The sequence below is a fragment of the Bacillus rossius genome, chromosome 11, assembly GCF_032445375.1.
Source record: "Bacillus rossius redtenbacheri isolate Brsri chromosome 11, Brsri_v3, whole genome shotgun sequence".
In the NCBI taxonomy this organism is placed as follows: domain Eukaryota; kingdom Metazoa; phylum Arthropoda; class Insecta; order Phasmatodea; family Bacillidae; genus Bacillus; species Bacillus rossius.
Genome location: NC_086338.1, coordinates 45,390,887 through 45,453,957, shown reverse-complemented (window position 1 = coordinate 45,453,957; position 63,071 = coordinate 45,390,887). Strand labels below are relative to the sequence as shown.

General features: G+C 38.3%; 1 protein-coding gene and 1 long non-coding RNA gene across 2 annotated transcripts; one reads left to right on the top strand and one right to left on the bottom strand.

Moving 5' to 3' along the window:
- Window positions 1-2,385: 2,385 nt before the first annotated feature.
- On the bottom strand, window positions 2,386-46,813 carry LOC134536461 (nose resistant to fluoxetine protein 6-like). Its single transcript, XM_063376179.1, has 14 exons — window positions 46,685-46,813; window positions 40,608-40,797; window positions 29,827-30,041; window positions 25,376-25,584; window positions 20,953-21,029; window positions 18,376-18,572; window positions 17,209-17,369; window positions 13,792-13,960; window positions 10,978-11,171; window positions 8,921-9,062; window positions 8,552-8,741; window positions 5,936-6,078; window positions 4,671-4,776; window positions 2,386-2,522 (listed from the first exon to the last, which is right to left on the bottom strand). The coding sequence occupies exons 1-14, from the start codon at window positions 46,811-46,813 to the stop codon at window positions 2,476-2,478; spliced, it is 2,169 nt and encodes a 722-aa protein (XP_063232249.1). The 3' UTR covers window positions 2,386-2,475.
- An 11,317-nt stretch (window positions 46,814-58,130) lies between these two features.
- On the top strand, window positions 58,131-60,695 carry LOC134536899 (uncharacterized). Its single transcript, XR_010075893.1, has 3 exons — window positions 58,131-58,400; window positions 58,766-59,192; window positions 59,979-60,695. It is a non-coding gene; the product is annotated as an uncharacterized LOC134536899 (long non-coding RNA).
- The last annotated feature ends 2,376 nt before the right edge of the window (window positions 60,696-63,071 follow it).

Below are 63,071 nucleotides of genomic sequence, written 5' to 3'. Positions count from 1 at the left end.
GAAAAAAAAAAAATTTGACTTCTGTGACGTCAGCTTTCGGATTCAGCCATCGTGGGTTCTACTCCCGGCCACGCCGAAAAAAAAAAGTTTTTTTTTTCCGGTAAATTCTAAGATTATATCCATACATTAACAGTAAATGATTCGGAGAGACTTTACCATTTCTTTGTGACGTTGCAACTCCAAATAGTTATCTCAGATGGTAATAGGTAGTGTCGGTAACTCATTTCCCTATGATAATTATACATAAATATAGTTTAAAAAAATAAAAAAACATGCTTTTAAAGAATATCAAACTAAAAAGTTAAAAATAAATATAGTTTAAAAAACTAAAGACACATGCTTTTAAAGATTATCAAACTAAAAAGTTAAAAATAATTTTAAAATTTAATTTATGACAATAGTATATAAGCAATACTAGTATAAATGAGAAAAAAGCTTGAGGCGCTTAATATACAAAAAATATGGCACAAAGCGCCTCAAGCTTTTTTCTCATTTATACTAGTATTGCTTATATACTATTGTCATAAATTAAATTTTAAAATTATTTTTAACTTTTTAGTTTGATAATCTTTAAAAGCATGTTTCTTTAGTTTTTTAAACTATATTTATTTCTAACATAAGTTGGGTGTGTTTGTTGTGGGAAAGTGATCCTTACACAAACGAGTGAAGGCGAGCCATTGGGGGTGGCTTCAAATCGGTCCAGCGATAATTGACTTGTACAAGAAGATAATCAGACTGAAAATTAGGAACAACAGCTTCACTAAAATGTGCGATATGAGTAGGCTATATCCAATATTCTATTTAGGAAGTTTTAAAATATTTTATTGAAGTGTGAAATTTCGTTACAACCGGTATAATAAGTGGAAGCAAGGACTCCTCAAAGTGTAACGAACAGGGGAAAAGGGGAGGGGGGATCTGTATGCATGTTAACGTGGTTTGTGAAACCTTTTTTTTTCTCTTCAGCTAAATGTTACGCCATATTGGTTAGACGCTGAAAACATTGGCCGAAGTGTAGTGTTTGCATTATGAAAACAGTTTTAGAATGACAGTTTTTTTTTTTTTTTTTTTTAAAGAAAGGGACTGCTTTTAACGACGGAGGTTCTAATTCATACTTGATTAATCATCATCGTCAGACTTTATCTAGCACCATTTCCGCAACGATTTTGGGCGGAACAATTTTGGTGATGGTGAGTTTTTGTAAGTGACATTTAATTACGTGTCAGCATGTCGTCTCCTGGCTATTCCTGACTCCATGGTGACTAAAAGGACAGTAGTGCTCAACTAAGGGTGGTCGACGGAAGAGGGTTGGTGAATGGAAAAAGGAAGGGGGGGGGGGGGTCTAGCGACCTGAACTCAAAACACTCGGGGCAGTGACGCTACAGTACTGCATTTTTCGCTACCGCGCTAGGATGACAAGAGAGATCTCTCGTAAAAAATTAAATTATAATCGTGAAATATGATTTGATATTTAAAACATTCTCTCTTCCCATATGAACCCACAGTTGAGAGTTGCCCTTTTCGTGCCGCTCAAACGAGTCTTCGCTTTGCCCTACCCAAGTTGCTGCAAAGAAGATTCACGCATAAAAAATTAATCGTGTTTTCTATATACGGGTCTATCTGACAAAATTTTCGGATTACTTAGAAGCAGGAAAAAGAAAATCGAAATACAAGATGTTGAAATTTATTTTGTTTTTTTGTGTCTTGATTAATTTAGTAACGGGTATTCTAGCTTGTTATTATTTTTTTAACTTCTTGAGTTTCTTGCGAAGTTTATAAACCAGAGAGTTGAAAGTGGGAGGAATAAAGAAGAGAGAGAGAGAGAATATATACAGGAATCTCTCCTCTTTCCTGGCTGCGGCCCTGATTAGCGATAAAACTTATTATTTATTGCTCCACTGGCAGACTTTTATTGACTTAAGAGGGAAATTCATTTTATTAAAGATGGTTTATTATGCACCAATTATCGTCGCCTAGCACTTATAAGCCAATAAATAATAGCGTTATTATTGACTGAAATATCGAAGAAAAGTTTTCATAAATTTTAAACTTGAACTCCATCATAAGAATGCAAACTTTACTTAGAACAAAAGATAAATTACCGCGAGCTTTATTTTTGCGCAATCATGCAAGTTACCAAATTCTTCAATGGAAAAACGTAATTTTTTTTTCTTCACAGCAGCACATTTGTAAACCAGAAAAACCACAAGATGAAAAAAAAATCAGGTTTTATACGCATTTGTAAACCAAAAGTCACACTTTTTTATTTACAAGCAATTAGCTCATTCATTTGGTTTTTATTAAAATCAAACACTAATATTTTTTTCATAATTTTATTATAAAATATTTTATACAAAAGTTATAAAAAAAATTAAGAAAACATTCACATCATTTGCAAAATCAATTAGCACTTTGCAAGCAGGTTTGTTAGGAGATTTTTGGAGTTTCGATTCTTGTGAATCTTGAATGGCGGAGAATTCAGCTGCTTTCTATTTTCCTTTCTTCTTTCGAATTTTCTCTTCTTCCTAAAAAAAAAAGAAGAAGATCCTGATTGTAACATCCTATTATACCAATCATACGTGAGCTGTTCACAAACAAACCTGTCAAACGTTAAAAAGGCATTCGAGTTAGAAATCAAGTTTTGAAGTTCATTGATTAAGAAGTGGTTTCAAACGGTTGTCACAAGTGGAAATTACCGTTTGAAAGCGAATATTTAAAAAGTCATTGGATCACGGTCGAGCTGGAATCACGGTAGAGCTATAGAGGTACCTTGGGATTGGACGCTACGAAAATGAAATACTGTTCTAACCAATCGCGTTCGACACATCTGTAACGTCAGCGCGACAAAAATGGCGGACATGACAGACTTTTCTTTTATTTTATCAGTAGTATATGAATGTTTGTCCTGCGCCAGGGTTCGGATTGACAAGCGAGGAGCCGATGTCCGCCATGATGGATTGGAATTTCACGGCGGTCGTCTTGGATGCAATATTGTGCAACTCCTCTGCTATCATGGATTTTATTACGTTAACATATTTTACTTCTTACGATTACACACTACCAACTATAAGCAGCGTACATTTTTCTACCATAATAAACGAACAATTGTGTTAAGTGTTTGTTGATAAAATTATCAAGGTGTTGATACAGTATGTTGATAGAACAATGTCCCGGTTATAAAATTTAATAATATTAACTATAGGCGTTTTGTAGTGTGTTGGTTCAAGGTCACAATAAAAAAGTAACTCGAACAGTTTTAGATAAGCACATGCGCGAATATACTGCTTTTATTGTTTTCTCGCTTGCAGCGCGAAAGAATGGCTCTTTCCCCAATTAGCAGAGGGCAACAGGATGGAGCCCCTCCACATTGAAGTCTCTTTGTACAAAATGGTTGAATGTAGGAGTCCCTAATTGGATTTGTCGTAATTGTCGAGACGACAGAGATTTTTTTTTTTTTCGCTGGTCCCCACGTTCATAAACACCGTGCGATTTTTTTCCCCTTTGGGGGTTTACGAAAGATCGCGTCTACGTTCCACCGCTACCAAATGATCTTCCCGAGTTGAGGCACAGAACTGAAAAGGCTTCAATTACTCCGGACGTGTTAACCAAATTTGTGTGGGAAAAATTGGTCTTAAGGTTGGATGTGTGCTGTATAACTAGGGTGCACATATTGAACACTTGTAAAAAAAAAACTAGGTTAGTTTACCTTCAATGTGCTGTATGATTCGTTTTAAATAGTCTAAATTAAACTGTTATAATGTAACATCGAAACTGGGATGTTGTTTTATCAGGGCCGGATTTAGAGGTCTGGAGGCCTCGGGGCAACAGAGGAGCCCCAAATTATTTTCCAAATAAAATGAACAATTTTTTTCAGTCGAGTTTTTCAATAAATAATTTATTGTGAAATCAAGTAGATTCTCTTAGTATTTAAAAAACATACATAAATATAATCGGAGACAAGAATTATATGAAATTAAACTTTAGTGTTAATGAATATTTCTGTTAATATTTAACAATAATATAATCATGAATGTAAAAAGTAGTGTAGGTAAAAGTAAAACAGCGAAAAAAGAATATGAAAGGAAAAGATGTTTACTAGTGTTTACTTGTCGGAATTTAAAAGATTTTTTTCCCGAAGTCTCTATTGTGGTTTTTGGGGGCCCTCCGTTTGTGGAGGCCCCGGGGCTTTCGCCCCGGTTGACCTCCCCTAAATCCGGCCCTGTGTTTTATCTTTGAATATATATACTGTATAGAAGTCGCCAGCCCAGGTTAAAATTTCTAATACGGTTTTGAGGTAGTTGGTTAATTCACCGCCGCAATCGCCACCATCTCTAGGGCATCGACTTGTGGTGGTCCCTAGCGGACAAGTTTCGAACTGTTCAAACACCCCTTCCCCCTCCCGTTGAAAGACCTTGAGCTGCAGTGAATGATGGATGAGGGGTGCGGGGTATGACAGCAGGCGACAGCGCTGCGCTCTAACGTGTAAATAACAACTAAGACGATACAGGGCGTTACGGCAGCGCACTGCAGCGGTGAAGTTCCCGAGCTGCTCATCATACGCTCCTGAAAAACGTAGAGTAAATCCTATCCACTCGCGACTTCTATACAGTATATATATATTCAAAGGTTTTATGGACATCCTGTGCCAAGTCGACTGTGGCCGGGGGCCTTACCTGTCAGCAGTATCTTCTGAAGGGCGTTGAGCGGCGACTCGAATGTCAAGGTTAGCAGCAGGCCGGCCGAGTAGGTCATAACCAAGTACATTACTGAGGTCTGCGTCTGTAACAGGTGCGGGACGAACAAGGATAAAATAAATGAATCGACGAGTGTTCAAAGCGGACGGCGACGTTAGGTTCGCATCAAGATGCGGCGAGAGGTGTCGAGATGAGACTTGAGTGCGTCGGCGGAGAAACCCGGGAGCACTCCGAAGAAATCCCACAGCCACGTTTTCCAACTTGCAAAAAAAAAAAAAAGAAGAGGCAAGACATCGCCGGGAATAGAACCCAAACCCTATCGGTGGGACACAATTCAAATCAGTTGATTTTTATTTCACTTATATTTTTTTCTCTCTTTACAATGTTTGCATGTATCACATGGACACACCCACTTTTGCCATAATTTTACAGTTTGTATACATTATTTACTTTACACAGTAAAATAAAATTTTAAAATCCTTTTGTATATTTTGTGGGAGCCTATGTATTGGCTCTATGTCTCTTTGGGCATTACTAGGTTCATGTTACATGTACAATTGATTATATATCACATTATTTACAAACACTACTCTTTGTTAAACAGCAATCGTTGCACAAGAATATATTTCTCTATCACTTTTTGTTGTTACTAATATATTTACGCTCATGGCGCTATGATGGGTGTCCATTGCCGAAAAGTTTGGCTGCCCATTCAGGGTGGTCTACCAGGATTCTGTATAGTCTGCTTGGGTTCAGGGTGGTCTACCGGGGTTCAAGATGGTCTACCAGGGTTCAGGCCGGTCTACCGGTGTTTAGGGTGGTCTACCAGGATTCAGGCTGGTATACCGGGGTTCAGTACCTATAGTCTGTCTAGGTTCAGAGTGGTCTATCGGGTTTCAGGATAGTCTACCGGTGTTTTCAGGATGGTCTACCGGTGTTCAGGGTGGTACAACAGGAAAAAAACATTTTTTCCAAATTTCTCATTCCAAATTTTACTTTAAAAACTACAATTTTTCAGATAAATATTTTTTTTTTAACTTTTCATTGTTTTATAATGTTTTATCCAAAAAAACTGTTGTAGTCTATGAATTATGTCTGGCAACATAGCACACATAGACAAGGTCGGAGCTGATGGCAGAACTCGTGCCTTGAAGAGGGAAAGTGAAGGCCCATTTAAGTGCGCACAGCAAACTGAAGTACGAAATGCTCCGCAGCTGATGACGTCCAGAGAGTTAGTTACTCACCATGAGGTACTCGTCGACGTAAGTGGGTGCCCTGGTGGACCCCAGGTTGTAGAGGATCACAATGCCGTTGACAAGGTAGGCGCTGTACGTCACTCGGCTGAACGGAACTATCCACTTGTAGGAGAGGAGTCTATTTAAGGTACCTGCGGGCATCCAATAACCACGTTCATGTCCAAAGCACGGGGATATTGGCTCAACGGGTGTAGTAGTACCATAAATAATTTTGCTTCTATATTGCCATGTTTTTTTTTGGTTTATCACTTTAAATGGATCAATAATTACTCATGTTCAACTGCTGTTGAATTCATATAACCATTTATAAATTGTTTATTTTGTGATTTTTTTTGAGAAGCTTAAACGTGAATTTTCATTTCAACGCCCGTAAGAACAATGACCATGTAATCCGGTGGTGTACAGTATGAATTAAACATACCAACGTATTTTACTTCTTTAAAAAAAAATGTATTTTTGGGGTGTCATTCTTAAACGAATAAAAAATTATATTTCCCAAAATAATATTAAATTGGGTTTTTCAAAGTTCTGGGTAAATTGTTTTTTTTTTTTTTTTTTCTTGATTTGTAAACTATTTACTTGAATTTAAAAGTGTTAAGACACGGGCTACGTACAAACGTTATTTTAAAATTGTGTTTGACTGATTTCGTGCTTTTCATGCTCTCAGTTCAGGTCAGAATTGAAATATGATTTGGTCTTTCAACGTTCTCCGTAAGTAGTAACTAAATTTATGTAATTCATTCAATTAAAATTACAGAGAAAACGTCAAGTAGACATCAAGATTATTAGATACATATGAGGGTTGATGAGATGTGAATTGAGAATTGGCTGAATGAATGTGTGTGGGATGTGGGAGTAACTTGATTAAAATAAACCGTCTTGCAGCATCTTCTGCCACGTTTCCCCTTCCTGTTGAAAACCTGGGTTTCAAACCACCGGGCATCGAATACTGATCACCCGTGGTGGAATTTTGAGAGATTCTGTATTTTATTTTATGATTTTTGTTTTTCTTTATTTTTTAAGCACGTACACTAATACAAAGCATCTATCTCTCTATATATACCCCTCTATAAATATAAAAATATATCTCTGTATATATAAATTTCTATATATCTCTCTATGTTTCTATCTGTATCTCAATATATCTCCCTATCTCTTTCGCTCTCTCTCCCTCCCTCTCTCTCTCTCTCTCTCTCTCTCTCTCTCTCTCTATATATATATATATATATATATCCATCGTTCTATCTCTATATATCTCCCTCTCTTTATTTATCTCTAACTCTCTTGAGTCTATATCTTCCTATCTATATATTTACCTTTACCAAACAGAAGACGAACACACAAACATTCATTTGTATAGGTAACCTATCTTTTTTATTTATATTTTAACCTGTCACAGGTGTGGCGTGTATATTAAAAAAACGCATTAATTCGAATGCAACGTTGTGTCAAAATTTTAATGCAATCGGTGAAGAATTTTTAGAGAGTTAAGATTATAAACGAACGAGCTTTTACATTTTTATTTATATATGTGAGCCAACTATCTCCCCTTTAATTACTTACTGTTGACAAGTATGAGAAACTTTAAAAAAAAAAAAAAAATCGACCATTCCCTGACTGCTTGACAAGAGATGCGAATACAAATTCACACCCATGCCTCACCCGGGACTCGAACCCGGAGCCCATCGCATCGAAAGCCGGTGCGCGTCCAACTGCGATGCGATCACGCATCCTCTCGGCCAACGGAGTATTCCCACGAAGCTCGCATTATTAAAATTTGGGCGCCACTTTATGCGTCTGTAGATCTGCAGAGTTGATTTCCTGGTCATATGTTTCTGAGCAAAGGTTGATTTTTTTTGTTGCATTTCCTGCCACCCATTAAATTAATTCATCGCAGTTTTAGAGCATTCTATAGGTCTGGACCACCATGTATCGATTAATCCATCGCGTAAGACTCTTGGGCCGCAGATTTTTGCGGGGCGAATTATACAGATTCGCCCCCCTTTAACTGAAAGGTGGTGATGTAATGAGGTGTTCGGAAATGGCATGTAGGGCGTGAGGGTGTACGCAAATCCATGCGGTACCTGTAGCCACTGCTGTTGAATACTCTCGCCGGAGACAAGCTGCAGCGCGTAGGTGAAACGTACTGGTCAGAACTAGTTTCTACTGTACGTACCATAAATGTGGCGCATGGTACCATAATTATGGTACGCATAACATAAATATGGTGCGCTGAAGAAGAAAATAGCGAGAAATTATTGTACGCTGAATGGGAGCCAGGAGGCGGCGGTCAACCAGCCCAGCGTCAATCGTGCAGTGCCTTTAGTGAAGCGCGAGGGGGTAAACTACCGGTTAGAACTCGTTTCTATGGTACGTACCATAAATACTGCACCCGATACCATAATTATGGTATGCATAACATAAATATGGTATGCTGAAGGGGGAAGTAGCTAGAAATTATTGTATGCTGAATTGGAGAGATTATCGAATGCCCTTCTGGCCTTACAACCTCCCCCCGGAGGGTTCGCCTGCACCTATCATCTGTTGTATGATGTCACGACAATTAATGCTTTATTGTGAGGAGGGGAATAGGCGTGTTTTCACCTCCGTGGCCGGTGGCGCAGGCGAAGATGAGCCAGGAGACGGCGGCGGACCAGCCCAGCTTGTCGAAGGCGGCGAACAGCGCGGCTTCGAGCGCGCGGTACCGGTAGCCACGGCGGTAGAACGTGCACGCCGAGAACATGCTGCACAGCGCGAGGGCACCAGCCGCGGCCCAGCCCGACCACAGCGCCGCCTGCGGTCAGCACACGCGCGCAGTCACACGTCACAGTTAACGGCGTTACGTTACAGTTATCAGACAGTGCCAGAAAGCAGTACGAGTCGGACATTAACGAATAAGTAAAGAAAAAAAACTTTAAGTACCAATCAGATTGATTCAAATACATATTTTCACTGAATAAAGGTTTAACTCACCTTGTTCAGTTTTATTCCTTTCGTTCGAAAGCGGTGCACAAGGCAGCCAAGAACTATCCCGACGATGTAAGGAGTTGCCTTGAAGTGGCTCTTGATGTATATGTTCTCGAAGTACGGGTTCAGCGTGATGTCATCCATTTCTCTGCAAGGACACGACGATAAAACACTTGGATCCTGATGACGCATACTTATTATTGGTACACGATGAAGAACTATAACATAGTAACAAGTGTTCTGCTATATTAAAATTCTAATGATGCCTGGCTATGCATTATTGACACCCAACTTCATTTATGTAAAACATCCCACGCCCGAACAGCACCACCTGAATACCAGAGGTTATGGGCGGCATTCTGTGGGCTTAGGACTCCTGGCGAGCCCAAGATTCGAACCACAACAGAGCATTCGAACCTGATGGCTCGCACTGGCTGTGATGATAATACATCAGTTTGCGGCGCACATGTCGTGGACTGTGTGTAAGCATAAGCAGGTACATGCTTCTTAGCTAACGACGAGAATCTCCTGGACCAACCATTAAACACTTATCACGCTCCTGCTGATTTTAAAACATCAATCAATAGATCTCTCTTAGTTATTGGTCTTCTAAAGATCCATAGTGGGTCGGGCAACATGAAATTCAAGTTTCGTCTCAAAGTACAATCGTCTTTAGACGCTACACGATTTTCATGCCAACATTCACGAACATCTAACCCGGGCTCGAGAAACCATTACTCTTACTAAAGTACAAAAAAATGTCTGCCAAAAGTTACAAAGACTTCTATACAGGGTTTTTGACATGTTGAACTTGTACTAATCTCTCTTTCCTCTTGCAGCTTCGGCAGTCAAAGGCCTCTTGGTGAACTATATTCCGTAACAAAACAGTAACGAGTCGAGTATGATACCTCCTGGACTTCGGTCCTAAGGTGATTTTGAAACACATACAACTCCGAAAGGAGCCTATGCATAAACAACCCTGATTTTTTTCACCCACGCATGTGTCTTAAGGGTTTCGCTGGAACGGCTCACACAGCTTTACAACACCCGAGATTAACTAGGTCACTTGCAATTTCAGCACACTTACAAGCCTCTAATGCCCACCAACACGGCTCTATACATCACGCCAGTCAGCCGACCTGACTGGTTGGGGAGCTTCCCTCTCCAGCCGACGACATGAAAAGTTAATTTATCTTTATCATTGCACTACAAACCAGTGCGCACACAGGCCCGTGTGCCAAACTCATCAAAAAGAACCCGTGCCCTGCCTGTTTGATCCAAATGATTCTAACAAAAGTGTTGGGGGTGCACCTGAATTACAGAGCACTTAAGCGAGTTACATAATCTCCTATTTCTGGCCTCGCACACACTAAATGCCCCGGATGGCAAATTAATGGATCGGCGGCAGTGTCCTCTGTCAGTCTGTTTGTGCCTGGTGACAGGAACAGATGTCAGTTCGGGAAACATCGCAACTGTTTGTCTGTCTTAGGAAGTCTTCTGTGTTCGTCTGTGCCATTGTCGTTGTGTTGTCCAGAAAATTTGTTTATTTTCATCGCTGAGTTTGCCTCTGCATTGCTGCATTGTCATGGAGTTGTCCATGTTATCTATTTTGTATCATCGTCGGGTTCGTCTGTTTGTCACTATGTTGTCCACGATTGTTGTTTGGCTGTATTTTCTGTTATTGTTACAGCTTTCAGGCTGTTGTCGGCCCACTGTGTGTCTGTGCCGTGATATTTTTTTCCGACTAATTCCTGTCTGTGTGTTTAAAATTTTACATCAGCTGATTTTGGTTGTTTTATGTTTTTTTTTTGTATTCATATTTCCTGTTCATTCTTGTGGTTTCTCTGTGACATACGGTTAAAACCAGCAATAGCACACGTTCATGAGAAATCTTTGTTATGACAGTGTTGGTCGAAAATTGACAACTGTTTCAGTGGTTTCCATTTGTTACATTTACGTATACTGCAGGATGGTCAGACGGACAGCGAAATGTAAAAAAAAATACTGCACGTCTGTGTTTAGTGTTCGCATCATTGCGAAATGGGTGCTGAGGCGATCCTTACGGGCGGAACATCATGAGCAGAGGGTCGAGCCGGTAGAGCAGAGTGCTGAGGAAGTTTGCGGCGACGGACGCCAGGAGCGCCAGCGCCATCAAGGTGTAGCCGGTGACGGGCCACCTCCAGATGACGTAGACCAGCGGCAGTCCCGCGAGGAACATGTGGAAGTCCGCCGCCACGTACCACGACTGGAACATGCACTGCGAACACACGCGCGAGACATCACCTCCCAACCTCCCAAAGAGACCGAGTCTTCATTGGCCAGGGAGTACGCTAACTGCTTCCGCGTCGAGGTCGTTGTCTGTGGACTTGATGGTGTGCCCAAAATTTTGGCACGTGTTATTACAGTATTTTCTAGATGGGGTCCTCCTCTGAGCCAAACATGGAGTGCCCAACATTTCGGCATGTGTTATTATGGTATTTTCTAGATGGGGTCCTCCTCTGAGCCAAACCTGGAGTACCCAACATTTCGGCATGTGTTATTACGGTATTTTCAAGATGGGGTCCTCCTCTGAGCCAAACATGGAGTGCCCAACATTTCGGCATGTGTTATTACGGTATTTTCAAGATGGGGTCCTCCTCTGAGCCAAACATGGAGTACCCAACATTTCGGCATGTGTTATTACGGTATTTTCAAGATGCGGTCCTCTTCTGAGCCAAACCTGGAGTACCCAACATTTCGGCATGTGTTATTACGGTATATTCAAGATGGGGTCCTCCTCTGAGCCAAACATGGAGTGCCCAACATTTCGGCATGTGTTATTACGGTATTTTCAAGATGGGGTCCTCCTCTGAGCCAAACATGGTGTGCCCAACATTTCGGCATGTCTTATTACGGTATTTTCAAGATGGGGTCCTCCTCTGAGCCAAACATGGTGTGCCCAAAATTTCGGCTCGTGTTATTACGGTATTTTCAAGATGGGGTCCTCCTCTGAGCCAAACATGGAGTGCCCAACATTTCGGCATGTGTTATTATGGTATTTTCAAGATAGGATCCTCCTCTGAGCCAAACATGGTGTGCTCAAAATTTCGGCTCGTGTTATTATGTATTTTCAAGATGGGGTCCTCCTCTGAGCCAAAACACACATTCGCTGAATTGGTTAAGGGGGAGGGGGATGGGTGGCAAATATGCTGGGGTGGATTGCCTCAATCTGCAGTCATACCTCTTCCCCAAACACTTCCGAGTCACGATATAATGGCGTATCCATTTACCCATGGTGTTAGGAGGCCATGTCGAAACCAGTACCTAATCATACAGGGATAATTAGGCATGTAATAAATTGCCATTGGATAACGGAATGATATCTTCAAAAAGGACATAATAACTGAAGGTTCAAAAAAATCACTAAATAAACTCGTGAACTTTTCCTATCCCAAAGAATTACAAAGTATCATGTATAAACTCGGTGGATAATTATGAACAAATATATTAATTATTGAAAAAATATTTCATACTAATATAATCTCCACAACATTAGTTTGTACTCGTTCACTCATTGGAAGAAGTATTTTGAACACAGTTGCGTCCTCACTGGCTCAGTGAAGTGCATAATAAGATTTTCCTATCAAGAAGAGTCATTGAAGAATACAAACTTAAGCATAAAACTAGAGATAGTTCTATTCAATGAAATTAGTATTTGAATAATTGTAAACTCATTCCTCTATGTAATTCTTTGCTCAAAAAATACTTTGGCTTATCTCACTATCATACGCCGTCTGGTACCTTTAAGTGTCTGAGGGTAAGTTAAACTTAACGATTCTCTTGCGCTCGTGTACGTTTGAGACCGCACATTAAAATGTTTTTTTTTTTCTTCTCTTATTTAATCTCTTATGTTTCATTGTCACTACCAACGCATTAGTTTTTAGCATTTTTCTCTTTTTCTTACTGTATCTAACTCGACCCCGTGACCGTGTATAATGTTTTCCAGCGGTTTTTAAACCGATGATAAATCGAGACAAATTGTATCTGAATTTATGTTGGTTTCTCAAAGTATAAAAAAAACTGTGCAAAAATTTCAACTTCTTGCTTGAATAAAAAAATAATAACCAAAAATTGTGACCCCCCCCCCCCCCCCCCCCTTGATGTCCTGTTCAATACCTATTTCAACTCATGATTCCGTATTAGGAAGAAAAACAAAATTCAATGATTTGTATTGCCATGTTTGATCGGAATCAATTATAAAACTTGAAGTAGCTTGGCTTATGGGTTGTAGCCGTGTCCTTGGCGAATATAATTCACCGACGTTTCGGTTGACATTGCAGTCGCCATCATATCAGGAAGCAGTTACTACGACTTGCGACCACGACTGCAATGTCGACCAAAACGTCTGTGAATTATTTGCCAAAGGGCACAGCCTACAACCCCAGAAGCCAAGCTACTTCAGACAGTGGTACGTGAAAGCCTGCGAACATTATTAATTATAAAACTTACCCCGAGGATAATTTCTTAGGAAGGAATATCAAAATATCCTAAAAATTAAATCAGCAAAAACCATCTTCGAAATTTAAGCTACAGGTCGGGTTAATAATGACTCGATGTAAGCTTTTGGTCATACGCCATTTCTAAGCACATTTATATCTGTAGAGGAAACTACAAAAAAAAAAAAAAAAACCAAAAGACAAAAACACAAATTAAGCAAAAAAAATTGCTGTTGTCAACAGGATATAAACACCACATAGCAATGGTGTATGTCCAAAAGCTTGCATCAAGTCATGCACTCCCATTGCACAAATCTTTCAAAGATGATATCGGGTTAATAATGTTGTTTGAAAGAGTTCAGGCCCAGGACCTCCACCGATGCTACACCTTTCGGCACTGACCATGCTGCCGGTGCCTACGTAGTTGTTGACGTAGAGGAGGTTGGCCCACCATGAGGTCAGACAGCGGTCCCGCTCCAGTCCCATCCTGGAGTCCCACAGCGGGCCGGAGCCCACGTGGTAGAACACTGTGGCGTAGAAAGCCACCACCACGCCGTAGGCCGGGGTCAGCCTGGAAAAAACCCATGGCTCGCGTTGAACTACATGCGATTCGCGTCCAGAAATGTAATCGAAAACACAGTTTGCTTATTATATTTATCGCGCCGTGTCTTGAGTTTTGTAGTGTAAGTGTGTTTCCAAACACAAGAACACGTGAATTTGCTCATTACCGAGGTTAGATGTAGCAGATCTCTGGAGAGAACTGAAAAAAATACTCGCTCACATTTTCTTCTTCTTTGGCGTTCCCGTTAAAATGATATCGACTATCGACAACCCGGCGTGATCGTGGTATCGATCACACCGCAGTTAAGACTTTTAACTGTGTTTTAATTTTCTTTTTCTTTTTCACATCATGTCCATTATCCCCGCAAGAATGAGCCCAGTTGTTTACCTTGTGTCTATGCAGGGTTTTTACCTGGGCGCAACTTAACTGGTCATCATCTAATATCTAAGATAAGGAACTTAGTCATGCCACCAATCGCTGCTATTGCTGATCTATCCCAAAAAACAAAGCACACGAAGAAGCATGCAATATCTGGTCCATCCATGCATTTTGAAATGTCAACGGAGCACCCTACCATGTTTTGGATAGTGCGAACGCTGTTCAATGATTGCATGAATTGAAATTCAACGTGTTTTTTTTTGTAAAGCAATTGCTCGTGCTACAGCTTTGTATCCGTTACATAAATATTAATACTATAAAATATTAGTTCTTACCAATTATTTCAATTTCTTGAGCAAATTTTGAGATTTTACTTGTCAACATTTTTTTAACTGATTCGGACCTGAACTTGATCATGTGAAATGGCCATTAATTTACCAGGTGATTTTAAGTAGTATTGGTTCACGAAACTACCACATAAATCTTGCGTTATGGGCGCTTCAAATATAACTTTAATGGTGGGTACCATATATACTACAGAATAATACATGAGTAGACTGTTTTTTTTCGCTCCAGTCCGATAAAAGCAATAAATGTTTTTCATTATCAGCATCATGGTAACCCACTGGCTAATTCCTACAGCTTAGTTTATATAGCCACGCGTTCTAAATAATTTTATTTAAAAAAAACTTGAAACCAGAAGGAATATAAATATAATAGAGTGGATGGATTTAGTTGAAAACATCAGTAATTTATTTCTGCTTATGTTTATTGTTCTAAGCTAGAAGAGTAAGCAGATATGGCTAACATGTAAACACGTTAATCGTAAAAATTAACCTTTGGGAGAAGGTTGGTAAGTCCAGCTTACTGTTTCATCATATAGGCCTACAGTAGAGTCATGTATAGGATTTAAAAAAAAAAAACTTCTTTCCGGAGAGAAGTCAGAAAGTGATGAGCATATTCCCCGTGAATCACTAGGTCGACATGCCAACTATTATGAGAGTGAGGGAGTGAACATAAATTTTGATACCTTTGAATAAATTTTATTGCTAGGTAAAATGTTGAATGATTATATTATTGATATTGCTAAAGCCAAAATATTGCATTGATGTAAAAAAAAACAGATACAGAATCAAAAACAAGATCTGTATCAAATATAGTCTCGAACATTGTTTATCTTGTGGAAAAGTTTATTTATATATGTATATATTCCATGCGTTCACTCATCGTTCATCCGATTGAGTTCTAACTTTGTACAGTTGTTGTTAGCACTTTCGCGAAAAAACTATCAACTTACAATGTACTATCAATTAACAATAGGTGGCGCGCGTATCGTACATGATGTTACTGTGTACTGTAAGTGTAACAGTGTACGGTCAACATACAATTTACCATCAACGTACAATAGGAGATGCACTTGTCCTATCGGATAATTGCCAGTAAGTAATTTACAATAGTTCCTCTTTTATTTGGTCCGAATAATAATTGAAAAGAGAAAATTAATTAAATTAACAAACAATTATTGTCTTATATCTATTTTGTGCAAGTAAATGTGTCTGCTTTATATATGCGCACATACTTCAAACAAATATAAAAATAATAATTAAAAAGGCATTGCAAACTCAAGCTGGGCATTACCTGGCATAGAAAATACGGAGTATAGAAGTGACTCTTTCTAGCCCGAACTGAAAGCGTATTACAGCGCTGCGGTGTCAGTTTTCCAAACTAAAAATTTTTTTGGCGGGAACTTTGAATGTAATGTTTATTTACCAACATTGTTGTTTATCATAGTGCATATTAATTTGATAAAAAACGGAAATTAGATAATGCACAATTTTGACTCGCGACGTTTATTATACTTATTGCGAATTATTTATATAAACCTTATTTTTTTAAGCACATAGTCACACAAAACATTCAACTAAACAGTTTAATTTCACTTATTCCTTCATTATCCAACAAACTTTTGCATCATAATGTTTGTGTTTAATGATAGGACCAGGCGATGGGTACGCAGAAATCCGGGAAACAAATGAAGGAGTGGAGGTAAGAGACATCATGGAGTTAGGAATTGCAAGGCGACGACATGATGTGACGTAGTTGAAGTCACTTTTCACTTCGCCACCGCCATATTGTTCCGCCCAAAAACATTGCGGGAAAACGGTGCTTGATAACTTCTGATGGTAGCAGTGGCGTAGCCAGGATTTGTGTATGGGGGTTGTTAAGAAGCATGGACCACCCCCCACCCCCCCCCCCCCCCCGTATTAAAGCGGGCGGTCCGGGGGTCCTCCCCCGGGAAAATTAGGATTTTTAGGTGTAAAATAGTGCCATTTTAGCAGTTTTCTGTTCTTAAATTTAAATATTGTAATGGTAAAAATTGTATTAATTTTAACATGAAATTTGTTTGAGTGATGAATAAGAAATTAATTAAAGATTTGGAGCTAAGGGGGGGGGGGGTCTGAACCCCCTAACCCCCCCCCCCCCCCTGGTTACGCCCCTGGATGGTAGTAAGTATGAATTACAATCTCCGTCGTTAAAAACAGTTACTTCCATAAAAACAAGTCAGTTAAGACTGTTTTTTCACAACGCAACCACACCATTTCGGCCGATTTTCTCTAGGTGTCTTACCAATACGGCGTAACAATTGACTTAATAAAAAAAACAGCTTCACACAATCATGTAATCATACAGACGTGACTAACCCCTGAGAGACATACACTTTGTCTCCCCAGGTTTACTTTCAGGGGGAGGGAGGAGGGGGGAGGAAAGCGTTTCTGCCCCTCTCTATTGGCATGGCCATGCACTATGCTAACCAACCAAACCACCACTGCTTTATGGAAAAAATAATAATTATCTTGCAAACTAAATCTTTTAGTTACCTAAAGTATCGCAAGAAGATTGCAAGAGGAAAATTTATCGTCTTCTTCTTGTCTAGCTCTTGCAGCATCATCAGGCACATGAGGAAGCCTCCGAAGAGCAGGAATCCGTCAACGAAGAGCTGGTTGTTATTGTAAGGATCGATGTGGATTGCCATCTGCAACTGAGATTTTAAAAAAAGTTCAAGGAACTTCTTATACTCTCAAAGAGTAAGTGATTACGATTTTAAATTAGAGCTGTAATAACTTGTGTGTATAGGAGTAGACATAATTATTCTACTCGGCATAAACTTAATATAATTTTACTATTACTTGCTTTAAAAAATTATCCTTGCAGATATCTTTAAAATGTTTGGTTATACCCAAAATCCTGCTTAATTTTTTTTCTTTCTTCTTACTTAATAAATATAATAAATTGCTTGACATATCATGTCTGGGTATGTATAAAATAATTAATGTAATATTTGTAATTCAGATTATCTGAAATTTTTTTATCAATGTTTGTTTATACTTCAAAGGTATATGTATGTAAAACTAATATGTATGTGTATTTAAAACTGTGTATGTAAAACTGTATGTATATATATAACTGTAAATATGTAAATGACATGTTCCATAACCTTATGGTTTCTACCAAAAAAAGGTTCAATGGAACACAAATAAATAAATAAAATAAATAAATAAAAACCTCTAATTTCTCTTTTTAAAAAATATTAGAAAATATTTTTTTATATAATATTCTATCGCTGGCTTGGTTAAAAGATAGATTCCTCTAGTATATTAAGATTTTTTATTTAAATCGTAATGGCTAATAGGATCTACTTTTATTTTTCATTATCATTTAAAAAAAAAAGCGCGTGTAACTTAGTACATTTGATAGAAGTGAAACGTATTTGTCAATTCAAACCTCGACTCGCAAGAGCTCACTTTATATATCTTTGGCGTCAAAAACGTTTCTTTAGGCTAGTTGGCTATGCAGATTAAACAGGGTGTGAAATTTTGCATGGAAGTTTGTCATTTTATTAAATTAGAAATGTGTCCTTTCTGTGTTTAGGCTTCTGTTTGTAAATAGAAGTCGGTTTTATCAGCGTTTTTGGTAAATGAGGATGAAATACTTTCCCATCGGGCACACAGCTAGTACCATACAAATAAATACGTTATTGTAATTACCTCGTACATTTCCTCTTCGTTTACTATGGGCCCTCCAAGTTGGAAGAGGCTGCTGTGTCCCATCAGGATCAATGTCATGAAGATGAACTTTATGCCGAAAAGACAGTCGAGTCCTTCGTTCGTGGGCTGATACTTCCCGATCTTCCTCAGGTTCTCGGTCAGAGAGAATGCCAGCAGAACCTTGGCGGGCAGACTTGCTAGAAGAAAAAATAAATGTGTGTGTGTGCAAGTCACACACGGTAGAAAAGTCCCTGATTAAAAATACTTATTGAAAAGTGTTGAAAAAACAAGTAAAAGAAATAATGAAATATTATAAATTAAAATAGAACAATAAAATAGAACAACAAGTACGTATTTCAACTAATTTCACGACGCTCACACTGTTTACTTAGCTGCATAGCAAGAGTACCACGCGCATGTGCTTGGGATCTACAGACTCACTCTCTTTCTCTCTCCTACTTTCTACCTTTGTGTATCTTTCTTTCTCTTTCCCTCTTGCTTTGGAATATTGGACGCTACTCGTTGCTAACGCTCGCGCATGCGTTCGAGTGCCACGCATTCACTCTCGCTCTGTCTCTTTCTATTCCCCCTCCCCAGGAGCGTTGAACGTTTAACGCAACCTTGTTGGAAGTCGCATTAGAAGTTTCACTTCAAAAGAAAATTAAAACACCGTTAAAAGTCTTATCTGCGGTTGTGTTCGAGACCACGATCACGTCGGATTGTCGAAAGTCGATATCATTTTAACGGGAACGCCAAAGAAGAAGAAAATGTGGGCGAGTTTTTTTTTTCCAGTTCTCTCCAGAGATCTGCTACATCTAACCTCGGTAATGAGCAAATTCACGTGATATTATGTTGGAAATACACTTACGCTACAAAACGCAGACACAAGCAAACTGTGTTTTCGATTACATTTCTGGACGCGAATCGCATGTAGGTTCCGCACCCAAAGTTCTTAAGAGTTCTGACTGACGAACTCCTAAATTGGAAAAGCTACGTTATAATTATAAGCAAAAGAATTAGTTACAGCTTGTTTCTTATTACGTCTACTTGCTTCAAAATGCAGGTTGAAGTGTTTAAAAACTGCATACTATGCGTATTTTCATTCAATCATTACATATGTCATTATATTCTAGGGGACAAACAACCAAGAATTAAATGCTATTCTCGTTCTGACGACCGAATCATTCCATTCGTAGACTGAAATTTTTAACTATAGGTATAATGAAAAATGAAACGGCTTCGATTAAAGCAAAAATAAATAAAAAGACAGGATAAAATACTAAACCCCGGTCGTGGACCTGATTTTCGATCAGGAATGCTAATAAAATACTGCATAATCGTGTTAAAATTCACTAACAAGTTAATACTATAAAGTTTCCCTTTGGCTTTGTGAGCTTTGTTTCGCGCCATCCGCCACAGATGGCAGCACCGCGGTCACACGTTTCCGTTCCACGAGACTTCCGTTCCCGTTACGAAATTACTCGTACCAAGAGCTAAGGTGTAACAAATCAAAACGTTGCTTCTTCAAAACTTCTTCAAAATATCATTACAAAAATGTACCTGTTTAGTTTTAAAAGCGACCCGACAGGAAACAGGAGATTAAAGCTCCGGAAGAGCCTAAAACGCCGGCAGCGCTGTAGCGTGACGTGGCGGCGAAGGTAAACAGCCGGGATCCACACGAAACATCTGAGCGCGAACTGCTCTCATTCGTGGCCGGGTTACAGGAAATGCCGAACCACAGGCTGAATTTACTCCCTTAGGAGTGGAATTATAATTACATGTAGTGTATGTCACTCTCCGAACCGTAAACTATCTATAAGCAAAAAAAAAAAAAAAATTGGTTGTCTGAAAAGTCGGTTTACGGACGATAGTTTAACGTGACAACGTCATAACAAAACATTGATGAAATAATTGCATACTTTTATGAATAAAATCGAAACTTTTTTATTGAATTATCACTATTTTGTACGGACACAAAGAAGGAGTGAAATGAAATCTACAATTTAATTGGTAAATTTACTTTTATTTGCACTCGTCAAATTCAAGTATGTTTATTACTTTAACGAACAGATTATTTCAACTATACAACGTTTATACATGTTTGCTATTTAACTTCTTCCAATCTGTGTTATTCTGTTAAGGATAGGACGATGATAGGAAAAGTAGGAAACGAATGGGAGTGTTTCAAGTTTAATGTGCCTCGAAAAAGTCAAATTGATGGTTGTTCCAATCGAGTGGAAGAGAGATAAATGCGGCGCAAGCGTACAATGAGCGTAACGGGACACAGCGTAACGGGACACTTTTTCGTGCGTGCAGCCGGCGTTCATCGATTTATTAGACGTCGTCACGTCAAAATGCATATTTATTTATCCACCACATTGTGCTGTCGTCAAAAGAATTCTTGTATCCGTTCACGGATAGTTTCTTTATGAAATCAGCCTGGAAATAAAGGGTTAATTTTAAAAAAGAGTACATCATATCGTACTTACTATTCGGAAACAGCAATAATCATCAGTAAATTCACAACCATGTGGTAACTATGCTATCATGCTTGTTTGTCTGCTCATCATTTCATACCTTTAACGCTGCATCTTTTCAGGAGGCTGAATGCTGTCGCGATGATGATTATGACGGAGTATGCAGCTATAGAAAACCTGCAAAATAATTACGTACTGTTAAGACCTCATAGTTCACATGTTGTATGTGTCATTTAACCTACTTCAAATTTGACAATTCTAAGTTGTGACAATGGACTACGTTATGCTTCTGCCATTGTTGTTCGTGTCATAAGTGTTTGTAAACTTCTTCATGAGAATGTGAGTGTTAGTAAAAAAGAATAGTGTGTTGTTTTCCCAGTGATATTTGGGAAAATGGATACCATTGGTACTAACTTTGATAACAGTCAAATTTGAAACATGTTACGAGATGCAGATCTTACATTGAGTAACATGCATTGAACTTATATTTTTTATGCTACAATTCAGTAACTTAAAATTGCATAACTGAGTTATATACTTGGCCACAAACTTTTCTGAAATGACTGACATTTAAATTTTGGGCTTGGTTGTATGGATCAGCATTTTCTTCTGTCTCTTTTTCTCTCGCTGCCGTTTTACCCCTTACGATATACTTAAACGAGTCGATGTTTGAATTGCCAAAGTAGTTTAATTTATATTTACATGTACTGAGTAACCAGCGCTCTTTTATTCATGAATAAGTTTTCTTTATAATTGAATTTTAAAAGAGAATTGGTTGTCACACTAAAATCTCAGGTAATAGTAGTAGGCTTCTAGAACTTTACATTTTGTATTTAGGTTATTACATAATTGTTTTTTTTTTAACTTTGTTCCTAAATCAAATTTTGATGATTTTGCTAAAACAAATCATAAATACATGTACGTTGATGTTATACATTAAAAAAAACACATTTCAAGACATGCAGTTAACACTTGGAAAGTCGGCATTAAATGTAGACAACTTGGAAGCAATCCCTGCCGCTTCTATCTATGAGGAGTGTCTGGCTATAATGGAGAGGGAAAAACATTATTGTGGCCCTTCAAGGATTACAATAATCCTTCCAAACTAATCTCTCTGTAAACTTATTTTGAATTGTTGTGTAATTATTATTTATATATATTTTTTAAATCCTGGAAGGGTGGGTTCCTGGTTGCGGACCTCCCCCTCCCCCCTTTTTTCCCCCTCTGTTATTATGCACGTATTACTGTACCTGTGCGCCTGTTCTAAGCTATCGTAGTGAATCAATAACAGGAATGACATAAGGAACATAAAAGGTCCTCGTACTTGAACACGCTCAGACAAACCGTTTCTGAGATACAGGCACTCAAAGTCAGAGCATTATGACAATGCGGACAGGTAGGCTACACGCGCAGCCCGCACGTGGTGACATGCGTGTGGGGAAAACTAGCGACAGAGGCGACGCCATGTTTCCTACGTATGCGATGGAATTGCTGTCACCTTTTATTCCCTGCATACGTGTTGTCATGCATCTTAATTGAATCCGGAAGGTCAGCGTTTCATTATTTGTGATTGTTGATTTATCTTCGCTTTACCGTTTCCTCAACACTACATTCACAGTGGTTTTGCGCCCATACTATTGGCAACAGAGGGGTGGTTCATATACCCATTCTTCTTGGTGTAGGTCTGGCTACCTGCATCCGCGAGATTTTCCGCCATTTCATTTACAACCTGTATATTAAGATTTGTAGTCACGGTATCTAAAAACCGGGTGCAAGGTTTTGGAGATATAAAAACACTTGAAAAAACTCCCTATTCAGAACCGCCGATAATTTTCCTGTGGACTGTTCTCGACTTCAAGTTGAGTTAGTTAAAGGACCGAGGATTTAGTTTTGTGATGTACTAAACTTCAAATAATTATGCTTTTGTGCTGATTCTGCCGTTGGATCTGGAGAACTCTGTGAGAAACCCTTCAGTAGAATTATTTTTTTTTTTTTCAAATTCAAATGCTTTTTATTACACGAGTTAGCACTATACAGTTTTGGGTTCCATAAGACATACCAGCACTCAGTGCTCTTTTGTCCAGATTTTGTAGTTTTTACGTATTTACAGTTGTTTACATATTTGGTACACTTTAACATTGAAGGAAAAATTAAAAAAAAAAAAAAAAAACTCCGTTACTGAGAGGTATCAGATGAAAATAGACCCCAGTTGAGACGCCTCGCGAGTCAGTGGACTGATTATTCCGACCTTAACGGCCGGCAATTCTCACATTCCATTACTACATATGCGCCCTTTAGGGTGGAGCGGGAGTAACATCCCAGTTCCGTTTTTAATACATTCCAGAGCATTTTTTTTAAAAAACAGAACTTTTAGGGATCTATCACTCCCTGTTGTTTGATCGGGAGGGTGTTAGAGCTTCGGCAATGACCAGCGAACCCAGCATAGTCACCGCCTCAGCAACCTTTACCTCGATCATATGACCAGAAGACAAGTTGGCTGTGTCCTGAGCCCTAAGACTTTCTCAGCACTGCTGGCGCCTGCCCCGGAGTCAGCGGACAAGCGGAACAGGCGACGTGTATGCCCGCGCATGCAGAGGATCTCGGGGTGTGTGGGGGGGGGGGAGCCTTCGTTTCACAGACGAGAGAGCCAAACGTCCGATCGTGCATCTTCGGTTTTTTTTTTTTTGTTCACTGTAAAAGGTTAGGTTGGCTACATTATACATAAATACTTTAAAACATTTTTGGGCGGTTGATTTGGTTAGGATAGCTACATTAAAAGATACTGTGAAATCATGTTAAACGGTTTCCTAGCCCTGGATAGCTACATATTAAAAAAAAAGGTCATTTGCCAAGCAACCATAAAATTATTTTTACTAGTATTTTTTAATGTAGCTATACTTACCTAATACCTATATAACCAAACATTCCACAATGTTTTAAAGTACTTTATAACGTAGCTAAACCTATCCTCTTCGACCGCAAAAAATTTAATGCCACACATGGTTTATACAATGAGATCAAGGGCGTCGCCAGGGGTGGGTAGGTGGGTAGGGGGCAGTTGCGCCCCCCCCCCCCTTTAGAGCCCTAGAGGTTAAAAAAAAATGTAGCCAAATGCAAAAAAAAAAAATACATACTTTTCCCACAACTTTCCCCCCCCCCTTCCCCGCAACCCTTGGCCATCGGCTGGCGACGCCCTTGAATGAGATAGAACCGGGGGGGGGGGGGGGGGGGGGGAAGCGAGCATGAACTTGGGGGAACTTCGGGCGTGGCTCCCGACCTCGGGGTCCGCCCTTGGAGGTCGCAGAACCAGAAGTTGGGTAGGGGATGAGGGGGGGGGGGGGGGGGTGGCAGGCACTTTAAAACACTATGGACGGTTAGTTAGGTTAGTATAGCTACATTAAAATAAACAGAGAAATATAAATATATGTATATATATAAATAAACCCGAGGTTGGCCGAAGGTGAATATTCGGGCGTGTTCGGGCAGGGACAGAACTTGATGGACATCTTAAGGGGCCCTCGCACTGGCAAAAAATTTCGTTCAATATTTTTGCGCAAAATTATTGAGCTCATTTTTTGTACAACAGTCGCACCTGTGTTTCCGTACCATGTGCGTCTCTGCCTGAGGACGGGAGCAGATAGCAGTTCCCGAAACGTCGCTTGTTTCTGTTTAGGTAAAACTATTGTATTTGTTTGTTTTTTCGTTTTGTCATGTTTTTTGTCTCGCTTCAACTGTTGTGCTGAATTATTTTGGGTTTCAATATTTTTGTGTTGTCATCATTTGTGGGGATTTTTTCGTTCTCTTAGTACATTTTTCTTTGTTTTTTCTTTGTTTGCTGACCATATTCCTGTTTCGGAATATTTTGTGGTGTTCATATCCTTGTTGACAACAGCAATTGTTTGCTTAATTTTGTGTGTTTTTTGTATCTTTTTTTGAGTATTTTTATTTTTATTTTTATTTATTTATTTTATTTATTAGTTTTTCTTCAACAGAAAAAGTTCTTAGCAATGGCGTATGTCCAAAAACTTACATCAAGTCATGCACTCCCATTGCACAAATCTTTTAAAGATAACAATATTGAATGGGTCTGGACCCCTCACACTACGCAAAAAATATTGCGCAAATATTTTGTCAGCCCCCCCCCCCCCCCCCCCCTCACAACGGCATTCCTCACAACGGCATTCTCGTGCTACAAAATATTGACGGGTCCGCAAAAAAAAATTTTTTTTTCAAACTTTCGAAAAAACTTTTGAACACTCCACGGAAAAAATTATTGAAAACCTTTTTTTTTTTTTTTTTTTTTTTTTTTTGCGCAATATATTTCCTCACACTCTCGAATATTTTTTTGTACGAACACGAGACACCTTCAAAATATTTAGTAAAAAAAATTTGTTTTGCCAGTGTGAGGGCCCCCTTTTACTTAGGCTTCCCGGCCGCGGGGCAGAAGGTTTGGTGAGCCGGTGGAGGGGGGGGGGGGGTGGGGGGTGGAAGAGGTTCGACGGGGGGGCGCCCCGCGCACTCACAGGAACACCAGGTCCCGGGACCGGAGCTGCGCCGACGCGCCGCCGACGTGGCACGCCTCCTCGGGGACCTTGACGGCAACCCTCGGGGCCCGGGGGAGGACGACTCCACCTAGGACGGACTCCAGGTCTGCGTGGCTACAGCCGGACGGCACGCACGCCCCGACCTTCAGCTCGAGCCGGTCCGCTCTGCTGCGCCTCGACGCCGCCAGCTGTGCCGCCGGCGAGAGACACACACCGGGTCACGTCAAACTCGTGCGGGTCGGTTCACGGACGGTAGCTTTAACGTGACGACGTCACGACAAAAAAAAAACATCGATGAAATTGATTTGCATACTTCCATGGAATAAAAAAAATCTAATCATATTTTTATTTATTGAATCATCAATATTTTTTTACGGACGCAAAGAAGGAGTGAAATGAAATCTACAAATTTAATTGGTAAATTTACTTTTTTATTTGCACTCGTCAAATTCAAGTATGTTTATTACTTTAACGAACAGATTATTTCAACTATCTATAACTTTTATACATGTTTGCTATTTAACTTCTTCCAATCTGTGTTATTCTGTTAAGGATGGGACGATGATAGGAAAAGTAGGAAACGAATGGGAGTGTTTCAAGTTTAATGTGCCTCGAAAAAGTCAAATCGATGGTTGTTCCAATCGAGTGGAAGAGAGATAGATGCGGCGCAAGCGCACAATGAGCGTAACGGGACACAGCGTAACGGGACAATGTGCGTAACAGGATAAGGAGTCATCCTTTTTTCGTGCGAGCAGCCGGCGTTCATCGATTTATTAGACGTTGTCACGTCAAAAAAAACATATATTAACACCCCCCCTTCCGGTGTGAAACTGTGATAAGAGTTTTGAAGAACATTTGAATCACCTCGGATCTCCAGTTCGCGTCAACATCTAGTAAGTTACCAACGAGTTTTCCAGAGACGGTTTGCTGTTTCAAGGACAGAGCACGACTTTCAGTTGGACCTTCAGTTCCCCAACATGCATTACATTCCGTTTAAGGAAGACTTTGACAGGATGAGTCCATATACATTATTACGAGAGGAAAGCAGTTAATTAACAAACAGCTTTTATTTATTTAGTACCATTTATACAGCTTAAATTTAAACAAGGACGCCCGGTCCAAGTGTTGCGGCTGTAAGATGAAACATCGGCAGTCGCTCGCTCTTGTGGCGGTCTCTGTCTTCTCACCGCAGTCCTGGACAACCACCTCGCCGCGACGCCGCCTCTCTCTCTCTGTCTCTGACTCTCTCTGACTCTCTCTCCCTCTCTCCCCCTCCCTCTCTCCTCCCTCTCCATCCTCCCTCTCTCCCTCCCTATCTCCTCTCCCACTCTCTCTCTGACTCTCTTCGACTCCCTCCCCCTCCCTCTCTCCCCCTCCCCCTCTCCCCCTCCCCCTCTTCCCCTCTCCTCCTCCCTCTTTCCCCCTCCTTCTCCCCCCTCCCAATCTCCCCCCTCTCCATCCCTCAACCCTCCCTCTCTCCATCACTGTCTCTCCCCCTCTCTAGAACCACTCCCCTCCCCCCTCACCACCTTCCCTCTCCCCCTTCCCCCTCCCCCTCTCTCCCTCTCTCTCTCTCTCTCTCTCTCTCGCTGGTGCCGCTACCCGGGAAACACTCTTCCTCGGTCCCCAGGCCTCCAGTCGCCGAGCAGTCTCGCTCCGATGTCGCCGCGCACGGATCACTCCCCGATAGGTCCAGACTCTCCACTCAGGGACGAAAATACATAGGTCTTTTCAAAGGTTGACCCACGGAATTTCGCATGGAGTGGGGGGGGGGGGGGGGCGAAATTTTTTTTTCGCGAGGGTTTCATTCAGCAAAGTCATCTCATGGATATAGTTGTGTTAGTACGTTGCAAACTGCCTACACGCAGAAACTATTTTTATTTTTATGTTTACCTCTACCAAACTCGTTTCACAGTCAAGGTATTGCAATCCCTATAATTGAGTGGCCAAGGGCGGCCAGAAACATATATTTTTTAATGTGTTTTGTGGACGATTATCGTAAATGATAACCGGATTTCAGAACCGGGTCCGCTTCGTTAACAACACTGCAGCCTTGTTTTGGGAGCGCAGATGCCCAAGTGATTATATGGTTTCCGGAAAAGGCAGCCCGTTCGTTCGTTTCGCTGCCCGATTTTCTGTGATTGCGCGTCTCAGGCTGCACACAGCAAAAAGAAGAAGAAAAAAGTCAGCTAGTCTTTCTTTACTCGCAAGTGGTGTGTAACATCTAAAATCAGTAACAAGAAAATACGTGTGTTTTCATGTTGCATATATATATATATATATATATATATATATATATATATATATATATATATATTTATTTATTTATTTATTTATTTATTCAGCCCGATGTGCGAACTCACTCACTGACTCACGCACTCATATATACAAATTCTAAACAACTTCCAGACGATTTTGAAACTTGAAATTTTAACATCAGGTAGATATCGTCCCGTAACAGACGGAACAATTTTGAAAAGTGGAAATTTTTTTAAACCCCTCTCCCCCCCCCCCCTACCCACCAAAATTTAAAAAAAAAAACTTCAAAAATATACCAAACCAGGCCATCATAGTATTGTTGTGGAAGAATTGTCATTTCAACGACATTGTTAGAGGTAGTGGAAAATAGCCTAAACGACATAACCGCGAATAATTGCTGTAAATACGTTTATCGACGGCAAAAACGCTCGCGAATTTTTGCGATAAAACTTTTCACTCCTTTTTTGACGTTGGGAACTATAATTGTTAATTTGTAAGCCGTGGCCAAGACAAATACTATATATAGTATTCAATACCGGACACTCACCCTCCAAGGAGAAACATGAAAACCACAAACTCTAGCGCTTCCTTGCGAGAGTTGTACAGAACATTTTTTTGAAAAGTGGAGGGAAATTATGTAATTGCCAGAGACCTGTAAAATTCGCGGATTCATTTCGCGATAGGATAGAGTCCAAATACTTTTGACATTATTTTGCTTCAGTGATTGGGCCACAGTTTATCTGAAGGACTCTGGGCCAATTAAAAAATCTTGTAAAAGAAGATTTAGCTAATCACGATCATTCCAGTCAACAGGGGTGTTACGAATCGGTAACCAATCAGCAGATGTAATTTGCACGAGTGCATAGAGGATCATGGAGTCTATCCTTTAGGGATTTGAAATCGCGAATTTTACAGGTCTCTAGTAATTGCTTATGGCCAGGAGAAATATCACCGTCATAAGCGAGTTGAAGAACGCTAACGAAAAAATTGTGAGCCAGTCTTTCAGTATTCTCCAGTGATGTGTAGACATCTGACCTTGGCAACGATCAGATTCACGTGTTCCCACGTTGTTCATGTTGCAAATACACTTATAATAATAGGAAATTCTGACACGAAATTTAAAATGGAATACTGATATATAGTATGCTGATCAATAAATATTCGCTTTTTTTCAAGTACCAAAAATTTCCAGACGCGAATCACGCGTTTAACTTCTGCGCCCGCCACTAGAATTCGCTGCCTAAAAACATTGCTTGCCACCATTAAGGTCGAGTTATGGTGGAAAATGCGCCGGAGTAGGAAAAAAAAAGGGGGGGGGGGGTTGAGGCCCTTAAATTTCTAAAAATTTTTAAAAATAGCATCATTACCGAGGTTTGATTTTTACAGATAACTGGAGAGTGTTGAAATATGTGGGATCTGAAGGACACTATGGCGTCTGGGGAAGCCTTCATTTCAAAGACGAGAGAGCCACATCCGAAGTTCATGCTCGCTTTTTTTTTTTCAATCTATCTCATTGTATAATCCGGTATGGCATTAATTAATTTTTTGCGGTCGATTAGGATAGGTTAGCTACATTATAAATACTTTAAATCATTGTGGATGGTTTGTTTATACTAGGTAAGTATAGCTACATTAAAAAAATACTGTAAAATCATTTTATGGTTGCTTAGCAAATAACTTTTTTTTAATATGTAGCTATCCAGGGCTAGGAAACCGTTTACATGATTTCACCGTATCTTTAATGTAGCTATCCTTACCAAATTAAACCGTCCGCGATGTTTTAAAAATATTTTCAATGTAGCTAACCTAACCTAATCGACCATTAGTCATCATGAGTTACAATGAACAGAAAAAAAAAACCTTAAGATGCACGATCGTTCGTTTGGCTCTCTCGTCTGTGAAAAAGAAGGCTTTTCCATTAAGGTCGAGTCAAGGTGGGAAATGCACCGGAGTAGGAAAAGAAAAGGGAGGGGGGGGGGGGGATATGAGGCCCTTAAATTTCGAAAAATCTTTTTAAAAATAGGTATCGTTACCGAGGTTCTGATGTTCACACGTAACTGGCGAGTGTTGAAATCATGTGGGATCTGAAGGACACTATATGCCGTCTGTGCGCGGGATGTGTCTGTTCGTCGCGGGGGCGGGGGGGGGGGTGGGGGAGAGACCGAACTCACGTCGCGGCCGTCGGGTCCGTTGGAGAGGCGTCGTCGAGTGTCGCCGTGGTCGTGGTCCCCTCCTCCTCCTCCTCCGAGGGCGAGGGTGACGCCCACCAGGCAGTACCGGCCGCTGATGGGCGGCGCCGAGACGCGCACGCACTCGTCGAAGTCGCCGAAGCTGTGGTCGGCGCCGTCCAGCATGCCGGCGGGCGCCCTCCCCCAGGAGTCCGCCACTGGAGCACGGAGCACGGACCGAACACTTTATACGTGCAGTTGCGCTCACTGACTCTGTACAGCCAAAATAAGAGATATGTATGTATAACTTGGATATATATATATATAGTTGCTCTTATTTCTAAACTCACTGACTCTGTAAAGCCAAATAAAGAGATATGTATAACTTGGATATATATATAGTTGCTCTTATTTCTAAACTCACTGACTCTGTAAAGCCAAATAAAGAGATATGTATAACTTGGATATATATATAGTTGCTCTTATTTCTAAACTCACTGACTCTGTAAAGCCAAATAAAGAGATATGTATAACTTGGATATATATATATATATATATATATATAGTGTCTCTTATTACTAAACTCACTGACTCTGTAAAGACAAAAAAAAATATGTATAACTTGAAGATATATATATATATAGTGTCTCTTATTACTAAACTCACTGACTCTGTAAAGCCAAAAAAAAAAGAGATATGTATAATTTGGATATATATATAGTTGCTCTTATTTCTAAACTCACTGACTCTGTAAAGCCAAATAAAGAGATATGTATAACTTGGATATATATATATATATATATATATATATATATATATATATATAGTTGTTCTTATTACTAAACTCACTGACTCTGTAAAGCCAAATAAAGAGATATGTATAACTTGGATATATATATATATATATATATATATATATATAGTGTCTCTTATTACTGAACTCACTGACTCTGTAAAGACAAAAAAAAATATGTATAACTTGAAGATATATATATATATAGTGTCTCTTATTACTAAACTCACTGACTCTGTAAAGCCAAAAAAAAAAGAGATATGTATAATTTGGATATATATATATATAGTTGCTCTTATTACTAAACTCACTGACTCTGTAAAGCCAAAAAAGATACATGTATAACTTGGAGACATATATATAGTTGCGCTCATCACTGAACTCACTAACTCCGTAACGCCAAAGAGATGTGTATTACTTGGAGACAGGCGTACCATGAAGCACAGATATTAGTCTACTCCAAAGATTAGGAAAGGATGCAGATGGAAACATTAGCCGTCAGAAGCAAAGCCGTTTTTTTTTCTCTCCCTCCAATTTTTTTTTCCTTCTGATTTTCACATACCTATATGACGGACGTTTGTTTGTATCTTTGTCAGCTGTTCTAGCCTGCTTTTATCAACGAATGTGGTTAAGATTTTCGGAAGAAAATTATATGAAACTATTACGGGTTAATAAGTTAATATATATTTAAAGTCCAAAACGAATCTTCATAATAGCTACAAATGTAATGAGATGAGTTGACAATTTTCTCCGATTCAACCTCTAATACAGGTACAGCTGATACATTTGTAAACAAATGTCCGCCATATTGGTACGTGTAGTACACTGAAATCCCCCTTTTTTTTTGGCTTAACCCCCCTAGTCCAGAATCGGACCAAAAGCTCCATCCCTAATCTCCGGTCTACTCCATAGAGATGTGTATAAAATTGAAAATGGAAGAACAACAATATAGCAACATACGGCTACATAAGTGAAATACGCCTTAGTTATTAAATTATTTTTTTTGTTATATTCATCATACTTATGATTACCAAACAGGCTTATACCTCAGAAAGTTTAGCTCCAAACAAAGAACGGTGGGAATTTTACCTCTTTTTTTAAATCTACTGTAAGTTTGCGTCACTGGGAATATTTTTGAATTTTGTACTTATGCCCTTACGAAAATCTTTTTTTAAGGAATCCCAAATAGCCTTTAAAGTCCAATGCCGAACGAATGCGAGAGCTATGACAACGTCAAAAACGAAATTTAAAAAAAAATTAATTATGCGAAAATAATGGTTGAGCCCACAACAGATAGAACATGTCTGTACGTGTTTGTGGCGCAGTATTTTGTTTTTTCCTGTGACGTCATCGTATCAGTGTATGCGCATGCACGTGATTGTCACGAATTTTATTCGCTCGTCACAGTGAACTTTCTTGTGTGACAGAATACCGTCAGATTTATGACTTCGTCCCGACGTTTTTATGAGAAATCTACGGCGCGGACCCGAATTGCGTATTTCTCTGTTGTTTTTTTTCCCTCTAAAAACAATCGACACACGTGTGACGTCATCGTGACGAAATTCTCGGACGCGACAGACTTCCCGATTAAAAAGTTTTTCCTAGGTTAATCACGTCGCAGAATGCAGTGTTAATGAAATGGGCGTCATAATTTGGTTTTCAAATGGTGGTTTAACTGGCGCATTGGTTATACAATTATACTGTGTATTTTTAAAATATCGTTAGCTAAATACTTTTCTGAAATCTTTTTTAAATGATGACGTACAAGGGGATTTTTTTCCCGAATTAACCTTGCATTTGGATATTTTATTTTTCAAACAGGTCAATTGAAAACCAGCTTATAAACATTGATGTATGTCGTGTATTTTTCGAGAACAAAACGACAAGAAACTGTTTACAAGTTTTTTTTTCTTTCTGTTTGTCGCGCTCTCGATAACCACCAAATGCGATATTTCTCTGTCGCATCGCGTCGTTCGCATCGCGTCAGTAGCACTTGTGTGATTCCAGCACGGCAGTTAAGATTATTAACTCATGTTTCCATTCTTTCTTATCTTCCAGTGGTTTATGTGTTGACAATCATAATTTACGTTTTCAAGGATTCGCTAAACCACTACGAAATTATATTTTTATTTTTTCTACTTTTTTGATGCAATTTTTAGACAAGCAAAGGTCACTTTGTACTGCACGTGTGAGGTGATTGCATACTTTTTTTAAACAAAAGTGGGAATTGTTAGATAAATTGCTGTTATGTATATATTTTTCCCCTTCAAGTTTCGCTGGCTAATTTTACAACACTTTTCGCAGCCTAAGTCACAGATGTCGTGACTCGTCATGATTACATTTCCCATGATGCACTACACCGCAAAAAAAAAAAGTCGTTAACGAAGCTGAGGGGAATTTTTTTTTTCAAAGTTCTTAGTGTGGAAATTTAAACTAGCCAAGACAATGCTACAGAATATAATTTAACTTCACATTTATTAAAAGAAATCCTTTTGTGAGATGTTTGGATTTGATGAAGTAGTATTTTGTTGCGATTTTAATCGGCTTTGCTAGTTTTACTCTTATTACCCACGTTATTGAAACTCTGGTAAAACATGGTGCTATAAAATGTAAGAAGCAGGTAGCCTATGATGTGACATAGTAATTTGTCATCACGATATTTCAACACCCCTAATATTTAGGAAACGGTGCTTGATCACTGCTGATGATGTATTAGATTTCTCGTCGCTAAACAGTCACTGCAATTAAAATAAAGTCCTTTAAAAGTGTTTCCACGAATGCAAAAAAAAACTGCACTTTCAGCTAATGTTTTAGGCGTGCCACAAACATTGCCGGACAGAAAGGCGAATTGGCTACCTCCAGTTGCACCTAAAGGTAATGCTCCAATATTGAGTAAACGTTCCTTATTTCTTACGCAATGTCCATGGAATCATCTACAGCGAGTGTGCTCAACTTCAAATAACAGAAATCTCGTCGAGACGTATAGCAAACAAATTAAAAAAAAAAAAATGTGTTATTTTGTGGTCTGGAAAAGCACACAGGTCACGTTTGATGTCAATTTATAAACGCGGACTATTAAACTGCTGAAAGACGTCAGCTGCTGAAAAAACGTCATCTGCTGAAGGACGTCAGTTGGTGCTAGAACAACTGGCTTCAGGAAAAACGCCACTTTGTCAACGATCACCAACTCGGGAAGAACGTGAGCTCTTTTAAGTACCTAACTTTCCCACACTTAAAAACTCTTTAACACAAAATAGTTGCGTGACAAGTCCACACTCGAGGGGAAACGATCCCGCAGACTAGTTACGAAACTGTAATTTTTGAAGTTATACTTCTAATGCGACTTCCAACAAGGTTGCGTTAAACGTTTAACGCTGCCATGGAGAATAACGCTACCATGGAGAATTATTTGCATGCAATTAAAAACTATTTTTTAATGATGCCAAAGAAGTATAACTTCTCACACGCGTACCTAAGTACACGCACCCATTTTTATTTGTAACATCCTAACTTTCGTTATACGGCATGTGGTAGGAGTAATTCCGTGAGACTGAAAGGAACGGAAAAGTATAACAACCCCGGCACTGCCATCAATGGCGGATGGCGCTAACCGAAGTTCACAAAGCCAAAGGTAAATTTTTTTTTAATAATAAACTGTTTAGTGAATTTTAACATGATCGGCAGTACATCATTAAAATTCCTTGTTGAAAATCAAGTCCAAAAGCCGGGTTTTAATAATTTTTTCAAGTCTTTTTTCGGTTTAGGCGGAGTCGTTTCATTATAAAGTTTATAATTCCGCTCTCCTCATCAAATTGATTCGATAGTCGACGTAACTGCACCATCAGTGAATTCTAGCGGCGGGTGCGGAAACTCCGAGCGATTCGCGTCCCGAAATGTCGACGAAATACAAATTGCGTTTGTTCATCACGCTGGGGAACTGTTTTAAAGAATTCTACGATGTATTTAGTGTCCGAGTTTCGTATCCCAAGTGTGTTTGCGACGTGAGAACACGTGGATTTGCTCGTTGCAGAGGTTAGCTGCTGCTCATCTCTGGCAAGCGCTTAAACGCTCGCTGTCTAGAGTCCACTGTACTCACACGCTCAAAAATCCACGGCAGAGCGGTTGTGGTTTGCGTGTGGTAGGACCACTCCCCTCTCGCCAAGCAGATTGGGGGGTTAGGGAGGGAGAATTTATTCCTGGTGGGGGTTTAATGCGGATGTCGTGAGCTGACGGGTTTTTCCCCGGGTACTTCATTTCCGCTTCCTCATTGACCACGGAACACAGAGAAAAAAATCATCCAGAGAGCGAGTACTGCAACAGTTCAAAGAGTTTTCATAAAGCAGTGTATGTGTTACGGGTAATGCTAGAAGAAGAAGAAAACCAAGGTTTAACCTGGGTTTAACTTAGCTAACTTATCCAAGGGTGTTGGGTGAAGTACGGATAATCACTAAAAAAAATTTACACCCGAGTCAACCCAACGCTGAACGGGGAATGTTAGACAATCCAAATGATTGATAACTTTAGTTCTTTGATAACTAAACTAACCTAACCGCTCCTAACGTACTCAAAAAAAATTGGTTGTCGGTAAAGTTGGTTTACGGACGATGGTTTAACGTGACAACCTCATAACAAAACATTGATGAAATTATTGCATACTTTTATGAATAAAATTAAATCATTTTTATTGAATTATCACTATTTTGTATGGATACAAAGAAGGAGTGAAATTAAATCTACAATTTAATTGATAAATTTACTTCTATTTGCACTCGATTCAAATATGTTTATTACTTTAACGAAGAGATTATTTCAACTATAACTTTTATACATGTTTGCTATTTAACTTCTTCCAATCTGTTAAGGATAGGACGATGATAGGTAAAGTAGGAAACGAATGGGAGTGTTTCAAGTTTATTGTGCCTCGAAAAAGTCAAATCGATGGTTATTTCAATCGAGTGGAAGAGAGATAGATTTGGCGCAAGCGTACAATGAGCGTAACGGGACACAGAGTAACGGGACACTTTTTTCGTGCGTGCAGCCGGCGTTCATAGATTTATTAGACGTTGTCACGTCAAAAATGACGCAACACCTGAAATTTCCTCAATGTTTCGGGCGGAACAACATGGTGGCGGCGAGGGTTTAAAAATTGACCAACTACTTCACAACATGCCGTCTCCTGACGACTACCAACTCCGTGCATACACGCGCGCACACTCGCCTACCCACCTGCATACGCGCCAACAGGAATGTATTCTCGTAAACCAGTTTTACCCCTCGGTTGACGGGGGGGTTCCCTATTTGACGTCCACACAAAGAGGTCCAGCGACGACTTGGCTGACCAAACCAGAATGACCGTGAAAAATACCCCGCGACTTTTTTATTTCCATCGGGGTTTTCAAAGTTTTTTTTTTTGCCCCCTCGAACGCAGTGGGAAAAACCGGACGTCGACCGCAAGACCCGCCGAGGCGGTTTCGAGTTTTTATACCCTGGTTTTACCCCCGGGATCTGCAAGGAGTAGCTCCGACTCCTGGCAAGACCCGCGCCATCTTGCGCACGCCTGAAAGCACGGAGTCAGGGATCATCGGTGAAACGACGTGCTGCGACGTAGTTGGAGTCAATCTTTATTTATTTTTGACGTGACAACGTCTAGTAAATCGATGAACGCCGGCAGCACGCACGAAAAAGTGTCCCGTTACGTACATTGTCCCGTTGCGCTGTGTCTCGTTACGCTCATTGTACGCTTGCTCCGCATCTATCTCTCTTCCACTCGATTGGAACAACCATCGATTTGACTTTTTTCGAGGCACATTAAACTTGAAACACTCCCATTCGTTTCCTACTTTTCCTATCATCGTCCTATCCTTAACAGAATAACACAGATTGGAAGAAGTTAAATAGCAAACATGTATAAAAGTTACAGTTAAAAATAATCTCTTCGTTAAAGTAATAAACATATTTGAATTAATGAGTGCAAATAAAAGTAAATTTATCAATTAAATTGTAGATTTCATTTCACTCCTTCTTTGTAGCCATACAAAATAGTGATAATTCAATAAAAATGATTCAATTTTTTTTTTATAAAAGTATGCAATCATTTCATCAATGTTTTGTTATGACGTTGTTACGTTAAACTATCGTCCGTAAACCGACTTTACAGACAACCAATTTTTTTCACATGTACTCATCTTAGCTCTCGATGTATCGCATTTTGGCTGGAGCGATTTCTTGAGAAATGGAATGGAAGTCGATGAACGAAAAAATATGTCAGAAAAATGGCGAATTCACGTGCAGCAACATAAATCCGTACCTACATATTCACATTCGTGAACAAACTTATTGGTGTGGCAAATGAAACTTTATGATAGTGATACTACCCTGGAAAAATATTTGGTAAACTAACATAGACATACATAGTAAAAAGTAATCACAAGTTTTAAAATACCTAAGAAAACTGACATTACACTGATTATAATGCACATTCCCCTTGTAAAATCCTAATAGGCTCTGTTACACAGTGATAGAGCGTGTGCTTGTAACACTCTGAGGACGTGATTCAAATCTTGTCACTGGAATTATATTTTCTTTTTACTTTTTGTAATAACATAATATTAAAATATTATATAACAATAACGGTTCATCAGCTTGATAAGGTTAAGAAGTATTTACATACTGATTTCAGTCAGCAAAAACGAATATACAAACATGTACTTAGTGTTGTAATATGTGTTTTAAACCATTGCAGGATTTTTTTTTTTTAGTAATTTAATGGAAGTAAAACTTATAACGCGTGTGTAAACTTTATGGTGACGGGGTTTTAACAAGGTGGGGCAGTATTTCAATCATATTTCTTGTCGAAAATTTAGTCCAAAGCCGGAGTTTAGGATTTTTTTTCTTTCAAGTTATGTTTTCGCTCTAATCGGAGCCGTTTATAATAGTTTAAAAATTCCGGTTGTTTCTGTGTGCAGCGACGGTGGCAAGCAACGTTTTTTCGAATCAGGCAGCGAATTCTAGCGGCGGGCGCAGAAATGTACGTGTGTGATTCGCATCCAGAAATGTCGGTACCTACCTGAAAAAAACGGATATTTTATTGATCAGTATAAATATTTTTAACACGCTCGGCACCTATTTCAAAGACTCGTCGTATTAAACTTGCTTGTGCAAGTTGCGTAGGCTATTATAAGTTTCTTTGCAACACGAACAACGTGAGAACACGTTAATTATCGCTCGTTACCGAGTTTAGACGATGCTGAACGTCTCTGGCGAGTACTTAAGAAGACTCGCTCGCGTGTGTGATTCCATCGCCCTGTAATTCTGGCTCGACCGGTACCGAAGCCGCCAGTCGAGCTGCTTCGAGGAGAGGGTTTTGGTGGGAGGAGAAGGGGGAGGAGGGGTAAAAGTATCGGACAAGTGGCCCGCTCTTGCGGCATTGACCTCGCTGCAGCAGGGCTTTGCGCAACTCTTGTTGCGAGGGAGCCTGGCGTTAATTCCCGATCACTTTCATCGCCGCTGGGGAGGTCTGCCAGCCCCTCCCTCCCCCTCCCAACCCAACCACCAGCTCACGCACCCGTGATCCGCCGCAGCAGTCCGCGGACTTGAAGCCTTCTTTTCACAGACGAGAGAGGGCCAAACGCCCGATCGTGCATCTTCGGTTTTTTTTTTTTTTTTTGTTAATTGTAAATAAATATGGCGGTGTTGATAAAAGGATACTAATGGTATGTTATGTTAGGTTTACCTACATTATAAATACTTTAAAACATTGTGGACGGTTGATTTGGTTAGTATAGCTACATGAAAGATGCGGGGAAAAAAAAAGCATGAACTTCGGGTTTTGACTCTCTCGTCTGTGAAAAAGGAGGCTTCCCGTCCGCGGACAGGAAGAACACTCTCCCATCGCTCGTTACATACGCCCCTCCTTGTTATACGCCACTACCGCGCCTCCTCCAAAGAAAAAAGAAGGGGGAAAAAACTAACTAAAAGTCAGTCATACATAGGGACTGTCGACAGAAGTGAAAACTTAATTTTTTTTTTTAAATCTGTAATACGAAATCATTTCTACGTCAAATGTAAGCAAGAAAATTATATTGGTATCATATCACTAGCATGTCTGTGACGCGAATCCATTAATTTTGCCCCGACCAATAATAACTTTAAAACTAGGAGAAATGAAGTTTTTTTCATTGAAAGAATAAAAAATTTATTGACTTCAATCTACAAATAATCAGCACTATCTCAATTAATGTGACATTTTAAGAAATTCACATCGTAAATACATAAACAAAAGAAAAAACATAACCTCAACTTAACTACCTACTAAAAAATATCCAATACTTCAATATGTAGGCCTACCACACAATAACGTTAAAATTTCCCTGGTAAATAAAGATAAAATTAAAAACTTGTATCTTTAAAAATAGAATAAATTAAGTTTTATCCTTGAAATATAAAAACATTAACACTTTACGTGACCATGTCGACGACGAATTACATGAATTTACTCCCTATCCAAACCTTCCTATAGAAGTTTTCACTTAAAAATCTACTCATGGCAAAAATATATATATATATATATCTTTGGAACTAAAATAACCTGGAGAAATACAACACCCTAAGACGCCATATTGGATTAAACAGTTTATAAGAGCTTCCAAAATTCAAAATCGTTCAATGGGTACCGTCCAAATATGACGGCAAAGATGATTACAGAAAGGCTGGTTTAAGATCAGCAAGCGGGGAAACGTGTTTTCGAAAATCGCTGGGAAAACAACAAATAAAAAAATATAATGTATTTAGAAGAAAAAAATCTCTCAGAGGTTGTGGTCTCCAAAATGTATTTCCTGGAGTTCCCACAGCTATAATCTCATTTTAAGTGTTCATTATATTAATTAGCAAAACATGCATGGTGGTCGGGCTTTATATTTATTATGTATTTTTTTTTTACTGATTTAATGGTGAAGTTAAGGCTTTTACCCTTCTCTTACACTTAACCACAATACTACACAACTACACAAAAATCACACTTCATAAACTTATAAAACTAAATCAACAGCTTAAGTGGGTGCCTCCCATTTCAGGTCATGATTATATATTCATATTAATCACTGCTCAACTTTTAGACTGTTTCAATTGTTTAACTTTCACGAAATGAAAAATATATACAGCGCATACTTTTTGCATAATTAGCTGCCAAAGTTACATTTTTTCAACGTTTTTGGGTAGTACAAATAAAGAGAATTTAATTTATTGCAGAACTGAAACTTTTTAGGTTTAACTGCAATGCAACTGGCTACTTCATGATATGGTTTGCATTTCTATCACAAAAACTCATTTCATGTTTCTTGGCTGTCAAAATCGTAACAAATTTGAGAATTTTTAAATGCCAGGTAAAAGTAATTAATATTTTCTGAAAGAAATTCAAACCCTCGACGGGAGACTTATTTTATATTCCAAGGGAATCGACGTCCTTGTACACCAGTTTCGGAAAGCGCTAAGGACCATGCGCGGGGGTTCTCGATCGGTTCTAGACGTGAGTTGGAGCTGGAGCTCGAAGTTTGTCAGGGGTCGTTACCACAACGCCGGAATACCACAACGCCGAATGTCAAAATTGATCACAACGCCGACAGCTAGAAAACTGCTGTGTACCACAACGCCGAAATAACAACTGAATGAATTTGTGTGTGTTTCTTAAATGTACCTTGACGCCGAAATACCACGATCAAACCTAACCTTAACTAACCTAACCTAGCGTAATACAACCTAACCTAACCTAACTTAACCTAGCCTAACCTAACCTAGTCTAACCTAACCTAACCTTTGTGGCAGTCCTGCAATGCCATTTTTCGGCGTTTGTGTATTTCGGCGTTGTGGTACACAGCAGTTTTCTAGCTGTCGGCGTTGTGGTCAATTTGGCATTTCGGCGTTGTGGTGTGTCCCCGTTTGTCAGCCTGCACGACCTCGAGGGGTCGAGTGGAGGGAGGGGTTTATCGGTGCTCACTCTTGGCCGCCCACGGAGCCGCCGAGGCCAGTCCTTCCAGCACGGCGAGCGTCTGGCGGCGGCAGCGCTCGGAGGCGGCGAGCAGGGCCGCCGCCGCCGCCGACGAGGAGTCGTTGGGGGCGGCGCCGAGCCGCCAGAAGTCCTCAGCCGCGGCGGAGACCAGCCGGTGGAGGTCCAGCACAGCCTCCGTCTGCGGGAACAGGACGTGCAGGACACCGCTGGGATTCGAACCCACGAACCCAGATCACACTTAACACACATTCTCCCACCGTGCTCCTGAAATCTCCCTCAGCACAGTCGCGGGTTCGAGTCCTGAACTGCAACCCCCCCCCCCCCCCCGCCAAACCAACCCAGCTCACAACACCTCAGGGTCACCAAACATCCGTTATCTACATCGCCATCAAAAACCTAATATCTATTTTGCACAACTGGAGGTAGTTGGGCGGCAATCCGCGGCCTGGAACTCTATACGCGAGGCCCGCGGTTCGATGTCCGGATCTTGCATTCGGACCTCGAGGCCCGCAATGGCTATGGTGACACAGTTGCAGCTTACCCTGCGGCGGTGTTGCCTGATTAAGCAACAAGTCTGAGCCTCCGTATGCGGGAACACGGCGGATCTTCAGCGCCAGTTGGACAATCAGCGTGATCTCGTAGGAGCTAGCCACACAGCAACAGCGCGGTCGTGGCAACAGACATAATCCGTTCAAAAACAACAGACATACTTGCACGTTCATACGTTCACCACGAAAAACAACTGCGTCACAGCAAAACATTATACTCGCAGTTGTTCTAGGTTCGGATTCTCTCCCCCCCCCCCCCGGGGGCATTTATGCTTCACGGTGTCCCAGTATCTCCTATAGTTAATTTGTAAAACGTTAACCTTTCTAGTATTAACATAGGTCTCAGGAGAAGCCTACAAAATAAGAGCACATCGCTTTACCACTTCACTTGGCCTTAAGATGTCACCAACAACTACAACCTGAAATCGTACAAGATTAGAAATACAAATTTCTTCCCTTTTTATTTCCAAATAATATATACATTCATAATGAATAAATGCAAAAATTTTCAAAAAAAATTCAATTTGATAAATGTTAGTTGTTTACACGGGGAACTCGTTTGACAAGTTAAAACGTGATGCATGTAATAAAAACGAACATCGAATCCTTCCATACGCATAACTTCAGCGTCTTTAAATGTTTTCGGAAATTTGGAAGGCGGAAATGCTAGTCAAAGCACAAATAATTTGAAAAAACGTCTAATGCTTGTTTTCCATTTTCTCGTCTTTGGTGATGTATTAACAGTTATTCTTAAACGTTATTTAAATTTTTTTGACGTGACAATGTCTAATAAATCGATGAACGCCGGCTGCACGCACGAAAAAGTGTCCCGTTACGCACATTGTTCCGTTACGCTGTGTCCCGTTACGCTCATTGTACGCTTGCGCCGCCTCTATCTCTCTTCCACTCGATTGGCCTATGCGTCCGAGGAGAAGAAAGACAGCGGCAGCACACAACTTACATCTACACGTGAACTGTTTCGTAGACTGTTTATAAAGTTTAGTGAAAAGTTAATGTGGTTTTCATTGGTTATTACAACAACAATTTCGGCAATAAAGTTTAATTATTCTTGCATTTTAAAAATCTGATTACTAGTATAATTTCAAGTATTTATTGTTTTATTATTAAAATAAAAATGATTCAATTTTATTCATAAAAGTATGCAATCATTTCATCAATGCTTTGTTATGACGTTGTCACGTTAAACTATCGTCCGTAAACCGACTTTACAGACAACCAATTTTTTCCCAATTCGTTTGTAAGTCCTGACTTATATGTTGAATCCACAACTGTTAAAACATAGCTAGTGCATCTAGAAGTACCTGGGTATCGACTCCCGGCGCTGCCAACTTGATTTTAAGTTTCCCCGCGGGTCCTCGGAGTCATTCTAAGGAAAAAAAAGTCCTTGAAAACTTATGACGCGCGACTTTACAGAACACATACGCAATGTTTGCTTATAACTACCAGTGTTCTGACTTCACCAGTTTTTAGTTACGAAATTACAGCCGATAATATTATTGACATATTTCAGAAACCTATAACTCAGAATTTAAAAAAAAAAAATCCCTGACGGCGCATGACACAACTACCGGATGTGGAACGTTTGGTATTATTGGCAACGTGAACGCTTGACTTAACTTTACGATTAAATCGTAAAGTCAACAGCTCAACACTTCAACTTTACGAGGTCAAATATCGCGCAGCGCTCCAAGAAGGAAAAACGTGGCGCGAAACCTTCTTAAAGGTTTCAACTTTCTAAAGGCCTGTGGCCTAGTCCACAAAACTACAAGTTGCAGGTAAATAATCCTAAAAGTTGTAAAATGTGAAAGATATTGGGTTCCACGTATGTACTGTGGGATTTACATGCCCCATCATATTTTAAGTTGTTTTATGACTAATTCACTTTTATCAATGCATGCTGTTTTAAGGTTTTATTAATTTTAATTTTCTTGGATATGAGCTTTTAATTAATTATGGCAGTTGTAATATATTTATCTCTTTTGATAAAACTTTTTCTCTCGGTTTGCGGCATTTGGTAGGAGTAATTCCGTGAATGGAACGGAAGTCCCATGGGACGGAAATGTGTAACCATGGTGCTGTCATATGCGGTGGATTTGCAAAGGGAAACTTTATAATATAAACTGTTGGTTTTTGGTAAAATTTCTTATCGAAAAACAAATCCAATTACGGGGTTTAGTTTTTTTTCCAGCCTTTATTTATTTTATTGAAGCCTTTTCATTATATAGTTTAAAATTTCGATCAGAAAATCTAATGATTTGATAGTCGACGTAGCTGCTCCGACAGCGAATTCTAGAGGCGGGTGCGGAAACTACGTTTGATTCGCGTCTGTAAATGCGCGTGTATTTATCACGCTCGGCATTATTTTAAAGAATTTTTTTTTCCGAGTTTCGTATTATAAGAGTATTGCAACATGAGAAAACACAAATTTTCTCGTTAACGAGGTTAGATGGACTCTCTCTCGCAAGTGTGTGTGTGTGTTTTTTTTTTTCATTTGATATGTTTATTTATTTCCGTTTAGATATTTTAATTTGAGCTGTTTAGATTCCTTTATTCAAAAGTTTGGTAACTTCCCGACTATATGGGAAGAGTATCGATTCTGTTTCGTACGCATACCACCTGAAGCGTTGGTGAGCAATATTGTAAGTTTATGACGGGGACTTTGCGACCAGAGAAGGGTGTGTACTGCAAACCGAGAGATTAGGTGTGTATATATATATATATATGTGTGTGTGTGTGTGTACATATATATATGTATATATATAATGGAGCTTTAGCCGTCAGACGTTAGGCAGCTTCCCCCCCCCCCTTTTCTGATTTTCACATACCAATATGGCGGACGTTTGTTTCTATTTGTACCAGCTGTTCTAGCATGATTTTTACTAACGACTCTAGTTAAGTTAAGCTGTCCTGAAGAAAATTCGATCAAAATATTACAGGTTAATATTTATACGTAGGTATATAAAAGTCCATAACTAATCTTCATAATGCAAACGTAATGGCACGAGTTAACATTTTTCTCCAATCTAACCTCCAAAATCAGGTATAGCTGGTACATTTGTAAACAAATGGCCGCCATGCTGGTCAGTTTAGCACACTGAAATCCTCTTCCCCTTTTGGCTTCACCGCAGCGTTTAAAGAATAAGACCTCATGCTCCATCTGTGTATTTCCCTCGGATCAGTTGCTGATGCGGACAGCAATAGTCTGCGACCAGTGCGTCGCGGAACTGATACTGTCATCATTGCCTGTGGTGAGCCGCCCGCCTGTCTGTGCCTGTCTGTGCCTCACGGGGTGCCGCCCATCACCTCTTGGCATGGGTCTCTGTGTGCGTTTTTGATGTCTTTGGGAGTAAATGATTCTGGAGTCTGTGGTAGGGGGTGTCTGTGGTGGAATGCTGGTGTCTGGTTGCGTGGATGAATGTGTATTTCCCTGATCTCTGCGCAAAACCACCGACTCGAGACTGGGTGTGTGTGTGTGGCTGGCTGGCTTGTTTTCCGCGTGTGCCACGAAATATTGGGCACCTTGACACCAAAAATACCACAAGGCCTTCACCATAAGGCCACCGATGAATTTCTCTACCAGATTTTTTAACTGTAAGTTCGTCCTTGTCAACCGAGGCCCGCGTTCTACAGTGGCGCGTAAACGGAGAGACGGATCGCGTAAACGGAGAGACGGATCGCGTAAACGGAGAGACGGATCGCGTAAACGGAGAGACGGCTCTCCCGGTACATTATCACTGTCGCGTCTGCTGCTTCCACGATGCACAGGAACGTAACAAAATAACAACCGATGAGTTTAATTTTTAAGGTTAACGAAATATTAATCGTAAGAAATAATTCAAACAGAAAAATCTCCTATATAATTGAACTTGGAGTCCTCGGTTCGAACTCTGTGATGGCAAACTCTATCTTGCTTTCGTCTGCTAGAATTTTCTGCTACCATATAGAATATTTTTTTTTTTACTCGCTATAGTGCAGTACCTGCCAATCACATATCGTCGTAGCAGCAGCTATCTTGTCAGCCGTTTCGGCCGCCATACGAGAAATTTAATTATTTAATTTAAAAAAAAAATTATGCCACGAGATTATTGCACTGGCAGAATTTACATGTGTAATAAAAATAAACAACAACGTAATAATATAACATTAGATATTCGTGTACCTGAAACAATTTTTAACGTATTTAGAACATTAACAAACATGGCTACCACCGCAGCCAAGTTCTCGGCTTCTATTGGTCGCACGCAGCGACGTAAACGGAAGACCATGCGGGTCCGTCTCCGTCTGCGTGCTATTGTGGAAACTCTGTAGCGTGATATCCGTCTCCGTTTACGTGATCCCTCTCCGTTTCCGCGTCATCGTAAAACGGGCCTTACTTTTACGCGCAATCGCCCCAGAAAATTCGTAGACAGTGCACTACTTGAATTTAACTTCTGATCTCTGCATGAGGGATGGACTGAGTGTTTCGTTATACGAAACCAGAATTGAACTTAGTGTTTCGCTATGTTTAATTTTTCATCTATTTTATTTATAGACGCGTGGTTTGTGCAATAAGACTCTTTGTTTTTTTGACGTGACAACGTCTAATAAATCGATGAACGCCGGCTGTACGCACGAAAAAGTGTCCCGTTACGCTCATTGTACGCTTGCGCCGCACAGACAGAAGTGAAAACTTAAAACTTTGTTTATAAGTGTGTAATATGAAATAATTTCTACGTCAAATGTACTTAAGAAAATGAATCTGATTACTAGTATAATTTCAAGTATTTATTCTTTTATTATTAAAAAAAAGTAGCATCTGTCGGCGAGTGCAGTAATAATAGGTTATATTAGATATTTGATTACAGATTATTTATATGAAAACTTGTTCATAATTATATTTAAACTTTATAGCTAAACGCCAGTTTTTAAAATTAATTACAAGTCATCTACACGTGAACTGTTTCGTCGACTGTTTATAAAGTGAAGTGAAAAGTTAATGTGGTTTTCATTGCTTATTACAACAGCAAAATTCGGCAATAAAGGTTAATTATTCTTGCATTTTAAAAATCTGATCACTAGTATAATTTTAAGTATTTATTCTTTTATTATTAAAATAAAAAATGATTCAGTTTTTATTCATAAAAGGAATGCAGTCATTTCATCGATGTTTTTTGTTATGACGTTGTCACGTTAAACTATCGTTTCGTAAAACCCGACTTTACAGACAACCAATTTTTTTTTTTTTTTGGGGTTCATTGTAAATAAATATGGCGGTGTTGATAAAAAAAAAGGATGCTAATGGTCAATTGGTTTAGGTTAGCTTACATTATAAATAGATACTTTAAAACATCGCGGACGGTCGATTCGGTTAGGATAGCTACATTAAAGATACGGGGAAAAAAAAATTAAAAAAAGCGAGCATGAACTTCGGGGAACTTCAGGGTTTTGGCTCTCTCGTCTGTGAAATGAAGGCTTCCCACGGGGACCTCTCCTCCCCCCCCCCCACCACCAACTCACCCTCGAGAGCCGAGGCGACCCCTGGGCCGCGCCGCAGCAGCAGCGGCAGCAGGCCAGCATCAGCCACGCCGTCAGCAGCAGCCAGGTCGTCGACGGCTGACGGCCGGTGGAGGAGGGTGGTGTCTTCATCGCTGGGGGGGCGCCTCGCCGCGTCTGGAGCCGTCCGTCGCGTTACCCCAGGTCCCGTCCAGCCCGGAGGAGGGGTGGTGGTGTTGGGGGGGAACAACCAGCCCCAAGGCCGGCGACTCTCTCGGCCGTCGACGTCGTCGTCGACGCAGAACAAGACCCGGCCCCCGGGGGTTTTTACTCCAGCCGCCGGAACCCGCGAACTAATTAACTAAATTACCTGATTTAGTTAAAAAAAAAAAAAAAACACATGCATATTTCCCATCTAAATACAAAGACCATTATAACACTTTTAAATTATACTATCTTCCGTTCTACCGCGATAGATCTTTAAAAAAAAAACCATGGTGGTAGGTACCTGATCATTAAAGTACTAACCCACCTCGTTAAAATATCTTCGTAAGTAAAGTACCGATGAAAGCATACCGGTTCTGTAATAATTGAACCGGTGGGGCAGAAATCGCCAGATGATTAAAAGATAGTACAAGCTAGTTTCGTCTCGCCTTGTATAATTAGTTTTTTTTTTTTTTTTTTGCATTTTACAAGGCCAAAAAGGAAAAATGATTTTTTTTTTTTTGGATTTTGGAACTGGTTTTTTAGCGCTGAATCTAAATATGAAATTAGTTTTTTTTCTTCTATCAGCTTTAATTTTTGAGGTAAGTGTGAAAAAATAAGTAAAACTGCCTGCTTGACTCAAGCCACTTTTCGTCACATGGGATACCCCAGACTGGGTATCCTTACTTCGTTAATGGCATACCCCAGGATGGGAATCCTATCGTTCGTTTCAACGCTTCAAATAAATCTGAGGTCAGTTTGTGAGTTTTAGCCGTGCAGGATAGATCGAAGTTGATAAAAAAAATGAATTCCAGTAGAAGAAGTTGTGTAAATCATCCTGATGTGTTTTGCTACATATGCGGAGAATACACATTAAAAGATAACAGAAAGACTGTTAGTGACCATGTAAAGAGAGCTTATCGTAGATACTTTCCTCCACTGCATATCAAGCTGGGCCTAATGAAGCATTTTGTAAAGGCTATTGAAAAGGATGAATCATGCTTGGCATTTATATGGGAAAAAGAGAGCGAAATAGTGAGCTCAATAGAGAGCGTAAAATAAAGGGAGCGAGATATGAAGAAAGGGACAGAAAGAAATAGAATAACAGATTACTGGATTATGCGAACTGCGCTTTAAAAATTATTTTTGAATACATTTTATTTGTTTATCTCATCGCTATGTAAACCTATAACCTTTATATTTACATAAATTATTTTTGTTTATTAGAAAAAATAATTTCCTTGAATTCATACTTTTATTAAAAATTCAAACTTTATAATAGTGTAACTATCCATTAATACTTTCTTATAATTTATAGTCATCTAATGTGTGCGGATAAATTAAGGCATTAACATTTTTGTGAATTTTAACCAGATGGGCAGTATTTTAATAAATTTACTTATTGAATATCAGGTCCAATGCCGGAGGTTAGTGTTTTATCAAGGTTTTTTCGGAGCCGTTTATTTTAGGTATCTTTCGTTCTGCAACTCGGATGATTCTATAGTCAGCGTAGCTGTTCCGGTAGCGAAATCTAGCGGTGGTTGCGGAACAACGTTTGATTTGCGTCCATAAATCTAGTTGAAAAAAGCAATTTGCGTTTGTGTGTCTATCACGCTCAGCATTGTTTTAAAGAATTCGACGATAAATTTCGTATTATAAGTTTATTTGCTACATGGGAATACAATTTTCTCGTTACCGGGGTTCGTTGTTTATACATAAATGTTTTTCATTTGAAAAGGTTCGATTATTTTTATATTACTTTACAGTCCCTAGCTTTTTCTTCTTGTAGGAAAACTTAGTAAGACTCCTCTTATATCGATTCCAAAGTCGGGAAGATTAAAAATAAGTTAATAAAATAGTTATGTTTTTGCACCACGGAAACTCAGATACACGCGGTTGTTACCAGAATATATTTTCTAATTAAATTTTATACGACCAACCATTACTGCAAGGGTTGAAAAATAACAGGGGATGTAAGAAAAATAATTAATAACCATTTTCGTATTAATACATTGTTTTCAGCGACATTTTTTATAATAATTCTAATTATTAACTAAAACCTTTGTTTGAAATCATTTTTAATGGAACCAGCTTTTACCGCAAAAACGAAGTTGAAATGAAGAAAGCAATGCTTCCTTAATATCAAATTCGATTAGATATTTATTTTAAAACATCTTAATACTATATTAGATATTGGCTTAAAGCAAATTTTTTAACGATCGCGTATTAGTACAAACAATGAAAATTGTGTTTGAAGGTCATAACTTATACTAAGCTATTCAGTGTTGAATTCACAACATTTACGCGAACACATATGATATATTAAGTTCTTAAAATATTCCCTAAGTTACTAGTAGTTACCATAACACATTTCCATAAGAAAAAAGTTCTTAGAAATATACCTGTCAAATTTAAGCATGTGTAAATGATGCCAGTGATCAGTGTTAAGAAGACTACAGGTCTCCGCTCTACCTTCTGGCTCTGGGGTAGAGCGCCTGACTTGTGACTGGTAGGACCCGGGTTCGCGCCCCGGCTCCTCCAAGGCGGACTGCCCAGATAAAATGGCGGCATTTTACTGGCATCCAACAACTCAGGCTGGCTAAGAGCCGGTGGGTGGATACAAAAAATCCCCCAAAATGGCTTCCGTATGGGAAGCACTTATTACGTGTTTCCCATACGGAAGCCATCCTGGAGGGTTTCTCCGGGGCCGAGGAGTTTTGTAAATAATAATTTTTTTATATTTCTTAAATCTAAAATATTCATTAAAAATATTGGCCGGTTTTTATTTAAAATGTTATATGATAATTTTTACCCACGTATAGCTAATAATACCGATGTTAAAATTTTGACGACAGTAACTTAACATATCAGCTTTGTGAACATGAAAAGAATGTTTTTACCCATCATTATAACATTTCACATGAGGTTGTAGAAATAAAGTAACCAAATCAGCATAATGTATTAAAAGAACATAATAAATACGTTTAATGTAAAACATTTACACATTCCGTGTTAGTGTATTTTTACAAAATTTGTAGGGCCAATTCAGAAAAAACAAATGCAATTATGTGCTTAAAATTACTACTTCTTTGTTTAATTTTACACCAAATATAAGTAATCTAGCTGCCCGACCCGGCTTCGCACGGCTATACTAATGGAAAAAAATTAAGCCACATCTCCCATTTACAGTAATGGTAAATAAAAAAAATTAGTGAAAAATTATTACAATGCTGTTTAATGTACCGTAGAGAAAATGAATAGCACCGATGGTTTCCCGACTCGTGCACGCAACGTACAACTGATGTACCCGTACTTCGCTACGGCAGTCTATTCTTGCGCCGCTCATTATACATGCCACTGCCGCGCGATGCCTGTTGCCATGGAGACGCAGAAGGCACGAACAATGCAAAATCCTGTTCTCATGCAGACAAAGTACCCACTGTTGCCTGGTTTTAACCACCCATACATGGGATCTAATTTTCGGAAAATGTCATCCTGCGTAACATAAGGAACATTACTGTGAAGTTTCAAGTCTGTAAAATATATATACTAACAGTTTAAACACAGAGAGAGGAACAAAAACAATAGTTTAGGTTTGCGATTTAAAGTGATAAAAAGTATTTAAATACTAATTGAACTCTTATGAGGATACTGATTGCTTCGTTGTTAATATCACACGGGTGTTTTTTACAATTATAAGGCATCTAGTGCGTGGCAACAATGTTAATAGGCAATAGGAAATAAACATCTAGTGCCTGCGGCATTGTCAACACACACTTCGTACGTGTACTGCATGTTGTATATAACCCCCTCCAACGCATCTGATTCTAAATTGGACTTTTAGTAAGGATCCCTAATGTTATTGATAATATAATATAGCCTATATATAGCCTTCCTCGATAAATGTACTATCCAACACTAAAAGAATTTTTCAAATCGGACTAGTGGTTCCTGAGATTAGCGCGTTCAAACAAACAAACAAACAAACAAACTCTTCAGCTTTATAATATTAGTATAGATATATAAAGAATCAACATTGCTGTGTAAATTATCGATTCTTCTGATAATTTTGGCCAGTTAAAATATCACTTATAAATTATCGTTCAATGAAAATAATATTAAAAATGAAGTTTTTACCAACAGCCAAATAATGCACTACAACTCTGTATAACTACAAACGTGGGGTGCTTGTATAATTTGTCTTAAATCTCTACTATTAATAACAATATGATTGGTAATATATTTACCGAACGTTATTTTTAGGATATACTAAAAATTAGGAAATAAACTTTACCTCAATAACAATAATGAAGGGGGTGTTTCAAGGGACGCACGAAAGATTACGGGGGAGTGGGCCGTCCGAGAATTTGCACGTGGGGCAAACCGACACGTCATATGCTGCGCACTGCCCATATGTGTTGGACTGCATGCGTGCAATAAGATGAAAACGTTAAAATATTAAGGACGTTTTCCATATGACATAGTTTTAATATCAAACACAACACGTGTCACAGTCACACTTTTTCAAGTGCTGGCAGGCCCCCTTAGTGAACCCAGCGCCTTCCCCCCCCCCTTTTTTTTTGAGCTGTATAATATAATTTGTTCTTAAATTTTCTAACACTAATTTTAGAATATAGTCGTCACTGCGAAAATGAAATGAGAGAGGTCCCCACCTTTTAGTTATACAGATTTGTGGTGCTTTATTTTCGTGGATGTGTTGTAATAACAATATACCAACTGTATGCATTTTAAAACGATGTTAGCAAGTGCAAATTTACTTACTTTTATGCCTGTGTGCTATCAGGAAACATTTCTTGGGCAAAATTAACAAAACATGGTGAATATATAGATTAATATTCTAAAAATTCAAAACTGATGTAAAAATGCACCAGTGTAAAGGAACGTTTCATGTAAAAGTTTTACATCCACACGTAGTTTCACTTAAGATTATGGTCACCTGAAATTTTAATTATTAGATTTACTTCTTTTTGTGAATTATATTTCTAAACACGTTTTCAAAAAAAAAAAAAAGGATCATTAAATTGTTTTAAGGAACGCAAGTAACCAACATAAACTATGTATTTATTTCGCATATATGTTTAAATTAGTGCAAAATGTGTTGTGTTTTCTAACATATAAGTACTACATTTCTTCCTTGCGTGCCTTTCGTGGTCTAACATCAAACAGACCTCGGTTAAACAAGCCCACCTTACACGATGCCTAATTTCTGTTACCTTCTGGTGCATCCACTGATATAAAAGAAAGTAGGAGAAGGGAATAAATAATTCGTTACTTATCACTCGCGATCTCACGATACGTTAATTGCAAAAAGAAAACCGGTTGCAGACTAAGTATTGTATTGAAAAAACAAAAATATCAGCCACTGATTATAAAGAAATATAACGGGCGGAATGGATTTATTTATATTTTTGTATATAAACTTCACTTGCAAATTTAATTTAACTGTCGTAGACCAAAATATTACATATAATATGTTTGATTCTCAACTAAACGATTCTATTTCCTTCACGTGTTTGAAAGGAAATGTAATATTATTATTATTATTATTATTATTATTATTATTATTATTATTATTATTATTATTATTATTATTATTATGCAAAGGAGTTTTGGATGATTAAATTAAGCTACATGCAGTTAGTTCGAGATAGGCCACAGTAATAAATGTGTTTTTAAAGTTATAAATGCAAATATTCGTAATATTTTGTAGGTGAATTTAAATAATGTTATTAGTGATCCTAGGAATCAATTACCTTTTTTTGTTTCCGTGTCTCGGACTTATAAACGTGTGAAACAGCAACCAAAAAAAATTTTTCCAATCGTCGATGGTAAGATTTGAACCCCAACCACTGGTGTAACTTCTCAGCTTATTTCGCGCCTTTAGTCATTCCACTACGTAGACATGGTACTGGAAGACTGTAATACGTAGTTCACATTACTTTGTATATTTAATGTTGTGACGCCGATATAGTTATGGTTCGATTGAACATAGCTAAACACGGTCGTGTTTAACTTAAGTTATTTTTCCCTCATGAAATAACTTAATGTTTACGAGATTACGTTTATAAAATTTTTTAAACTGAATTAAGATGTTTCATACAAAATAAAGGGGAAGAAAATATATTTAATCACTTGAATTCATTATATTCACATACCGGTACCCTGCTTTTAAATATTAAAGTATGACATTATTTTAAAACTTAATCTTATGATAATGATGACATGTGTTTTTTTCCTAAAAAACATTTTTTTCTTTGTGGTTTGCTGCTTATAACACACGTAAAAATGTCCCTCGCCCTAATATCTGTACAAAAATAATAATGACGGATTAATGGTTAGGTTCGATGATCCTCTACTGAGTTAAATTTAGACAGTTGGGTGTCGGCAGCCATCTTGGATTATCTTGACCTTCAACCTCGCCAAAATTAAAACAGAAATTCTTGTTTTAAGAGACATTTTCTATAAAAAAATTCAAGTTATTCAGAGAAATTTATTTAAAATCAATTTTCCCATTCAAATTAAAAATGATTAATTCCTGATTCCTAAGTAGTTTTAACTCATTCAATGTTCGCAAAGAGGCTTAAATATCACCAGTGATTGATGGAGGGGGGGGGAGGGTAACCTTTTCCCGGCCACCATCTTCGATTCGACAACAAACTGTCATCTTGAAAATACGTAATTCTCACCAAAAAAATTAGGAACGATTTTTAAAAATATATTTAATGTAATTTTAATAATAAAAACACGTAATCGAGTCCGGAGTCATTGGTTCTAACCCGGGAAAGGAATTTGTTTTTAATACTTGTCTCATGGTGGTCAGAAAGCAGACTACTACCACCAAGGAAGATATGCTACTCCAACCAGTATGTCATGGGCAGACAGCTTAGATTCTCGTATCGTTCTGCTAAAGAGAGCTACCGCCATATTGGTTTACTTGTATGATATGGTGCTGGAAGAATACAATACATGTAGTTATATTCCATTTATTTAATATTAACAGTTAACAACACCGATGTGACATTAGTAGTGATAATGCCGATGTAGTTTTGTTTAACTGCTTAAATATGAATACTGACATTTTTTAATCCTGTTACTTAAATTATATTTTATGAATCAACTTAAATTTAGCGTTTGTAAAATTTCTTACTTTGAATTTAAAAAGTTATTAAAAAAGAAAAATATATATTTGAGTACTTGAACTTATTATATTAACTTACATTGCTTATAAAGATTAATGTATGAAATTCTTTTAAAACTAAATCACATGCTAATGATAACATTGTGCTTTATTTTTTGAAAAAAAAAAATTCATTTATTTGTGGTTTCCTGCTCATAACACACGTAAAAATGAACTCTACCTAATATCTGTGCGAACCAACATCAACAATCATCATAAAATATTATTTGAGATAATATAATACAAATTCGAACATTACTGAAAAACGTATAATTAAACTTACAAGTGAAAGGACCAGGGTTGTTAAACATCAAATAAGGCTTATTTAAGTTACGTTGAGTTAAAAGCTACGTATTATTATAAGCATTCAAAATGTGTCGAAAGGATGACAACTGCAGAAAACAATAATTACTGACATTCAACCCAATTTCTTCTATGCAGTAGGGGCCTGCCTTAAGTGTTACATTCAATATAAGAGATACGAATATGTGTATATATATACACACGCGCGCAAGGCTAAACAGCTGTTCCTACAGGTATTCGGTGATAATCATGAAACCTGCATTTCATTGAGAGCAAAACCTGACGTGAAGGAACCTTCAAAAAAGTCGTCGTGCCGGTGGATTTCGAAACGAGATTCGCGACTAGGTTACCCTCGACGTGTCCTCGCAAGGTAACATTTTAAATGAGGCGAAACGCCTTCAGTACGAACTTTGAATATATATACTGTATAGAAGTCGCGAGTGGATAGGATTTACTCTACGTTTTTCAGGAGCGTATGATGAGCAGCTTGGGAACTTCACCGCTGCAGTGCGCTGTCGTAACGCTCTGTATCGTCTTAGTTGTTATTTACACGTTAGAGCGCAGCGCTGTCGCCTGCTGTCATACCCCGCACCCCTCATCCATCATTCATTGCAGCTCAATGTCTTTCAACGGGAGGGGGAAGGGGTGTTTGAAGAGTTCGAAACTTGTCCGCTAGGGACCACCACAAGTCGATGCCCTATAGATGGTGGCGATTGCGGCGGTGAATTAACCAACTACCTCAAAACCGTATTAGAGATTTTAACCTGGGCTGGCGACTTCTATACAGTATATATATTCAAAGGTACGAATGTGAATAACACGAGGCAGTAACAGAAACAAGCTCCCAGCTGCTGGAAGAAAAACCGGCCAGCGTAAGTGACAGATCGCGTTAACGGCGCAGCGAACATACACTCGGATAACAATTGACAACAAGTGTTTCCACGGGTCATTAGTGACACTCCGGACATACCCAGAAGCCTGAAGACAAGCAAGGGAACAAGGCAGAAAACGGGGGAGCAACATTATTTATGACCGACCGCAGCGCCACTTGCGCATATACGGAGATCGAAGGAATATAGTCACAACAAACCAAAAAAAAAAAAAAATCGACGTGGACCCGTGGATTGAAAAAGAGGAAACATTATGATTTTGGATTGGGGGGGGGGGGGGGGGAGGCATGCGCCCGAAGATTTCTCGCTGAAACTGTATGTTTTCCAAATATCTCTACATTTATGTTTTGCACAGTGATTGTTTTTTTTTCCTCCTCTATTTAATGTCACGTTTCTCTCAAGCATACCGATTAAAAAAACCGGCAAGCTTTTATTGGTGTTATAATTTTTTTTTGCGTTGTGACCCTAGTTTCAGTACGAACTGGACTTTTAATATTATTTTTATTAATGTCATTTTTTTAACGTAATTTTAGTACACATGTTTAGATTATAATTTTTTTTGTTGAATTAATTTTCAACCTTTTACTTCAAGTAATATAAGTTTTGGTTTTTTTAAGGTTGGTAAACAGTTTGAAGCTTGTAGTAACTGTTTTATCAAAATAGATTTTTAAATTAAAAAAAGGAATTTAGTTTGCTGCGTAAAGTTATGTAGGAAATAAATAATGGTTATAACTGAGCAGAACTTAGCTCTATCCGGCCGCCCGGGACAACAACAGCCTAAGTCATTCCATGCAAATACGGCAATTAGTTCTCTTGTAAAAAAAAAATTAAAACTTGGATGGTAATTGCCGTATTTGCGTGGAATGACTTAGGCTGTTGTTGTCTTAAGGGGATTGGTGCACCAGCATCGTATTAAAAAAAACAATATATTTGTTAATGATTCAGCTGCTAGAGAAGATTTGAACCATTCTAGTGTAAAATTTATTTTTTATTTTTCTATTTTAATTAAGTTATTGCTGATTTTCGGGAATTTTTTTAATTCAAGCTTTACTAAAATAACTATAAAGAATTCAGTGGTAAAACTTTTGCAGATAAATCTTCAGACACGGGAGATATGACTGTGACCATTATTTTATCTGTAATCATTATTTATTTAACGTATTTACAATTTGAATTTTAATAAATGAGCTGCTACGAAATTGCGTGATATTCATTTACGAATTTAATAATATTCGCGTTTTCATTTGTAATTCAAACGCCTACATATCTGTCGGCTGAATGATTGACTTTATTTTAGTCTTTGGCTTATTGCAGTCGGACCTAAAGTAAAAACGTAGCTGTAGAAGTTTGAGCAGCGTGCAAGCTCGGATACGAGGAATTATGAAGCGCGCTGGACAGTAGTGACACCTTGCGACAGTTTCCCAAACTTTTTGTAGCCAGTTCTTTCTCCCGTTCCCACCCTGCCTCAGCTGTCTGCTGTTTACGAAGGGGAGACGGGATTTCGCGGGAAACTGATATGAATGTCAACGTACTCATTTTCAGTAGATAAGAGAACGTGTTTGGTCTAGCTCGGCGTGTAATTGGTAATTCTCTGTTATTATTTAGCACAGTGATTTAGCTAGATGTTTTTTGTTGTAAGCGTGAGATTTATTCAGGAATAAAATGCCAAAGAAACCTCCACCAAGCAGAGTACACAAAAGAACAAAACTATCGAAAGCCATTAGAGCGCTTAGAAAAAAGAATAAAGAAAGGTAAGAGATTATTTTATTATAGCTTTTTTTACCATATATTTATTTTTCAGAGTTGCGTATGTACGACGCGATGGACGCGATGCGACAACAAAAAGATGTGTTAAAGTGTAAACATGTTTTTTTTCCAGCAATGCGTGAACCATTCATAAACTATACTCAACATGTATACGTATAATTACGTTTGAATTTTTTTTATGACAGGCATCAATGTTATTAAGCCACATTAGACTTTTTTCAGAAAAATAAGTGTAGCAGAAAACACTCAACATAGTCTCACACAAAATCAGTTTACATGAATGCAGTTTTAAGAAGTAAGCTACGTAAATAATATTTAAACATTATTTAATATCTGCTGGTAACGTTTCCAAAGTATCAGCTTTGCCTTCATTCACGAACAATATTCGTGAGCTTATTTATTTATTTTGCTGGCGTTTCGTTGGCAACTGTTAGGACTGGAAAATTAGTAAACATTTTTCACCCTATCCTAAGTTAAATCTAAGTGTGCGCGGTTAGATGAGGACATAGATGTGTCTCAGGCTTACGCCTTTACACTCTACTCATGCGGGGTATTAACCATGCGCGTAAGGGCGCGTTGCCAATGACCTGTAGGATAGTCTCAACAATCCTCTACGGACTCGAAAAATGTCACCTGCTCATTGGCTACTTGACTTGTGACAACGGTTTGTTGTAATACCTGTGATTCATTGTTAGAGACCTGCAAAATTCGCGGATTCATTTCGTGATATGCTACAAATCAAATAATTATACCTTAGCGCTGCTTCCACCACTGGTTCACTGTTAATCTGGAGTAATGAGGGCCAATCAGAGACCCTCGCTCAAAGAAGTGTCGAATCACAGACACTCGGTCGAGACGACTCACTAGTCAGCAGCCAATGAACAGGTGGCATTTGCCCGAGTGTGTAGAGTGTAGTAGAGTCTATCCTGGAGGTCATAATTTTGCAGGTCTCTATTCATTGTTGATTTTGTTGAGGAGTTTTCAGTGATTCAGAGCCCCCCATTTAACTGTGGCCGAATTGAAGAAACAGTACAAATGTTACATGCTTGAATTCATAGCGAATCGAAACCACAAATATTTACTGATGTAGTGGTTGGTAAAAAAAAAATATTATTCGTATCGCGTCCATTGCTTCGCGCCATGTTAGCTCCTATAATATATGGATTTACAAAATATAACGATTCATTTACGACACTTTAGATAAGGTGTGTAGGATTTTAAGAATTCACTTGAATTAATATTTAAGAACATATTTCAGGATAACTTGTGAAGAATCTCGTACAGACGGCACCGGTTGTGATGACTCATTGTTACCAGAGCAGGGGCCATCTCGTGTACACGAAGTGACATGTGAAACCTCAACACAACTCGAAACTCAGTAAGTGTTACATTGAAATGTTTCCGCTACAAATGTTCAGAAATTATAATTTTGAAATCGAGTAGAAATATTCCTGCAATTAGCATTAGGTATATTTTAATAGACATTGAAAGCTAATCATTAAGTAGCTTCAAAATCCAAATACCAGAAGCTAAAAAGGTTTTATCTTGAATGCGTACTGCCTGAAATAGCTGATCCCAGGCATGTCAGAATGCTGCGAGTGGCGATACGTCATTGGTAAATGCCAGGGTGGTGCGTGATTGTACATTTTATTTTGTAATTTTTTTATGAAAAGGTAGGGTATTACATAAATTTAATGTAACTGCATTTTGATATCACCTCATACTGTGTTTATTACTTTGCAGTGAGTACGAGTCTGGAGAAGAAACAATTCCAGATAGTGATGAATGGTTGCCACAACTAACAGTTACAACAGAACCCGCGGTTGTTGAAATCACTGGTCGACGAATAGTAAATATTAGTCACTTACTAAAACAACTAACAGAGCTGGCAAAACATGGCAATGTTTGCACTCAGGGACAATACAAGATTACTTCAGAAAGGAGGGTTGGCGTGATGAGTTACTTATATTACGAGTGTATAATGTGTGAGAAAACTGTGACTGTAACAACAGAAGAAGATACGAGAAAAGAAGAAGTCAACGACGCTTTCGTGTGGGGTGCATTGTCAGTTGGAATTGGCCATTATCAAAGTCAAGAGATGATGGCCATCTTGGACGTTCCCATCATGGATAAGCGAAAATGGCAAAGACATGAAATTCGTATTGAAGAGGTAAGGAATTTTTAAAATCACTTTATGGTTCAAAAAATTGAAATTGGATTTGACACGCATTTAGTAGGTACATAAGTTATATTTTAGCTGAACCTATCGAAATCATCAGTCAATATATTCTCAAACAGAAATGCAAATACCATTATTTGCCCACGATTAGTGATCAAAGGTTGGCTGATAACATGCGTAATCGAATTACTGTTATTTTACGTGAGATAACAGTTAATATTTGACGAAAGTATTGATAATTTTAACGTATTTAAGTAGTAATTGAAAGTATTATTGAGATGCCTTCGTTAAACTAATTCAATTTACAAATAGCCACTAAACCTATAAAGCCGCCACAAAATAACAAAACTAACCTAAATCTTTCCAAACTTTTTGAAAATGGTATCAAATAAAAAAAACATGAGAAGTTTTCTGTACAATAAATAATATAATATAAATTCAAGTAAGAGAAAATTATAAAAAGAATTATAGTAGACCAGGGTCTATTTATGAATCAAATAGTTAGTAATAATTTTAATTTTAGTAACTATAGATAATCCCTTAAAATGTAATTTATAATTTTAATCTTTAATAAAGCTACATTCATTTTTATTTCCAACATATAATTCCCATAATATTTTATATAAATCACGAAATTTAATATCTTTTCACTCCTACAGTGAAAATGCTAACTTATGATATAATGTTAGAACTAATTTTAAATTTTTACCATACAAATAAATGCATTAGCCTAAATGGATAAATAGCTAAATGTAACTCTAATATGTTTCTCATAAGGTCTGGGAAGAAAAACTGGAGACATACATGCAAAAAAATGGAACAGTAGAGAGAAAGAAGGCCTTGGAAAGAGGCCACGTAGACAACGATGGCGTTCCGTACATCTCTGTTTATGTAGACGGTGCATGGTGTAAGCGAACATACGGACATGCTTTCAACGCAGCATCAGGGGTTGTAAGTATTTTTAAGAAGTACTGCACCTAATGTTAGCACTAATTTGGCTCCAGGATTTGAGTGGATGGGAATGTTGCCGAACACAACTCTAGATCGTACAATTATTTTGTAAATTCTTCGTTTTGATTTATTTCAAAATATTTCATACATACCATTTTACAAAATATGTCTACGTATTTTTTTTGAGTTATTTTAATTCAAGTTATATTTTTGGAATCACTTTATCCTGACATAAAACTAGAAAATTGTGAGCTTTTGTAGTAATTAAAGACATAAGCCGAAGACAAGGAGTTAAATACATAGACTTCATACAATTAACTTTATTTGATTTTACATGGGTTCAGGAATGTTTAGTAAGTAATTTTGTGACGTGATATAATTGCTTTTGAAATTTTCTTCAAGTGGATCATTGGAAATCACCTGTAGGTATAGACATTGCAAGTAGAAAATTGCAGTATATAAATATGTACAGGTTAATAAAAGTGTTTTTATTTAACAGTCGAAACTAAACTATCTTCTGTGCTTTAGTACGCGTGCGTGATAAATATATTCTTCATTCAACAGTTTTCGTGTGGTATAGTTGCAATATCTAAAAATTTATTGTAGAATCATTATAGGGCTATGTGTAATCGAGAAGGTTTATGTTATTTACAACGGTGCTCAATTACTTCAAAATTCATGACAAAAAGCCCATTAGTTTTAAAATGTAATTAAATATGCAACAAACGCTTGAAATGTAGTTACATATGCAACAAAAGTGTGCTATTCACCCATAGTGTCCAAAGCACATAACATGGTTAGTGAATGTTTGGAAAACGATGTAAATTTAAAATTAGTTTATCTTTCTAGTTTATTTATTAGCAAAGTATCGTATATCAATGGTAATTGTTTATATAAAGTGTTGACATGTAGTCTTGTGACAAATCATACACAGAAAAAACTTTATTTTTATTAATAATCTCAATCAGAGATAGTGATGTATAACAAAACTTTGCACACAAAAATATTAAATTCAGTTCCTTATTACGTTTATAGTTGGGAAAAAAATATTTATTTGACGCGACAATCACACCGCTAATTTGTAATTATTAATATCTTTTTTGACAAAATTATTTCTACCATTAACATATTTTTCTTGGGATTGCTCAGTTCTCTGGAACATATGACTATGCCTTCTAAGATTACATTTGACAGCTAATTACAACGCGGTATTTTAATATGTTATTTTTAACAAAACATTTAACTAAATATAGTTACATATTCAAATATGTTTGTTTTGAATTTTAAGAATATATGTTGTTTTGTGCAACAGCCGACCAATCAGGAGGCAGCTTTCAAGTAATAGACTTAATTATAAAAATTTTAATTTATTGTTCTTCTGAGACTCTCAGCCATGTAATGAAAAATTAGTGTGTTTGTATAAAGAAAAATCAGTGAATAGTAGGTATTAGTAATGTTTAGCATCCATCCTATTTATGGAGGATTTTCTGACCTATAAAGCCTAGGTCAATTCCACAAGTAATTGTGTATTATGAGTGAAATGACATCGATATAAAATACGCAATAAGTGTTGGCTTTTACTGAAATAGTAATTACTACGTAAACCTTCACTGCAATACATTTATTGTGTTAAACAGTAATAGCACGAACACCTACGTATTGTTTACATTAATTGAAGCGCAGTAATCTGTGTTCATAGACTTTAAACTTTGGCATGGATGCTACGTAATGACTTAATGAGGAAAAAACTTAATTTTGACTGTTTAGTTTGGATTTCCTCCCCAGTAGTTCAGGGATCAGGGCTCTTGTGACACGCTAAGTCTAACTAGACGGACATATATGAATAAATACCTACATCAAATTTGAAAGCATTCTCCATAGTGCAACAAATATTTGTATCACACGTAGGACACGTAATGTTACAGATCCGTGTAGGTTCTTAACTAAGGAAAGTTTGACCACCAACTAGGTATAGTATCAATTGGGCCAGACGTAATTTTCAAGGCCGATACCAAGAACCTGGTAGTACATCTAACATTTAATTTCTAATAAGTAATAAAGAATTATAATTGTATTGTCTATGTTTTCCTATTGCTTAGTGTAAATTCAGTAGGTCCAATAATATTTTTCAACGCCATATATGTACAACTTGACAATTGTCATATTTAAATAACGTATACAATCACCTTTGTTTACAGAAGTTGCGTTCTCATTATCTCAGTGAAGAGTGACGTTCTGTTCTTTTCCCCCATAATGCTTGTAAGAAGATAATTGCTGCATTTCTAAACAAAGCTAAAACATTGAATTTTACCCCGTTAGATAACCAACACTACATGTTAATTTTGTAGCTTCACTCCATTCAAACAAATATAAATCTATTTATACATTCACAAATAACATAATCAATATCCGTCACGTTTGGTTCCAGTGGAACTTGAAAGCTTTAGATTTTGTGTGTGTGTATATACAATATTATTTTTTCATGTCTTTACCAAAAAATAATAATTTTTCAAACACAAAATAAGTGTTATTTGACATAAATATTTCTGTCAAATATTGTATTGTATATTGACATTTTTTAACATTTCAATGTTTTAACTATCATATTGGCAGCTAGTTATTTATGCCTGTGTTAAAATATATATTGTAGTATGGGAGAAGGTTGCGTTTACGAAGTAAACAGTTTATATAATTGTAACTAAGTGATTTAATATTTTATTAAATCATCGGTTATTCTTTTCAATTTCAGGCATGCATAATCGGAGTTGAAACCAATGGATTGCTATTCATTGGAATAAAAATAAATATTGTTACGTATGTAATCAGACTAAACCAGGAGAAGAAAGTAAACAACATTTGTGTTATAAGAACTTCTCTGGTGCTTCTACTGCGATGGAACAGGAAATTTTAGTGCAAGGA

Excerpts from the sequence above, each read along its gene's own strand:
- LOC134536461 (XM_063376179.1), bottom strand. The coding sequence starts at position 46,813 with ATGAAGACACCACCCTCCTCCACCGGCCGTCAGCCGTCGACGACCTGG. Across the intron at positions 8,742-8,920 it reads AAGGAATAAAACTGAACAAG|GCGGCGCTGTGGTCGGGCTG; the intron begins GTGAGTTAAACC and ends TGCTGACCGCAG. Across the intron at positions 6,079-8,551 it reads CTGCGCCACCGGCCACGGAG|GTACCTTAAATAGACTCCTC; the intron begins GTGAAAACACGC and ends GGATGCCCGCAG.